This window comes from Benincasa hispida, chromosome 10 (assembly GCF_009727055.1).
Source record: "Benincasa hispida cultivar B227 chromosome 10, ASM972705v1, whole genome shotgun sequence".
In the NCBI taxonomy this organism is placed as follows: Eukaryota; Viridiplantae; Streptophyta; class Magnoliopsida; order Cucurbitales; family Cucurbitaceae; genus Benincasa; species Benincasa hispida.
Window position 1 is genome coordinate 37858317 of NC_052358.1, and position 72089 is coordinate 37930405.

At 36.2% G+C, this 72089-nt stretch overlaps 2 protein-coding genes across 5 annotated transcripts; one reads left to right on the forward strand and one right to left on the reverse strand.

The window, feature by feature from the left end:
• Positions 1-1269: 1269 nt before the first annotated feature.
• LOC120089398 (membrin-11-like) lies at positions 1270-4342 on the forward strand. 2 transcript variants are annotated; one of them, XR_005485164.1, is made up of 5 exons: positions 1270-1682; positions 2300-2420; positions 2505-2654; positions 3496-3874; positions 4021-4342. XR_005485164.1 is itself a non-coding variant. In XM_039046850.1 (4 exons), the coding sequence occupies exons 1-4, from the start codon at positions 1324-1326 to the stop codon at positions 3655-3657; spliced, it is 792 nt and encodes a 263-aa protein (XP_038902778.1). In that variant the 5' UTR covers positions 1270-1323; the 3' UTR covers positions 3658-4342. The 2 variants fall into 2 exon arrangements, 1 of the variants encoding a protein (XP_038902778.1); XM_039046850.1 differs by having other exon boundaries at positions 3496-4342.
• Positions 4343-41771: 37429 nt separating this feature from the next.
• LOC120088517 (pentatricopeptide repeat-containing protein At5g14770, mitochondrial) lies at positions 41772-48328 on the reverse strand. Of its 3 annotated transcripts, none has more exons than XR_005484946.1 (7): positions 48022-48328; positions 47482-47532; positions 45264-47392; positions 43979-44054; positions 43778-43872; positions 43488-43642; positions 41772-42223 (listed from the first exon to the last, which is right to left on the reverse strand). XR_005484946.1 is itself a non-coding variant. In XM_039045887.1 (4 exons), the coding sequence occupies exons 1-3, from the start codon at positions 48238-48240 to the stop codon at positions 45305-45307; spliced, it is 2358 nt and encodes a 785-aa protein (XP_038901815.1). In that variant the 5' UTR covers positions 48241-48328; the 3' UTR covers positions 43879-44054; positions 45264-45304. The 3 variants fall into 3 exon arrangements, 1 of the variants encoding a protein (XP_038901815.1); XR_005484945.1 differs by having other exon boundaries at positions 43979-44161; positions 48022-48327; XM_039045887.1 differs by lacking the exons at positions 41772-42223; positions 43488-43642; positions 43778-43872 and having other exon boundaries at positions 43879-44054.
• Positions 48329-72089: the final 23761 nt, after the last annotated feature.

Here is a 72089-nt window from a genome sequence, read left to right on the forward strand (position 1 = left end):
ACATGACGCATCCTTAGACGTATCCGTATCTTAGTTTTTTAGAAATTGACGAATCACCGTATCCGTCTCGTGTAGCCGTATCTGTGTATGTGCTTCATAACTTCTAGAAGTGTAAATTTAAATATCAAAATAATTTTAAGTGATTAAAAACGTATTTGGGGTGATTTTGAATGTAACAATAATGATTTTAACAATTTTAAAAGTTTATCTCTTAGTCCATTTTAGATAGTATATATAATATATAATATAAATAAATGTAATTTTAATCGATAATAGACAAACACTTTATGACATTTAAGGCCATGTTCACCCAGTCGTAATAAAAATTAGTATAATCATAATAAAATTCCATTCATGGATCAATTGTAATGATTATGAATCGCGAACTTAATTGAATTGCTTTTGATCGCATTTACTTAAAATTACAAACTTGTCTCATTTACTATTAGTGTTGGGCCCCACAGCTCAATACGATTACAAAATACATGTAATTAATGTCTGTATTTGAATATACACATTAATTAATCTATGGAAGTTAATATGAGTGTTCAATTTACCAATTTTCTAGTTAGAAACAAAAGTTAAATAATTACTTAATTAAATAGAAGTGACCAATTATTATAGTCGTCAAATAAATTTATGATTGTTTAATTAACAAAAATAAAAATAAAACGAATACTTTTTATATTAAACTCTTTTTAAACATAATTAATTAATTTAAACTAATTATTAAAAATAATAAATTATTATAAATTAATTAGATTATTGATAATCATCCTAATAATTATAATTTAATAATTAAGATGACATAAACTATCAATGTTAAAGATATTAGTTGAAAATTATTAAGTCTATTTATATTTAAAAATTAATTTATTAAACCATAATTTTACTGTAATAAACTCACAATTTTGTAGGTATAAAATATCTATGTCGGATAAGTTTTGAAATTTCGAGAATAATAATACACTAGATTTTAAAAACTGAAATTTTGTGAAACAACGTAGGAAAATAAAGAAAAGAATCGGCATCCCAAATCAATCACCTTGAAAACGCGATGTCTGCCACGTCATAAAGCTCAATGCGTTGGCAACCTCTCATTGGTCTGGCGATGTCATCTCGAAACCTTCATTAGGCATGTGAACATACTCGAACAATCTGATCCATTCATTACAAAAGACGTAAACATCTACGGTCCAAGAATACGCCATGTCATCATCCTGAACGCGGCGTCGTTTTGATATTTCTTAGCGCTTCTCCAATCATCGAGATCAAGAGAGTTTTTCTATTCATTTTTCAATCTCTCATTTGTTCTCTGTTTTTATGATCGATTTTCGCTTAACTATCTGCAATTCTATTTCTTCTTCTTCTTTTTCTTCTCGAATTTCAGATTTGAAGAAATCCAAATCTCTGTTACTCTCTGTGATTCCAATGTCGGCCTTGGAAGGAGGAGGAGGTACGCTTTCGGAGATATACCAGAGTGCGAAGAGGCTGTTGTTGAGGACTAGGGATGGGCTTGAGAAGCTGGAGCGTCTTGAGTACACGGCGGCTAGCGGCTTGGATTCCCCCGAGCTTTCCTTCTCGATCAAGAGGGATATTACTCAGATCCAGTCTCTCTGTGTGGAGATGGATAGGCTCTGGCGGTCTGTTGCGGCGAAATCTCAACGTGATTTGTGGAAAAGGTTCTTCTTCCCATTCCCACCTTTGGTGTGTTTTTTTTTTTTTTTTTTTTTTTTTTTTTTTTTTTTTTCTGATTGAATTTGTTGTTGTACGGTTACCATATCATCTGATTGAATTCGTCCTTTGTTGGGTCGAATTTTGAATTAAATGGTTTTTCTTATTGGGTTTTATTCAAAATTGCTTATTCTTTCTGAATTTCTTGTTTTGTTAGTTTATTCAAATGTGACTGTTGTGACTGTTTGTTTCCTTGGAGTTAACTCATTGCTTCTTCCATACAAGGGAAAAGAGAAAAATGAATGTGGGATTGGGAATTTATTGTAATTCGTCTTACGACTTATGTCCAATTTGATAATGCTTAACTTTAGATGATATGATATTGAATTTATCATTACTCATTAGCTTAAACTTTTTGATCAATGGTAGGTGGTCTAGAGAAGTAATGTGTTTAAACCTTGCAATGTTATTTTCTTCCTATTTAATATTCCACTTGTTGGGTCTTCTTCATATTTCAACTCCAAGTATGATACTAAATTTGCCTTTACCCATCATCTTAAGCTTTTGGGGCAATAGGAGATTTTAGACTAACCTTGATGTGATACAACTGGGAATTGTTGTGCAGAAAGGTGGAACAGGTTGCTGAGGAGGCTGATTCTATGAAACAAAGTTTGGATAAGTATTTTCTTAGAAACCAGAAACGGATGATGGAAGCGAAAGAGAGAACAGAATTACTTGGAAGAGCTGTATGTACTTAGTTTTAGCTACTTGTGGCTGAACCCCTTCTTTAACCTTTCATTTCAAGTGGTCTTTGGTTTTATTTTTTGTAGAGTGGTGACTCTGCTCACATTTTAAGAATTTTTGACGACGAGGCACAAGCTATGAACTCAGTTCGAAATTCATCACGGATGTTAGAGGAAGCTAGTGCAACCGGAGAAGCAATCCTTTTCAAATACTCTGAGCAGAGAGACCGCCTGAAGGTATGTGCATAATTGAGAGCATGTAGATAAATATGTTTTTATTTGCTGAGGCTACCGTTGACTGTTAAAGAAATCTTTGAAGACTATGGATTTGGATGCATTCCCTTTAAATGTGAATTTGGTAAAGATTCTATTTTATATTCATAGTCTCTTGTTGCTTTAGGAGATAGCTGCAGGTATGGCGTCTTTGAGTTGTTTTGGAAGTTATACTCTACATATGAATATTTACTAGAGTCTGCTATATTATGCCAGTTATAGATTCTCCTGGAGTAAAAAACTCTTTGATTGGCTTGAGAACATGTGCATTATACTAATTAAATACTTAAAAGAATGTTTGACTCACAGTTTTAATAAGTTTTAGTTGATGAGTCCAACTTCATGTGACCTATAATTAGAAGTGTGGAAAATATGTATTATAGAAATTTAGGCAGGCTTGACTGTGTTTTCTGTTTTAGTTTGTAATTAGTATCTACGATTGGATAAAAGAGCGTTGTTATACAAATTTATAGTTATGGGAGATTAGCAATTTTGTAACCTAAGATTGTGCAAATCTAAACTTATGGGCTAACATTCGTCGGAGGCTTTTTGATGGTGCCATGATTGTTTTTGATTTCTGTACAAAAAAGACTTCATTATTTTACTAAACCAAACTACCTTCTTAGTATCATTTAATTATTTCTCAGACGGAGTAAAACTTGCAATTATAAACTACAGCAGGCTGAATCCGCAGTTGCTTTACTACAGCCTTTATTGGCTTTACTACATTGCATTTTGATCACCCCCACAAAAAAAAAAATCCATTTCTGTCTCTCATGTTCATTCATTTATTTTTGTGGTTCAGAGAGCACAAAGGAAGGCACTAGACGTCCTTAATACAGTGGGGCTCTCCAACTCTGTACTGAAACTCATTGAGAGACGACACCGAGTTGATAATTGGATTAAATATGCAGGCATGATTTTAACCATAGTAGTTGTGTTTGTTTTTGTTCGATGGATACGGTGATTCTTACGCAATGATTGTCGTACAATTCAATCCATGCTGGCTCCTTGAAGGAAGGTACATATTGAGGCTGGCTTTAGTTTGACCTCCCAGTGTTTGCACCTCTGGAGGTCTCACCATCCAGAAGACAAAATAGAGTACATAGAAAGCACAGCTACTTTGATGATGCCCTCCATGTCGAGCTTTGCTTTGCAAGTTCGATTGCCCAGCAAATTTTCAGGTAATCTGCAGTCTCCCTTCTGGGTTGCCATCGTTTAAGTTCTGATGTGAGATGCATGGATGTGTCAGAAGTAGCTTCTTTTGCTGATGGTGGTGGTGATGCTAGGCTTTTGTTTGTGACATTTCCTTATGGAATTTTTCTTTCAGGTTTGTAATTCAAACATGTGGAGATTTTGAACTACAACTAAGCTTAGAGTTGCCTCAACATTCTCTATAGCGTTTTTCCAATTTTGGAAGAAATGGTAAAAGTTAGGTCCTTAGGCAAAACCTTAGTTGATGAGTGTGGTGTTTAAAATTGAAAGTTGTACTCTTGTGCCTATATGCTATTTGACTCCCATATTTCACCTTTATTATCAAAATTATGGTTTGAATGCAATTAGAGGATTTTTCCTAATAAATCTTTATCGTGGGATGATTGATTCGGTTCTTCTCGTTTGAAGGCCCTCCTCACCGTGTCTCCAAAACAAGATATGCTGTTCGAGATATCTATCTTAACTGGAATGAGTTTATGTTACCCTCGCAACATACTTTTGTGTTATTCCTTTTTATTCTTTGCTTTTCATTCTTGTTTCCTCTCTTGGAGTTCTTGTACTTTTGAGCATTAGCCTATTTTCATTTTATTAATAAAAAGTATTTATTGTTTCCTTCCAAGAGTATAAAGAATCTTCATTATCAAATTATTTCGGCAATTTACAGTTTGATTTTTTAATTTTGATGGCAAGCTCAATGTATTCAATGAAATATTTTGAGGTGAATAATATTGTTTCCTGATTATGAAAGATAGATTATATGTACTTAACCCAAGTGGTAGTGTGGTATATATGTTTCTAGGTAATTATCTTCTACTTTGTTTTTTAGTTTTGGGTTTTAAAAAATTGTTTTTTTTTTTTTTTTTTAATATGGTTTTTTCTCCCCTTGAAGGATCATTTAACTTTGAAGCCAGATTGTAAAACATAAAAACACTAATGATAATAACAGTAAGGTTAAAACTTGCTTGAATTTTGAACACTTTTAGAAAGAAAGTATAAAACAAAACAAATAAATTCATGGTAGAAGTTGTATTTCCAAGTTAAGGCTCTGCTTACCTACTTGAATGCTTTTATTTGCATTGTAAATGATAATTGGATGATTGCTTTGCTCTATATTTTTAGTTAATTTAACATGATATATTATAATAATTAAAAAGAAAATTTTGGAAGAAAATTTTTATCAATAGGAAAGAGAGTCAAACTATTTATAGAAATAATAATAATAATAAAAAAAACTAATAGACATCCATATAATTATGGCATATTGGATGTTGTGCTCAACTTGAAATACAATCATGGCATATTGTTAGCTTAAAAAAAAAAAAACTAAAAAAAACTTAAAAAGACTGCAAAATTTCTTTTATTTTATTTTTATTTTTTTACAAAAAGATATAATTATAAATTTAATTCATTTAATTTGATTTCTTCTTTGAGACGGGTCTCTACAGGAAATATATACATATATATATATACACAGTAAATGTTTGATTTAATTAGATAATATTGATATATTTATTTTAAAATCTACATATGTTCACACGAGCTTCCCGAAAAAACTTGTTTAACTCGTGTTGAGGTAGATTTGATGCAGATGTGGTTTGATTTATAATACTTGATTCTCTCTTATTTGAACGAGTACGCTTGTGATATTCTTGAAGTCGAGGTTCAAAGTATGGAAGTCTTCTGATTGTTGGGAGAATTCTCCGTTTTTTGGAGTGTAGAATTTTCTTCCACCAGAAATAAATAGAACTTCTCTATTTATAGAGTTCTCTAGTGTACCAAGCCTTGGTTGGTCTATGGACCTAGCCCTTAGGCCCAATAATTGGATTTGAGCATAATTTGGTATTTGGACCAAATTAAACTTATTTTTTTTGGGCTTAATTGAACTTAGCTAACCAACTTACGTCTTCAATTTCAATTTGGGACATATCACAATTTTTAATTAGTCCCAAATTTGAGATTTGTAATTTCGTCATTAATTTGGAAAATGACGTGACAATTTGTGATTGGTCCAAAATTATTCATTCAACAGATGCCTTAGTTTATTGTATTTCTTTATAAAACTCAGAAACTCAGTCTTATATATTGGATATATAAGTTACCATTGGAGTTTTAATCCAAGTGGGAGTTTGTTGGATTTTATGTCCTAAAACCCGTGGTTTGTAAACAATAGAACTTATTCTGAAAGTTCAATGAGGTGTTATTGAATAGATGTTTTGCTTGATAGAAATCCAATAAATCTAAAAGTCCCTTGACTATTATATGAGTACTTGAACTTTATGTGGAGACATAAAAGTGGATCAAGTTCAAGTAAATAGTCAAAATGATCTATAGTATATGAATAAGGTTGGGTGCCTTATTTTGGTAACACTATTGGATACGACCTGCTTTGTAGTTGTTACAAAGAGTTGTAAAGTGCTACAAACGAAGTGATCCTAATTCGTTCATGTTGGGACATGAAGAGTGGGGGTGTCCTTGTGCAAAAGGGTTTGTACAAGATCGAACCACGAAATTAGTCACTCTTACTTTATAACGCTCTTTAATGTTTAAGACTGATTATTTCAAAGCGATGACCTAGGTAACTTGACCTTAATTCTGAGCTAACTATGAACTCCTGTTTATTCAGGATTGTCCTTAGATTTGCATAGGCGAAGGTTGGCTCAACAGCGTTGGCTCAATAACCTCCCATTTCAGGGGTAAGACCAGATAGATAGCTGAGGACATAGGGTGCAAGACAAAATTCACTCCTACCCGCTGTTAGGGATAGTAGAGAGGTTGTTCCTTAAGTGCTCATTCTGGGTCTTGAACAAGGGGCCCCACCTTCTCACTGGCCCGAGAGGGACTCGATTTGTTGATTGGATCATAAAACAATTGCTCATTAGAGGATCAGTGGGACGTAAGGAACAAGAGGTAATTTCGGGGGTAAAATAGAGATTTGATCCAGCCGTTATTACGAACAACCTGTGAAGGGTTAACTTACTAATCATAGTTATACAGTGAGGGGAGTTCAACTATGGGCTTTAGTGGAGTGATCCATTAGTTAACGAATGGGGGTTAGTTCGATCTAATGAGTTTAGCCGATTAATCTCGGATCGTTGGAGCCCATGATCTGTAGGTCCACAAGGTCTCCCTACTAGGTCGGAAATGGACCAGCTCTAGAGTAGCGTGATAAGTTAATTTGAAACGTTCAAATTAGAATTAAAAAGAATTGAAGAATTAATATTTAAATATGATTTAAATATATGAAGATGAATATGTGTTAAATTAATTTAATATTGGATATTAAATTAATTAGAATTATTTAAAATTTTTAAATAAATAATTATTAATTTTATTAGAAAAATTAATTTATGAAATTAATTTTGTAAAATTAATAATATTTTCAATTTTAGAAAATAAATTGATTTATGAAAAATTGAAAAAGAAAAAAAACACAAAATGGAAAATTGGAATTTTCCATCTTCATCTTCAAGTAGCTCACACTAAATCCACCATCTTTAGCCTCAATTACTCCAAGTATGAGCTGCATCTCATGCAGCCATTCTCATTGCATGATGGCTGCAATATATTGAAGAGATTAGAGTGAATTTGAGACAAGACAATCGTAAGAATTTTTGGTGAAAATTCGGTTGAAGAAGGAGTTCTTCAAGTGAGTTGCTGCTGAGCTAGTCTCCAAGTTCCCTTAATTTCAGCTTATTTTGAGTCCCATAACTCAATCTAGAGCACCAAGAGAATAGTAGGGAAGATCTTGTGGTGGTCTACAACAAGATATGGAGAGATTTGTAGCTGAAAATCGAGATTTCAATAGTTCTTCAAAGATATGATTTGAAACCCATTTATTTCTGTTTGAGCATGCTTTCGTTTCTGCCAAAATTAATGAATTAGAGTGCTTATCGATCCTTGTCGCTTCCGCTGCGCGCTGATACAATCTAACAATTGCAAAATTGCCCGCACCTGCAAACATCAAGGCCCTGGGGAGCTTTCTAGGCCATGCAGGCTTCTACAAAAGATTTGTAGAAGGATTTTCCCAAATTGTGCATCAACTAAGCGCATTGCTAGAGTTGAACAGGCCTTACATATTTGATGAAGATTGCCAACAAGCGTTTGAAACCTTAAGGTATGCATTATCAACAACATCAGTATTGATAGCTTCGGATTGGACGCAACCTTTCATATTAATGTGTGATGCAAGCGATGTGGCTGTTGGAGCTATGTTAGTCCAAAAGAAGGCAAACCTGATACATCCTATTTCCTACACGTCAAAGACACTTACAGAATCCCAAGAATATTACACAGTTATTGAAAAAGAAATGTTAGCGGTAGTGTTTTCTATTGAGAAGTTTAGAGCTTACTTGGTGGGTGTGTCAGCAACAATTTACATTGATCACTCCACTATATAGTTCTTGATGGACAAAAAAGACGTGAAACCCAGTCTCATTCATTGGGTGTTACTGCTATAGGAATTTGATTTAGAAATCAAAGATGGAAAAGGTATTGAAAATCAGGTAGTTAATCACCTATTAAGATTAGAGAATAAGGAGATGCAGCTAGGCTAGGCTAAAATTATGAGGGCCGGTTGCTCTACCTCAATAACGGCATAGAGATGGGCGTCTTCTTGTTGTGCCCTAGCCTCCCTTTGGGTGTTGCTGCTATAGGAATTTGATTTAGAAATCAAAGATCTAAAAGGTACTGAAAATCAGGTATCTGATCACCTATTGAAATTCGAGAATAAGGAGATGCAGCTAGGCCAGGCTGAAATTGAAGAAACATTCCCTGATGAATGCCTGCTCAAAGTTGAAGATAAGGAGTTGTGGTATGTTGACGTTGTCAATTACCTAGCCATAAAACAGTTTCTAGAAGACTTCAATGACTAGTAAAGGAAACGACTTGTGTATGATTGCAAGTTCTACTTTTGGGATGAACTATTTCTCCACAAGTAAGGCCCAGACTCCATTATGTGTCGATGTGTCCCCGAGGTCGAAGTGCAATGCATCTTATCTTAATGCCATGATTCTCCTTACGGAGGTCATTCTGGAAGATAAAGAACAGTTGCAAACGTCCTCCAAAGTGGTTACTTTTGACCCATTCTATTTAAAGACGAAAGGGAATATGTTCTCAAGTGTGACCCATGCCAATGCACAGGCAACTTCTCAGTAAGGGACACAATGCCACTCAACAACATATTCAAAGTTAAAATTTTTGATGTTTGGGGCATTGATTTCATGGGACATTTTCCTCCATCTTGTGGTCAGCAGTACATTCTAGTAGCAATGGATTATGTGTTTAAGTGGGTCGAGACAATGGTCTATGCAAAAAATGATACAACAACTGTTTCTAAATTTTTGACCAAGTACATTTTCACGCATTTTGGGACACCAAAGATGTTGATAAGTGACAACGATACACATTTTATTAACTGCATCCTTTCTAAATTACTTGCTAAATATAATGTCAGGCACAAAGTGGCTGCCGCATACCACCCACTGACAAACGGGCAAGCAGAAGTATCTAATAGAGAGATCAGGTCGATTTTGGAGAAAGTTGTCAGCGCATCTGGAAGGGACTAGGCACAAAAGTTGGATGAAGCTCTTTGGGCATATAGAGCTGCATTTAAAATGCCTATAGGTATATCTCTTTATATCTTAGTATTTGGAAAATCTTGCCACTTACCTTATGAATTGGAGTGCTAGGTGTTTTGGACAGTGAAAAAGCTAAACATAGATCTGGATATCGTAGAGGAAAATCGAAAGTTGCAGCTCAATGAACTGGATGAGTGGTGGTTGTCGCATATGAAAATGTGAAGATTTGCAAGGAAAAGACTAAGCGTTAGCATGACCAACGCATCAGTAAGAAAGAATTCTTCATTGGTCAAAAGGTCTTACTCTTTAACTCGCGTTTGCGACTGTTTCCAGGAAAGCTTAAATCGAGGTGGTCAGGGCCATTTCTTATCAATGCAATCTTTCCTCATGGAGTCTTGGAGCTCATTCAAGAGAATGGCACTAACGCCTTCAAGATAAATTGGTAGAGGGTAAAGCCATACTTTGAAGGGAATATGCAATGCAACAAAACATCCATCGAGTTATGCGAGGTTGCTTGAAGCTCGTGTCAAAGTGTCCCTGCATGCATATAGACATATATTCTAGGGACGCTTCCTCTCTTCTGCTTTTTCTTTTTGCTTTATGTATACTATGCGTTTTTTTTTTTATTCCTGTTTGAATTCTTGTTTAGCATCGAAATTTTAAGTTTGTGTCATGATTGTTTACCTTGCATGCTTTTGAATGATTGTTAAATTTGGGGGTGTTGGCCTTTTCTATTTTATTTGAATTACTTTTGTATGCGTTTACATATATATATTTTTTAATTCCATGTAAATTTCTTAATCAAAGAATGAAATTTATATCACTATAATTCTTGCATTTTACTTTAAGCATTCCTCTTATACTTTCTTTTATTAGTTTTATGCCTTACGTCTAGCATTGATACCTCAATGATAATACCAATGTTTGACTACTTACATATTTAATTAGGCAGTAGAAATATAAGAATAGTACCTAGCTAAATGAAACATATTTTTTTATTTCCCATGCATGTAGGCCTCAACTCAAACCTCCTTTTGAAAATTCTAAAGCATTTTTATAGTTCTTTTTCAGCAATGAGGACCTTGCTGATCTCCAAAATTTGGGGTTGGGGAGGTTCGACTTGATGCTTTCTCTTACTTATAAAATTCTTCTTAATTTCATCAAAAAAAAAAAAAAAAATTGACATAATCAACAAACTCCACTATCAACGCAAGAGAGAAATCCCAGTGATATGAGTTAAGATTGGAAATCACACTTACCCATAGTTGGATGCCCGCATGATACCCGTGAAGGAAGCCAACACGAAATTAAGTAACCAAGACTAACGTGTCCCAACTTCGCTATCTAAGCCCAAGGAAGAAAAATACAACACATAAATGGTTAGATAAGAGTTAAGTTGTGAGGGATACTTGCTCATAGTTGGATGTTCGCATGACACCCGTGGGGGCAAGCCAAAATGAAAGTAAGTCACCTGAATCAATGCATGGGTAGTCTTGAGAAAATAATAAATTGCACAAAATTTTTTATAATAAGAAAACCTTCCAACACATTTCTGAATTTGAAAGATAAAAATGTTTTAGAAAGCAAAAGAGTTTTGAATAAAGGGCTTGCTGCATTAAAGATCGATTATATATTTCTTTGGGAAAGGGAACAAACTTGTATTTTCAACGCCAATCTAAAAAATTTGTAGATTAAAAAACATGATGAGAGGTGGAGCTAATGCGTTTAGATAATACGAGTATGTTAAGGAATTATTTTAGGAATACTCGAGGATGAGCATTGTTTAAAATTTGAGGTTGTGATAACTTATAGAAATACAAGTTATTGTTCTCTCAAAGTTAAAATAATTAGGATCTTTATTGATATAATCACATTCATTATAAAGAAAAACACATGAAATTCCATACATGTAGTGAACTCATATAATAATATCCTTTTAAGCAAAAAGCTGCTTCCCTAACACATTTCAACACATGAATCAAAGAAATTTACTAAGTATTCCAATGCAAGGAGTATGCATCCGACAACATTCGACACATGAAGGATACATTGGCTCGTGCATTTCATGTCGAATCACCAGTTGCAGGCATGGGTATCTGACTGGCAGCGTCTGAATATTTCAGAAGTGGCAGGCGGCTGTTTCAGGGTATGAAATTTAATGCAAGTCAAACACTTTAGCCAGAGAATCATTGTAAACATGTCATTGTACAATAGGATTTTAATTAAACTATATGGGAATGTGATGCATGGAGAATGTGGAGAGTAAATATGCGTGCGTCTTATGATATGAGTTGATCTCCATGCGTCGATGGTCATGCGTTGAACTAAGGGATATGCAATATGCGTTTAAGAATATATGCGATGACCATGTGTTCCTGCCACAAGTTTTCTTGCTCTCTCACCAAGTATAACGAGATCGCAAGTTTCTCAGGGTGATCTGAGGTCGAACTTAGAGACTTGTAACTAAATTTTGTGGCGTAATGTGTTTGCGGCGAAGAATAAAAGAATAATGAAGTTAAAGAACTATGCGCTACTCCTACTCCTAATTAAATAGATTAAGTAATGGAAGTATGACTATGAGAGTTGGTAGGGATGCGAAAATTATTAACGCGTGATAAAATGTATGGAAAAATAGATAAAATGGTGGAGGGGATGACTCCACCGCATCATCAAGCTTGATCGCAAGGGTAACCCCCGCCAACACAAGTTATGCGATCATGCTATACACAAATATAAACACATGCGATGCATATGCGAAAATGTCGATAGAACTTATGTCTAAGTCTCTATTCTTGCTTATGCGATCTGACACACATAAAACAAGGTGACCGCATACCACCATATTCTACTTCTAGGGCGCATGCGATGTGTAGACAGTAGATAGAACTTATTCCTAAGTTTCTACTCTTGCTTATGCGATCCAATCTGACTCTCTCAAGCCTAGATTTAGTCTTTAGACTACTCTCCCAAGTATGTCCAAATGATGAATGATGCACTCATAAGACAAGATAATCACATAAAGCATGGTTGACATAAGATTATTCCTATCTCTAGGAGCACTGCTTACTTTGCTTAGTGAGTTCCAGTACTTACCCTCTCGGGCAATTAGTCGTCGCTGATCAACTTGTAGACAAGTATTGCGACCGCTCACAGACAAGCGTTGCTACAGCCTCACACTAAGCAAAGAGGATTTACTCACTATACTCGCGCAACACACACCTCTCGGTGGTTTGCTACATGCTTCATATGTCTATGTTGCAAGATTAAGTATGCGATACTCTAGCAATGTTACTTAGTTCGTTGCAATGAAAGTAAGGGATGATAAAGAAGAAGTTAATGACGATGGAGTTGAAGGAAATAAAGAGATGCATTGATTACAAAATGTATCAATGTCTTAAGCCAAAATGTAATACAATACAGAGATAAGAAGAGAGATGGAGGGCTAGATGTAGGCAATGTCTTGCTTCTATCAGATGTGTGTCAAGGCTGCTGTGGTGCCATGGATGAGCGATGGAGTAGTCTCTCTCGAGATCTATCTTTGGCAAAGCTCCAGTCGTCACTCGGAATGGTTGAAGGAATGAAGAGCTCTCAAAGAATGTCTTCTCACACTCTCATCTGTGATCACAAGGATCTTCCTTAAGGCAGAAGCTCAGATACTTTGAAGTTGGGCTCTAAGGCTCTATTTATAGAGCTCAATCACCGATAACATTAATGGTCATGCTCTGAATCTCTGTCACTAATGGTGCGATGGACTTTCTCTGAATCTCTGTTATTAGCAGCGTGGTAGGTAATATGTCAACATTATCTTTTTGATACTCCCAATGTATGTGTTCATGCTTGGTTTCTGAAGTACCATCGCATTCCATCACCCTTGCATTCATCTTTCTATCATGGTTATTACTCTGTAGCCGCAACCTCTATGCGATGAATGCATGCGGTTAATGGCCACAATATCCATGCGATGAACGTACGCGATCACCCTTGAGATGGTCTGGGATTCACCGCATGTGATCGGTTCCTGCGATAGCTGTAAAAATAGACGTTTTATCGCAGAATAACGCATAATATTGGGTTAGCCCAGATTTTCAATGCTGATCGACGCAAGCTCACTTTTCACATGAATTCTTAGTATAACCACCATATATTCTTCTTGTTATTCCTCATAATTCTAAATAAAAGGCTACAATAACTTGCATTTCTACCAGTTATCAGAATGCATCTTAGTCTCAATAATGGCCAGGAAGAAAACTTTCCTCTCACTACATTCAGGTACTCTCAACTCTTTGAGTAAGACGTGTCTGATCTGTCTTAACAACTCTTGTTAACAGTCAGATCTAGATATCTTTAAACTTACTCTACTTTGATCTAGCCATTTTTAAATATCTGAATATTTTGAAAATGGCTTTTAACAGTTTGATTCTTAACAGAAGTTGCTATGAGATAGAACAAACATAATTTTCCGAAAATGAACATTTCATTCACAACAAAAATATATACAATTCGTTCTTTACAAGATCACAAAAGCAGTAAGATCAAACAATAACTTTTCCCACTGGTCAAGCTGAGAAAGCGGTCCCCAGGAACTAGTTTGCCTGTTTCATTTCTCTGCTCTCTTCTTGGCAAGATACTGAGGGCAGTTTCTCTTCTAGTGCCTTTCTTTGTTGCAATGGAAACATTTCCCTTTATCTGCAGCGTTCTCCTTGCCTTTCTTTGCAACAAGTTTCTTCTTCCCTTCCCTTTGCCCTTCTTCATAGGAGTACTCTTACACTTCGAAGAGGAGGCAACATCAGGCTTGGAGGACGTTCCTCTCTTCTCAGCAGTAGAACATTTACTTCTGATTCTAGACCCTTAGTTTTCAACATAGTCTGGTAAGCCTGTAGCGCATTCAGCAGAGTAGTCAAGTTGTATTCAATTTTATTCATCAATGCATTTGTACAGAATTGCAAAAACCCTTCGGAAGAGATTCTAAAATAAAACCGACTTGACTTCTCTCATCCATAATGACGCCGTTTACTTCTGCCACATTAAAGTGGACCATCATGTCCAGGACATGTTCACGAACAGAGGCCTTCTCTTTCATACGGCTGTTGTAAATGTATTTGATGGCATCATGCTTCAGGATGAAAGAAGGTTGTCCAAACATCCCTCGCAGAGATTCCATAATCTCTTTGGTAGTACTTATATCCTCATGTTTCTTCACCAAAACATCAGATAAGCTGGCTAGGATATAAGCACGGGCTTTAGCATTCGCCCTGATCCATCTATCATACTCATCCCGAATAGTCCGAGTTGTATTAGAGCTAGGAATGAGAGGAAAATCCTTTGTTAAGACAAACCACAAATCGTCTATCACAAGTATCATGTTCAAATTTGATTTCCAGGTCACATAATTATCCCCGATCAGTTTATCCAATGCCAACAATTGTATTATTGAACTCGTCATTCTGAAATTATAAACAAATTCTATAATCGAATTGCTTTTAAATCCAATCAAGTTTTAGCAAATTAATAATAATACCCAGAATTATTTTTTTGCAACAATACAACATGTCATTTTTGACTAAATACTATCTCCAGAATAACTCATATTCCGATAGTCATTTAGGTACCGCTTTTGATCAGAAATTATTAACACTTAATAATTCTGTAAGTGTAATCCTCCATTTTCAGACGTCAAAGGTCGGCCCTAACTATGCTATCGTAATGGAGAGTCAAGGTTCGGAATGGACCTAAGAAATATTATCCATCTCTGGAGCTTGAGTTGTTCTGAATCTTATGTTACAACCCTATGTGGGGATAGCTATCATTAAACGACTAGCAAAGGGCCACTTAAAGTTAACCAGCAGGCGCACATAGGAATCTCACAGTCCAAACTAACCGAAGAGACTGCAGGATATGTTGACACATTGTTCTCATCCATTTACTATGAACTACTTCCTCCGTTTATCTTGTTATTGACTCATACATCTGCTTTCATATGGAGGTCACTCCCAGGGTGACATGAAGCGTCATATGAATCTCATGGTGTAAACTATGTGGAGACGTGGCAATTGAAATCGTATACTTGATTTCTGTTCGAACAACTTCCCCTTATTCACCAAAATCTAGATTTGAGCTAAAAAATACTTTTCCATATAGAGGTCACTCCCAGGGTGACATGAAGTACTGCTTAAATCCAGACTGTGAACTCTTAGGGACGTAAGAGCTAAGAATAGCATATCATATATGTTATTAATCTCCCACTGAAGTTTTCTACTAACTTTATCATATAGAAGTTATTGGACTACCACTGAAGTGTTCTACTTAACAAGGGTAAATTTATATTTAGGTTCTTTTCCGGCTAATAAAAACAACCCTAAGTCTAAGTAGTTTATCCAAATATAACACTTATAAATGGACTGATGTCTAGGTGATAAACCGTTTTATTACCTCACATTGCTTACGTAGGCCGTCAACTTAAATACCCTCAGCCTTTGACAGGATTATATACCGGTTGAGTTTGTTACCCTAATTTTACAAGTTTAACGACCTATTTTAACTATTAAAACAAGTGGTTAACCTATGTGAGCATGCAACTATTCTTTGTTATAGATTTTAAATGTCTAACCAAATTTTATAACAGCTTATAAAACTTTAGACATGCTAAACATCCACAACATACATAAAGACATTCAATATTTAATATAACCATTATATTAAATACAAGAAACCCTAACATGCATACTATATATTACAACAAATTATAACATACTTTCAATTCATGTAGCATGCTTCCTATAGTGGGATTTTAAATATACATGGCATACTGTATGCACATACAAGATTTATTTAATTATAACATACATCCAATGCATAAATAGTTAAACACAGATTGATATGGTTTTAGTCTTGGCAAAAACAAGCAAGGAAAAGCCTAATTATTACAAAACAGCTTTTGAACCACTTTTGGACCGCTCGAACCGCTCCAAACCGAACCAAAACTGCTTGAACCAGACCCGAACTGTCTAAATAGGACCAGCAATCAAAAGAACTGGTCAAATCGGCTGCTCTAGCTCCATGCTCAATATCTCGCTAAGCCTCATCGTTTAGCTATGACGACCATCGCCATGCGTTTGCTTGATCGTTTGGCGTTTGCGTGATCGTGTAGCAGCCAACGCATAGCGCCTGACCAAGCTACACGATCGTGTAGTGTCTTCCATCTATCGCATAGTGTCATCGTCTAGTGCCGGACAACGCTACACGATCGCTTAGTTTCTAGCACTATCGTGTAGCACCATCATCTAATGCCAGACAAATACTACACGATCGCTTTGTGCCATCGTCTAGCGCCTCAACTTAATCGTTTAGCGCGCGCACAAAGGTAAGCGATCGTGTAGTGCTATCGCATAGCACCTCGACGCATCGTTTAGATGCGCACAAAGGAAAACGATCTTGTAGTGCTATTGCATAACCCTTCAACGCATCATTTAGCTCCCATGCGAAGCTACACAATCGTATAGCAATTCTACGCATCATTTAGCTCCCGCAGGTACATGATTGTCTAGCGCACAACACTTCAATGCTCAACGCCCGAAGCTACACGATCATCTAGCTTTTCTTCACATCGTCTAATGCCTGAAGCTAAACGATTGTCTAGCACTGAACCTCAACGACGATATGAACAGAGGTTGAAAAACTGGAATATGCAACTCGGCCTCTTCACTTATTTCTTCAATTACAACTTAATTTCAACTCTAATGATTCCAAATAAATTACTGACTCTTGGGAACACATATAAGCTCACAAACAAGAGCTAATTACAAATTTAATTGAGAAATAAAAGAGAAATTAAAGGCCAAAACTAAAAAAACCATATCAGTACAGTAGTTTCATATAACTCATATTAAACACCCATCACACCAAAATTAAATTGAATTGAATGCTTATATGATGCTCTGATACCAATTGTTGGATTATATCAGCACACAACAGAAGTGACAAGAATCAGTAAGTACTCTAATGCAATAATTTTGGCAGAAACGAAAGCATGCTCAAATAAAAATAAATGGGTTTTAAGTCATACCTTTGAAGAACTCTTAAAATCTCAATTTTCAGCTACAAATGTCTCCAAATATTGTTGTGGACCACAAGATCTTTTCTAATATTCTCTTGGTGCTCTAGATTGAGTTGTGGGACTCAAAATAAGTTGGAATCAAGGAAACTTGGAGATAGATCAGTAGCAACCCACTTGGAGAACTCCTTCTTCAACCAAATTTTCAGCAAAAATTTTTACGATTTCCTTGCCTCAAATTCACTTCAATCTCTTCAATATATTGCAGACCATCAAGCAATGAGAATGGCTGCTGCAGGTCATGCTTGGAGTAACAGAGATTAAAGATGGTGAGTTTAGTGTGAGCTACTTGAAGATGAAGATGAGAAATTCCAATTTTCCATTTTGTGTTTTTCTTCTTTTTCAAATTTTCAAAATTATATTTCATAAATCAATTTATTTTCTAAAATTGAAAATATTATTAGTTTTACAAAAATTATTTTCATAAATTAATTTTTCTAATAAAATTAATAAATAATTATTTAAACAATTTAAATAATTATAATTAATTTAATATCCAATATTAAATTAATTTTATACATATCCATCTTTATATATTTAAATCATATTTAAATATTAATTCTAATTTGAACGTTTCAAATTAACTTATCATGCTACTCTAGAGCTAATCCATTTCTGAGCTAGTAGGAGGACCTCGTGGACCTATAGATCATGGGCTCCAACGATCCGAGATTAATCGGCTAAACTCATTAGACCGTACTAACCCCCATTCGTTACTAATGAGTCACTCCATTAAAGCTCATAGTTGAACTCCCCTCACTGTAGATATATTATGTCCACTCGATATAACCATGAGTTAACCATTCACAGGTTGTTCGTAATAACGGCTGGGTCAAATCTTTGCTTTACCCCCGAAATTACCTCTTATTCCTTAAGTCCCACTGATCCTCTAATGAACAATTGTTTTGTTATCCAATCAACAAATCGAGTCCCTCTCGGGCCAATGAGAGGGTGGGGCCCCTTGTTCAAGACCCAGAATCAGCACTTAAGGGAACAACCTCTCTACTATCCCTAACAGCGGGTAGGAGTGAATTATGTCTTGTACCCTATGTTCCTAACTATCTATCCAGTCTTACCCCTGAAATGGGAGGTTATTGAGCCGGCGCTGTTGAGTGAACCCTCACCTATGCAAATCTAAGGATAATCCCGAATAAATAGAAGTTCATAGTTAGCTCAGGATTAAGGTCAAGTTACCTAGGCGATCGCTGTGAAATAGTCAGTCTTAAATAGTAAAGAGTGTTATAAAGTAAGAGTGGCGAATTTCGTGATCCGATCTTGTACAAACCCTTTTGCACAAGGACACCCCCACTCCTCATGTCCCAACATGAACAAATTAGGATCACTTCGTTTGTAACACTTTACAACTCCTTGTAATAACTATAGAGCGGGCCACATCCAATAGTGTTACCAGAATAAGGCACCCAACCTTATTCATATTCTATAGATCATTTTGATTATTTACTCAAACTTGATCCACTTTTATGTCTCCACATAAAGTTCAAGTACTCATGTAATAGTCAAGGGACTTTTAGGTTTATTGGATTTCTATCAAGAAAAACATCTATTGAATAACACCTTATTGAACTTTCGGAATAAGTTATATTGTTTACAAACCACGAGTTTTAGAACATAAAACCCAACAAACTTCTGCTTGGACTAGAACTCTAGTTGTAACTTATATATCTAATATATAAGACTGAGTTTCTGAGTTTTATAGAGAAATATAATAAACTAGGGTATCTGTTGAATGAATAATTTTGGACCAATCATAAATTGCCACGTCATTTTCTAAATTAATGATGAAATTACAAATCATCAAATTTGGGACCAATTAAAAGTTGACATATGTCCCAAATTGTTGTTGTTGACTACTAGAGTTGTGTAAGCCTTGTACTCCATTTTTCCTATATAAGTAAGTAATGGGCCTGTTAAAGTAAAGTTGTGAAAGGAAGTAAAGAAAGTAGGAAGATGGAGGAAGAAAATTCTAAGTATTGGAAACACTTAGTCTCGAGTGAGTTTTAGATAGTTTAACAAGCAAAAAATTGGTCAAGTATAGAAGCCAAAAGAAGGCATGCGTTGGTGTTGGGAAGCATTGACGCATGAGGTTGTGTGTAACGACCAAAGATTGCAAAGGTTGTGTGAGGCTAAGTGTTGAATCCAAGGACAAACTATGTGTCGGAACTAAGAACGAATGCATGAGTTGAAGGATCTTTCATGATGCATTGACAAGGCATGCGACAGCCAAGGGGGCTTGTGAGGTTAATAAGCATTCGGGCAAGGCATGCTGGGCGTTGGCGTAGAGCCTAGTGCACGCGTGCAGGGATGCACTGAGGCTTGCGTGATTGTGTAGCGAGGAGAACCATCGTGAAATGAGTAGGCAGGGCGAGGAAGCACTCAGTTGCGCGGGAGCAAGGCACTGGGCATTGAGCGAGGGTGATCTCATAGAGATTGCACGCCTACACGATAGGCGCTAGACGATAAGTGTTGAACATTAGACGATGGGGTATGCGATGTGCGCAGGACTAGACGATGAGTGCAAGACGTTGGCGTTAAGGCTGGGCATGTGCGCTGACCAGTATGAGGCATGAGCACAAGGCACTGAACACTTGATGCATGCTAAAGCTATGCGATGGAGCAAGTAAGTATATGATGATATATGCGATGAAGCGAGGAAGGCTGTGCGATTGCTTTGAAGCGTTGGCAGTCTTGGCACAAGGTTCAAGAGGCATGCGATGCAAATCTCGGTGGTTGAGTGTTGAGGAAGAGTTAATGCTTGGTTGATGGTATGTTAAGATTAAGCTATACGTGGGCTAGGACATGCGTTGGCTTAGGAGTATGCGATCAAAGGAGGGACGCGAGGTTGGGCGATGCATTGTATGGAGGCATGTGGCCATGTGGTTGCAAGCATTGGATTGAGAGTTGATCCTTGCGTTGTTGACCAAGAGAAAAGGATCAACATAGTGACTGATCAGCTAAGCTAGCTGTCATGCTCAGGTTTGTTGTTATCTCTTTAAGGATGTGGTGGCAGCTTGACATTGAGGGGTTAGCATGTAGTTACTAGTATAAAAGAGAAGCTTGGCTTTGAAGAGAGGGTTTGAGCAATTTACTCGTGCAAATGGAGTGATTCCAGAGCCATTAAAACCCTGAGTGTGTGTAATTACTGAGGTTGAAGTGCTGGAAGGAAATTCTAGAGGAACTAGGTTGGAGATTGAAAACTCTGGTTGAAGGTCGGGCTTTCGGGTAAGCTTAGGCCAGCCTTGATGATTTGAGAATTTCGGCAAAATCATGAGAAGTTCTAAGCTGAAATTTGAAGGTAAGCTTGCTAAGACATTTTAGAGCAAGTTTGTAGAAGGAAATTTCTTGATAGAAGGCTTCAACAATTAGTTATTTAAATTTTAAGCTGAATCTGGAATCTTGAACAAGTAGGCAGTTGCTTGGGATGAACAAGCAAGTAGCTTGAAGGGCCAGAGGGTGATGCTGAATGCACGCGCTGAGAAGCTAAGTTGCATGCAAGGGATATGTTGGCCTGAGCACAAGGATGCATTGAAATGCATTGAACCATGCAACACATGCTAAGGTTATAAACGCAAGAGAATGACGAGGGCGTTGGTCCGTGCAGCAGAGTGAGTATTGGACCGTGCAGGCAGGCGCGCAAGGTGTTAGGCGAAAGGTTGCGTTGAAGCATGTGAGCGTGACTAGACGAATGCAGGGGGCATACGTTGATGTGCCACAAGATGGGTGCATGGGTAGTATGACGCAATGGATTAGAAATGTGATGGGTTGTAGGCATGGGCTAGAAGCTTGAACGCATAGGAGGCTTGAACGCCTAAGACAAGACATGGACGCAAGCAATGGACGCATGGTGAAGCAGTTGCTTCCTAGTCAAGTTAAGGTCTAAGAATTTGGCTAAGTGTTCAACGCACAGTGAGCTTAAGCATTGGAAGGTTTGACATCAAAAGGAGAAGTACATTAAGAGGATTGCCAAAGACAGTGAGTGACTTTAAATGTTTTAAATGCTTTAAGTGAATTGCAAATGCTTTATGAATGTGTTAGCAATACATGTTTACTGAAAGCTATTTATGACAACTATTCTCAAATAGTTTCCAAGTAACACATCTTTCTCTAATTTTATGTTTATGCTATGCATTTCAATTATCATGAGTATACGTTAGTACTGAATGCTTTAGGGCAACTAAGTCATAAAGAGATAAGAATGAGCCTTAGAACATATGAATAGCTCAGTACTGAGGGACTAAATGATAAAGTAATGGAGCTTAGTCTTAGATGTGCGAGTTCAACATGATTAGCTTAGTACTGAAGGACTAGATGAGAAAGTACTGAAGCTCAATCTTGGATTTGAATAGCTTGATACTGAAGTACATAGAGAAGGTATCTGAGTAGCTCGATACTGAAGGACACTGAGAAGGTATCTGAGTGGTAATACCTAAGGTACGACCGTACTTAACTAGAACCACGTGCATGTAAGTGGAGTTGACGTTGGTAGTGTTGAGATTACTCCACACCATCTAATGATTTATATTGAGGGATTGAGCAAAAAGGGTTCTCTCAATTAAGGATACAAGTTATGTTTTTTAAAGAGTTGAACAAAAGGTTTCTTTCTCTCAGTTAAGTAGTAATGCAGTTAAGTATGGTAAAGAGTGAGCAAGAGAGCCACTCTCAACTAAATCATAGTTCAACAAAGCATAAATTGTGCTTTGTTACGTTAATGATTACGTGAATGATGGTTGCCTAAGTTTATGTTTTTAATTAAAGCTTTCAGTTTTACTATCAGATTTATATATGATGCTTATGTTTTCAAAGCTAGTCACTCACTGGGCTTCTAGCTTAGGTTTTCAAATGTTTTCCCCCTTTAGGTAGCGGTCAGTTCTCATAAGACATCTCTACTGCTGCTCTACTACTCAAAGACTCAGGTTGAAAGAAGCTTAATTGAGGACTCTGTATTTGTTAGTACACATATGTCTGTCATATAGGGACTAGTCTTGTATGTTGGGCTCACTAAATTGTAATATACATAAGTGTATGTATAAACAATGCTTACAACCCTGTAATGTACATGTGTTAAGTTTCGAGTATTCTATTTAGTATGTTGATGAGATGTATGTATTCAGGGTTCGTAACAAGTTAAATAGGTTAGTTAGGCAGAAGTGCTAGCAAAAGGGTTGGTAACTACTGCAGTCCAATCTCATTCCAGGTTAAGAGGGGAATCTAGAGTGGGGTGTGAAAAGTTGTGCCATCTTTCTTTGGCACGCATTGAACTAGGCTTACCCAACTGTTGTCAGAGATAGGGTAGATCACCCCTATGTCGAGCCATTTAATGATTCCTTCTTTACCACTTCTTTCATTATAAGGTTGAGCCTGCATTAAGGCTTGATCGATCCAGTCTTTCCTTCCTCCTATCTGATTTTATGCATACAATAAGTTAGTTTGATTCCTCAGATATTAGCCAGTGTCCATCCGATTGCTCGTGAATGAGAAAGTTTAGCTGAAATTATGACAGCTACGGTATTATTATTTCCAAGAAAAACATATTTCAAGTGATCTGGAAGAGGTTTGAGTTCAAGGGTTGGCGGGTCCTCTAGAGATGAGATTGTTGGTTTGGTTTACCTCTCATCTAAACTTAGTTATGGTTCACTCACACATGGACCTCACAGACTTGGTCCATTTCTTGTTCCTCTTCTTTGGGCAGTTGAATTGAATTAATAGGTTGATAAGGCTCTGCATCTCTAGGAACTTTAATGCATTAAACATATTGAATTTGACTTCTTGGTTATCTACACACATTGTGAGTTCCCCCTTTTACACATCAATCAAAATTTTTTCGGTGGCTAAAAACAGGCGTCCAAGAATAATTGGAACATCCCTATTAGCTTCATAATCTAAAATAATAAAGTTTACCGAAAAGATGAACTTGTCGACCTTCACTAAAACATCTTCAATCTTTCCTTTTGGATACGTGATTGATCTATCATTGAGTTGAAGCATTACCATGGTAGGTCTAGCTTCACCAACTCCAAGTTTCTTGAAAATAGAGAGAGGCATGAGATTGATACAGGCTCCTACTTCACATAATGCATGCCCCACGTCTATTCCACCTATCAAGCAAGGGATAGTGAAACTGCCTGGATCTCTCTGTTTTTCAGGAATTTTTTTTGGGTCAATGCATTTCATTCCTGTGTTAGTGCCATAGCTTCAAGCTCACTAATCTTTCTTTTCTTACTCAAAACATCCTTCAAGAACTTTGCCTCGATGAGAGGAATGTTAATATGTAATTGTTTAAGAATCTCAAGGAAGTGTTTGAACTACTTCTCGTCATTTCTTTTCTACAAGCGTTGAGAAAATAGTGCGTTCAGATGCACCTTAGGTTCCCCTTCATTAGAAGTGCTCGATTGAGAAGGACTGATAGAGCCAATGCAATTTCTTGCTGCTCTCTCTTGATTTTCGTAGTTGTTTGTGTTGTGTTTTCAGATGTTGAAGGATGAAGGTCTTTTCTTAGGTTCTTCTTCTCTTCTATAAAAGATCTACCACTGCGCAATTTCACTACGTGACATTGCTCCTTGCCGTTGTTATTTCCTAGTGCTTCAATATTACTAGGAAATACTCCATGCAGTCGATTCTTCAGCTCGCTAACAATCTCCCAACTTGCTTCTCCAAGTTCCTGATTGATGACGGTTGGCTTTTCAGTAACACATCGTTCTGAACTATATATATATATATATACAGGTTTTCAAGTGGAGATGATGAGCTCGACGTGTTGTCCCTCTGTTAAGAGTTTGATGTTGAGGCTGGTACTGTGTAGGTTAGAATCCAGGCGGTAGACCCTACCTATACTGTTGATGTGTTCAAGGATGATGTTGATCTTGCTGGTGACCTCCCCAAGAAAAATTAGGATGGTTTCTCCATCCAGCGTTATATGTGTTTGAAAAAGAGTTGTTCTTTATGAAGCAGACTGACTATGGATTCTTTGGGCAGTCATTATATGAGTGTGGATCTCCACAACCCACACAGCTGACCATGGGTTATGTGAATGCATCTACCTGCTCTACACTTTGCATTTGTGCTGCATTACTCATCGTTAGATTTTTCAACATGTTAGTCATTGTAGCTACTTATGCTGAAAGAATGGCCACTGCATTGGTGTCAATAGCACTCTGAGAACACCTCCTATTGTCTTTTCTGGAGTCGTAGGCATCATCAACCAATTCCATGTTATGCTTTGCAATCCGATCTAAAATTTTCTTGGCTTCATTATATCATTTATCCATAATGCCGGCTGCAGCGACTACATCTGCTGTAATTTAGAAAGGTCTGTTTAATCCTCCATAGAAAGTTTCCATTTGTACAGTTAGAGGTAGTCCATGTTTAGGACAATTTTTGACCAATCGTTTAAATTTCTCCCTGAAGGAAATCAAACATGAGAATTTCCATGAGTAGCGGAAGGATCGTTCCAAATTCCATTCGAAATTGAACATATACAATTACAGTACAAGAACGGAAATAAACAGGTCATGCACAACAAGAAATTACAGTATGCTAACAAGAGTATCAAGTGATAGAGTATGTATACCTTTGAAGAAACATTTTTCACAAATCCCGCGATCAGTCTACAAGCATCCACAACAACACGAATGCAACGAACAGACTGCTACCAACTGCACGAGCACAACGAACACAACAAACAGTCTCCACGAAACCAATCGAGTCTTACTCGATCCACGAAGTGAGTGAGGATAACACCACAATGGTTATCTTAGTATTCTCGATGTGAGAATCTAGGATTTGTGGGCTCTGTATGATCTTGGCTTGAGGAAGAGACTGGAGGAAAATGATTGTGTAGATGATTGAGTCAGTGGAAGATAAGAGGCATTTATCGTATACACGTGCCCGATTGTGTAGTAAATGGCAACCTATCGTATAGACTTAGCCCCGCGATCATTTAGCTATAATCAGCTGAAAGACTATCGTATAGTCAAAGCTCCACAATCGTTTAGTCTCTGCACAACTATCGCTTAGTGAAACACTTTCACTTGATAACTTAATCCATGAGTTAATGAAGAAACTCTCTAAATTTAGGAAAACTATTTTCCTTTTTATCTCACGGTTACCATAAAAACCACAAATAACCCCCACTCAATTGGTTATTAGAGAAAAAAATTAATTATCATATAATTAATATATTATAAATAAATATGATAACCAACTTACCATATTATATTTATAACCTATAGTTTTAATATTTCATCTCATGAAACATACAAACCATAATTCTTTTTCTATTTTATGGTACTTAATGTAAATCATATTTACATTAATCCTCCACTTGATGTATCTCATACATCACACCAATTATATCATATATAATTGAATTTCCTCTTGTTAATTTGAAAACTTCAAACTAACCCCAAGTACTGATTCTCAGCTTGAATCCATTGAGCTACCAAGGGGACCTTATGGACATGTAACTTGAAGCTTCAACCGTACGTGAATAACTGACTAAACTCTTTAGTCACGGGATCCACCATCCGTTAACATCTGGGCATTCTACTAAAGACCAACAACTGCACTCTCCTCACTGCAAATATATTTCTGTGTCCATATCAATCAATCAACAGTGCGATAACCCTTCACAGATCGTTCGTAAGTACAGCTGGGCCAATTTACCATTTTGCCCCTATAGTTACATCTAACTCCTTAAGTACCACTGATTCCTCTAATGAACAATAAGTCATAGTCCTACTATGACTGGGTCCTCTCTTTCAAAGAGAGGATGTGTCCACTATGTTCAANCTCTCTTTCAAAGAGAGGATGTGTCCACTATGTTCAAGAACTGAAATCAGCCCTTAAGGGAGCAATCTACCCCTGCTTCGGGGAAGGAGTGAATTTCGTCTTGTGTAACTGAGTTCCTAGCTCCCCAATCAGACAAATCTCCAAAAAGGTAGGCTGCTTGAGTTGGTAATCTGGCCACTCTCACCCATACTAATCAAAGGACCGCCCTCAAAGACAGAAGTTCCTCAAACACTCAGGATTAAGGTCATGTCACCTATGGTCGTTATAGTAAGATGTAAGTTTCAAGTATCAACAATGTTATATAAAGAGACGAATCATCTCGTGGTTCGGTCTTATACAAACTCTTTGTATAGGGCACCCCCACTCGTATGTCTCCATATGAATGGTCAGGATCAGATCATCTGTAGTAATTCATAACACTTGTATGCCTCTACAAAGTGGATCATATCCGTAGTGTCACCAGGATAAGGTATCCTTCCTTTATCCTTATACTATAGATCTTTTAGGTTATTACTTAAGGCATGATCCATTTGTATATCTCATATACATGCTTAGGTTTACATACAATAACCACAGATCTTTGCTTATTAGATATGAGTGATGCAAATAAAATAACTCTTATTTTATTCATAACAATGTGTGTAATACCCCAAATTTTTTTTTATTATTAATGTAATTTCAGTATTGATATTAATTGATGGCATTTTTTGAATTTTGGACTTTAAGTGTAATTGCGGGAATTTAATTATTGACATTGAAAATTATTTATGATGGAAATTGATGGCAGGAATAAATTCTACCTTGGAAAGGTAGGGAATTTAAAGAAAATAATGTGGATTAAGGAAACAATAAAATAAAATATACTATTTTATTTATTCAATTCTTTCCTTTTATTTTCTTTTTCTTTTTCTTCCTCTTTCCCTTCCCTTCAACTTCACGTGCAGTAGCCCCTGAAACACCCTCCCCCAATCTTCATCTTCCTTGTCCAAATCCTAGCGGTCGCATGATAACGGGTAGAAATGCATGTTATTACAGCGCAAAGATATAAAACAATGCAGGATTGCAGCGGTAAAAATATATAATATTGCATCCAAAAGCATTAAGTTTACAACATTGCGATCGCATGCATCCATTGCTTTAAAACAGCTAACTTATGTATTTTATGCAGGAAAATACGTTGACGCAAGGCGAAATTGCGATCCAAGGAAATTAGCGTCCGAGCGCATTAAGAGATTACAACCGTAAGACTATGCGATCATATGCGCTCGGGAAAATCTGCTCGAGAAGGTAGTCTATAAAGCCGGCGCATCAAGGTGAAAGCGTAATAAATCAAGTTGACAAGCCGTTAACAACCGTAAGACTATGCGATCATATGCGCATGGGATAGAAAGCTGATGACGGTTGATTCTGAATTAAGTTGACAAGCCGTTAACAAAATACTGTAGCAAGTACACTCAACTTTTCGTTGATAAATATTCGGTGCATCAGACAGAGAATTAATGATATCCCATCAGTGTAATCATTCGAGAGAAAAAATCTTTTCACCCTGAAGCTCTATAAATACCGAAGGCCACCTTCGTTTAAGGAGTTCGAATAGTTCGATTCTGCTCCTTAAACTTTAGAGTTCTTCTTCACCATATACTTAGATTTTACATACTTAGAAGGCGGAAGAGAGTGAAGGGAGATTACGCCGAGAGATCATCCTGGTGAACTGGGAAGAGTGTCGAGAAGCGTAGTAAACAGAGGGAGGGCCACATCTTGCGGAAGCAAAAACATCTTTTGGGCAGAATAGAGATAACTCAGTGTAAAAGCCTTGGGAAGCAAGATATTGCTACCAGGCTCTCTACCCTTATTTTCCCATTGCTATTTTGTATTATGAACTTATTTATAAAATGAAAATTGCATCTTTATATCTGTCCACTCTCTTTACATTACACATAATAACTAAATCTATCAAATGGGTTGAGAAGTACTTAGCTAGAATAACATGAGATCTTCATTCTATGCGATCATCTTGTATTATGTATGCGTCATTCGTCCATTAGAGATACTTGGGAGGGTAGTCTAAGGATAGAATCTAGGCTTGAAAAAGTCAGATTAGAATCATATAATCAAGAGATAGAAGCTTAGGAATAAGTTCTGTTTGCTATTAACGCATCGCATGCACCCTAAAGATAGGAGATGATTGTATGTGGTCACCTTGTACCTATGTGCATCTTTCATCATCGCATAGGCAAGAAATAGAGACATAGGAATAAGCTCTATAGACATCATTGGATACATCGCATGCATCCTAAAACTAGGAGCTATCGCATTTGCATTGGAAAATGAATTGCTGTCGCATGAGTATAGCATGATCGCATAACTTGAACACATCCTCAGGAAACGCTAGCTAAAGACCTTCTTAACCGGTTCCTCGCATACTCATTGTATCTTTCGCATAATTAACTCTTTTCTCAAATCCGCCGCATAAACTTTATACCTTAAACAACAAACCAACCAACACTGTGATTTATTTGTTACCACAAAGTAATCGAAATTTACCATCGCATACTGTGTTCTTAGTCCCTGTGTTCGACCCTAGTCTTACCAGGCAACTCAGTAGGATTTATACTTGGATCTTGCTGAGAAAACTTGTTTGCACAGGGCATATTCCACCATCGCATTCTACTCCATTATTTCATTGCATTAAACAACGCATCATCGCACACGTCCAGCAAGCCAGCCACCTCTCGTTTGTTGGATTGAGTCCACTGTTGTTCGCTATCGTCTGGACCTGTCCGGAGCTGAAGTCGAATGCCAGATCTGAGTCCCTCAGTGCCCGCGTCCGCTCTCTGTCTACATTCTGAAGCCACCGATGCTGTTCCAAGGCCGCCCCGCCAGTTTGGTTCTTCTTCAGCCACTCGTGCACCACCAGATCTGTTCACGCCAAGCCACACTGTCGAATCTGAGCCGCGTCACCCGTTCCCTCATATCTTCCAGCTGCTGGTCACCCATCACTACTCCAGTCGCCGTCGCGCGCTCTGCCGCCCTCTGTCGAACGCTGCCGCTGTGGCCTCACCAGATCTTGAAAGTAGATGAGGTTTTGGGTAGATTTTGGTGCTTTGTTGAACTCTCTTGAAAGAGCTTTGAATGCCCATGGAGTTTTGATTTTTTGCTTTTTTTTTTGTTTACTCAGATTAATTAGGCTTTAGATTCAAGTTTTGGAGTTATTTTGAATTTAGAAGCAAACAACTTGAGTTTGATTCCAACAAGAATTTTGGTGTTAGTACTTTGAGGTGATCTTGGTCAAACCACTATTGGGTAAGTTGTGCCTGTAATCTTGGAATGATTTAATGTTTAAAATTGGGCTTAAAGATTAAGATCAATTTTTATCCATGTTCTAGGATCTCATTCAAAAGTTGTGGAAAGCTAGAAAGGAGTTTGTTCGCTTGAATTAATTTTTGGACTTTATTTGAGATAAGTAATCTTACTATTGGAACTGCTCACGGGCCAGGCACTAGATGTATGCTAGCATGAAAAATTGATATTATGACAGAACGATAGCATGATAAATTGATAGTTTAGTATAACCGATGTGTGTTCTTGTATGAGGATCTGAGAGATTAATTGTGTAACATCCCACACCTTTTTATTTATTTATTTTTTTTATGTAAAACTTTTCCCTTTCCATAAATTGTCCTTAGTTGAAGGACATGTTTGAGATTCTGAATTTAAAGTATAAATGCGAGGATTTAAGTGTTGTCGTGGAATTTATTCAAAAAAATTTTCAATTGGAAAAAGTTATGGTAGGAATTAATTATTTTTGGAAAAATGAAAGGAATTAAATAGTATAAAGTGGGTTCAGGAAAAAAAATCTAATTAAGGTTATACTATTTTCCTTTTATTATTATTATTATTATTAAATATTATTTTTTATTAAAAAGGGCCCCTCGCCTCACCTTCTCCGTCACCACACGAGCCCCCGATTTCTTCTTCCTTGCCGCACGCCCAGTCGTCGACCTCCTTCCAACTGCGTTGCTCGCCATTTCGTGGGTTTCGGCCGACCAGATCCCGCCGGTCAGACCAGGCCACTCGCCGTCGCGCCTCCCTTCGGTGCACGAGCCGGACTGCCGCCGCTTTCGTTTTGTACCACCGCCCTGTGCGGTTTTTGCCCAGGTCGGAGCCCAGCCACCGGATCTGTGCGTCCGCCACCCCGCTGCCACCCTCCATTCGTCGTCCGCCACCGCTGTCACCTTTGGGTTCGCGGGATCTGGCAGTTTTAGGTAAGCCTTTTGTGAAGTTGGGTGGAAGTTTGGGCCCTATTATGTTTGGAATGAAGGTTAACTTATTCGAATTATTTTTTGCCTTAGTTTTGAATTGAGGAAACTATTGGAGTGGCTGTCTAGCAGGTTCGAGATCGTTCGACAAGAGTTTTGGTAAGGATTATAGTCCTTATTGTTGGTTTGTGGGCATGCTCTGATTTCTAAACTAGGTTTGACTTAACCCTTGTATCTTTAAGGTTCCAAGTTGTCGTCCTTTGGGGAGTTAAAATCTGTTGGAAGGAGATTTTGGAGTGGTTGTTAACCAAGTTCCTTGGGTAAGCTATTGGGTATTGTGGTTTTGAATCTGAGTTGTCACAATTATTTTTGAACTGAAACTTAATGGTTGTATTCATATGGTAGGGTCGTTTCTTCAAGCCGCAGCCACCGTTTGATTGTTTGAGTTTATCTGTGGATTTTCGATTAAGGTAAGTAAACTTATCACTGGAACCGCCCACGGGCCAGGCTCTAGTTGTATGCTAGCATGATAAGTGTATGTTATGGTAACTGTTAGCATGTTGATTGACAGTATGACTTGAATCAAAGTATTTTCTGGCACAAATTCTGATTTGTTTACGTACATACCTAAGTGCTTGATCGTTAGTATGTGATAGTATGTGTTTTCATATGTCGATGTCTAATCTGCTGGCGTTAAGGCATACTTGTATGTTGTGGCTTTATGATATAAGTTATACATGGATGATGTATAATATGTTGTTAAGAATTATGGGTATGTGATGCAGCCATGGTATTAAGGTTTTTTATGTATGCTTTAGAACCATACAATGTTGAATCTTAGCATGTTAAGACTGTGTGAATATCCTCATTGATTAGTTAGATGCTCACTAGTTTGTGTTTCCTTCGGGATTCACCATTTTGTGTTTCCTTCGGGATTCACCAGTTTTGTGTTTCCTTCGAGATTCACCAGTTTGTGTTTCCTTCGGGATTCACCAGTTTGTGTTTCCTTCGGGATTCACCAGTTTGTGTTTCCTTCGGGATTCACCAGTTTGTGTTTCCTTCGGGATTCACCAATTTGTGTTTCCTTCGGGATTCACCAGTTTGTGTTTCCTTCGAGATTCACCAGTTTGTGTTTCCTTTGGGATTCACTAGTTTTGTGTTTCCTTCGGGATTTACTAGTTTTGTGGGCATACTTAACTACAATAGGAAGGACTCAGTCTCTTATATATTACATGTATTTATGTGCCATATGTGGGCATCTAGAGGACACAGATGCCTAGCCTGACCCCAGTGGTGGGGTTACTTACTGAGTATTTTATACTCATTCTTTCTTACGTTGATGTTTCAGGTAAGGGTAGAGATGCATCGGCGATGGCGCAACGGAATTCATGATCGAGCCACTGGGACTAGTTTTTACACTTCCGCATCATGACATTTAGAGTCCTTATTTTTCCCTTAATATTTAGTTTTATTGTTTTAAACTTATTATTAAGGATTATTTCTTTTATATACCTTTAATAGTCTTTACGAATTATGGGTACCCTATTATTGTTTTAACAATTGCATTTAATAAATGTCTTTTGAACTTCTCTTGTTTAATTAGCATTTATTTCAACATAACTGGGCGTCGTTTTAAATTCTATGCATGCATTTATTTTAGTAACAACCTAACCTAAGTCCTAGGGGGTCGGGTCATTACAAATTGTGCACATAGATACTTGAATGCTAGCATGATATGATATTTGATTCCATGAGGTTGTATTTGATCTGAGTGTATTGAGGCGTATATGTATGTTGTAGAGCCATGATGTTGAGGTGTATATGTATGTTAGAGAACCATGTTGTGATATTTGTGATGTGGAGATTGTGATAATGTCCTCACTAATTAGTTAGATGCCCACTAGATGTTGTGTTTCCTTTGGGATTCACTAGAGGTAATGTTATCCTTCGGGATTCACCAGAGGTTGTGTTTCCTTCGGGATTCACCAGAGGTTGTGTCTCCTTCGAGATTCACTAGAGGTGGTGTTATCCTTCAAGATTCACCAGAGATTTTGTTTCCTTCGGAATTTACCAGAGGTTGTGTTTCCTTCGGGATTCACAAGAGGTGGTGGTTTCATTCGTGATCCACCAGAGGTTGTATTTCCTTTGGGATTCACTAGAGGTGGTGCTTTCCTTTGGGATTCACTAGAGGTTGTGAGTCCTACGGGACTTACTAGAGGTAGTGGGCATACTTAACTACAGTAGGATAAAAATTAGTTTTCATGTATGTATGTGTCTCAAAAGGACTAGAGAAGTTTATATGTTTCCACCAAAGGTAGGCATCTAGAGGACATAGATGCCTAGCCTGACCCCAGCAGTGGGGTTACTTACTGAGTATTTTATACTCATCCTTTCTCATGTTGTTGTTTCAGGTAAAGATAGAGATGCACGAGCGATTGACAAGCGGAATCCATGATCGAGCCACTGAGACTAGTTTTATACTTCTGCTCATGATATTTAGATTTCTTTTCATGTTTTTCAACTTTCAGTTTTGATGTTTGAAACTTACTATTAAGATTTGTTTTCAAACCTATTTATTATCATTTATGATTTATGGGTATCCTATTGATTGTTTTAATATTTGAATTTAATGAAGGACTTATGAATTTATCTTATTTATTTAGTATTTATTTCATTGTAAAAGGGTGTCGTTTTAAGTTCCATGCATGCATGTGTTTAGTAACGACCTAGCTTGAGTCCTAGGGGGTCGAGTCGTTACAATGTGTATAAGGTTTACAAACTACGAGACTCCGAGAGAATTAGAACACCAATCCTAACACTCCCATGTAGCGCTAAGTGTTTTAAACTTCCCTTATTCAAAATTCATGATCTCCTGACGCCTCCTTACATTGACAGAGGGAGGAAAATATTTCTGCATGAATTTCTCCACTAACTTATCCCGTGTTGTTATCTCGCTTGGCTCTAAAGAGCTCGCCTATTGTTTGGTGGCATCACGAAGTGAGTAGGGTAACAAGGACAATCTGATAGCTTTTGGCATGATTCTAGGAATCATGAATAAGTTGCATGTTTCTAAGAAGAGTTTCATGTGGGCATGAGGATCCTCGTCATGGGCTCTTCCAAATTGCCATATTGTTTGCAGCATTTAGAGCATAACTTGTTTCATTTCGAACCTCGTCTCGCCAGGCGTTGGATAGATGATCCCTGGAAAAAATTCATATAGTACTCGTGATGCATACTCATGCATTAGATGCATGCTATTGTTCGCCATTAGGATCGGATTTAGAGAAGCATTTGTAAATTGTTAAGCCAAGTTTTGATTCATCTTGTCACCTGCCATCCGTTACTATTGTTATTTTTTCGCCTTAACCTCCGACGTCGATTCAATCTGTTTCTTCGTCTGAAGGTTCTTTCAATTTTAGGATCGTATATGAGTTCGGGAGTATTCTCTCTACTCATAAAACGTTCACAAGTTCAAGCTCAACTTGTAAAAGTCCTTTGATTGAAAGTTTCTACAAAAGATACAAAAGCCAAATTCTGGTTAGCTTCGTTGCTAGAATCCTCGATAACGATGCCAAAAACTTGTTCTCCCCATGATTTTGATTCTAAACGTGCTTAAATTGATGAAGGAGAATGGTGATGAATGACTATGATGAATGGAGATGGACGATGGATGATGGAGAAATTTCTCTCTTTGTAAGAGAATCAAGTGATGCGTTGGTAGTGGATGCGTGCACACCTTGTGAATGCATACAAGTTCTCTTAAGTCAGACCCAAGTATAAATCTAACTTAAGTTTCTTGGTAAGTCTAGGGTCGAAAGCAGGGACTCTAGAATGCTCTAACACGGACCTTGTTTTTGGATCCAATGTAGATGTTTCCTAATTAGCTTAAGAAATGTTGGTTATTTACACTAAGCTAATGACACGCGTGCAAGAGGAAATAGAAGTGTAGAAAGAGAAAGGGGTTTATGGATGAAATGGTCCTATGTGTAAGTGGTATGTGTTGATTTCCTAGCAAGTTTAGCAAGCCTATGTGACTCAATGAAGATGAGATGAAAATGATACAAATGCTTGCTTACAATCTAAATGTGTGCTATGCGGTGAAAATTATATTCTTTAGTTCATGTTAAGTTCAACATCTCTCGATGCGAAAGCCACATGTAATTCTATCTCTAGGGTGCATGCGTTGGTCATAAAGAACAGGCGAAATGCTTGAGCAACTCTATCTCTAGACTTACTTTACGCCTTGACTTAAAGCATTCAATAGTTAAATTGCTCTCTTGAGTGACTTAACTAGTTAATCACTTTAATTAGCTGATCAGGGAGATTTCAGCTATAGATTTAATGCTCTCATTAAGTCAGAAAATTCCTAAACATACACAATTTCGAAGGTAAATGGATGGAGAAGTGAGAAATGGCCAAAGATAAGATTGAATTAAAGATAACAAGTATTTACACAAACAATCCCAGTTTAATGAAGTGAAATGGTGAATGGAAATAAATTGTAAAAAAAAAAAAAGTCAAGTCGTAGAGTTCAATCTCTTGTCCTCTTTGGCTTGTTTTAAATGCTTGCTACAACCAACGTGGTAGAGGAGTTGAAGAAGATATCTCTCTCGAGCTTCTCTCTAACAACACATCTTGATCAATAGTGAAATGGTGTCCTCCCTCCTACTTCTTGGTTGCAAACGATAGAGTTTATCTATTGGTGCTGAAACTATCTGGCTCTAAGGTGTCTAACTATGATTCTGAAGGTGGCTTCTCCTTTTATAGGCAAATCTCAAAAACTTGGTTATTGGACTTGCATTAAATTTCATACCCTAGAACAACTGTCTACCACTTCTAAAATGTTCAGACGCTGCCAGTCAAATGCCAATGCTTGCAAGTGGTAATTTGACATGAAATGCACGAGCTAATCTATCCTTCATGCGTCGAATGTTCTTAGACGCATACCCCTTGCATTGGCTTTGGCTGCAACTGTAACACCCCCGAAATTTTTTTTTTCAAGAATGAACTTTCAAGGACAAAAGTTCTATGAAGAGGGAAGAATGTAACACCCCGCATATTTTTTTAGTAATAATATAATTTCAGTAACTTTATTATTTGTAATTTCAGTAATTGTTATTAGTTGGAAGACATTTTTGAAATTTTGGACTTCAAGTGTAAGTGCGGGAATTTAATTGTTGGCGTGAAATTATTCAAATTGGAAATTAATGATAGGAATTAATTTTCTTTTGAAACGGAAAGAAATTTAATAGTATAAAATGGAAAGGATTAAATGTAATTATATTTATTTTCTTTTTTGTTTTATTATTATTATTATTATTATTTTTAAAACTCTCTTTCCTTTCTTCCTCACGCACCCGCCGGCACCCTCACCCCATTCAATTTCTTCTTCCTCCAGCCGATACCCTAGCCACCGCTCCAACTGTCCTTGCTTGGCTTGTCACGTCCGGCCGGCGATCTCTTCTTTAGCCTATCATAGTGTGTTACTTTTTATGGGTTTTCTTGAATATTTTTACTATCCATCAAGTTTTGGCTTCCATTTACTATTTACCCATTGTGTTTGGGCCATAGATTCGAGCACTAGTGGAATTTTAAGGTAGAAGTGTGTTGTCAGGCATTGCGAAGGATTAAGTTGGGTTCGCAAACGAACTTAAGTTCGAAACTAATTTTGGACCAAGCAATGTTTTGGTGAGTATATTAAGCTTTCGAAGGATTAAATTAAAATATAGTTGTTGGGTTTTTATATTCTAACCACTATTATTGAATTGCCTAGATTGAGGCATTTGTTTGAGAGATCGAAGACAGTTTTGGAACAAGCTACACTTTTGGCTTGATTCAAGATTCATCTAAGCAAAGAGAGAGATTAAATTACTTGCCATTTAGGCGTAATTTGAGGTAAGTAATCTTACTACTGGAACTGCTCACGGGCCAGACATTAGATGTATGCTAGCATGTTAAATAAAGGTTATGGCAGAATGACAACATGAAAGATTGATAGTATAACATGATTAAAGTATGTTCTGTTACGAGATCCGAATTATTTATTTATGCACATAGACACTTGAATGCTAGTATGAGATGGTATGTGCTTCCATTGTTGTATTTGATCTGATGGTGTTGAGGTATACATGTATGTTGTAGAACCATGATGTTGAGGTATATGTGTATGTTGTAGAGCCATGATGTTGAGGTTTATATGTATGTCATAGATTCATACAGTGATGATTATGATGTTGAGACTGTGCAAATGTCCTTACTGACTACTTAGATGCCCATTAGAGTTTGTGTTTCCTTCGGGATTCACCAGTTTGTGTCTCCTTCAGGATTCACAGTTTGTGTCTCCTTCAGGATTCACCAGTTTGTGTCTCCTTCCGGATTCACCAGTTTGTGTCTCTCTTCGAGATTCACCAGAGGTAGTGGGCATACTTAACTACAGTAGGATAGGACTCAGTCTCCTTCTTGTTTCATGTGTATATGTGTCTCATGAGGACTAGAGCAGTTTATATGTTTCACCAGAGGTGGGTATCTAGAGGACATAGATGCCTAGCTTGACCCTAGTAGTGGGGTTACTTACTAAGTATTTTATACTCATTCTTTCTCATGTTGTTGTTTCAGGTGGGTATCTTTTTGCATCATGAGGTTTAAAATTCCTTTCATGTTTCTCTTAACTTTTAGTTTTGATGTTTAAAACTTACTTTTAAGAATTTTTTTCAGACTTATTTATTCTCCTTTATGATTTATGGGTACCCTACTATTGTTTTAGTATTTGAATTTAATGAAAGTCTTCTGAACTACCTTATTTAATTAGCATTTATTTCGCCATAACCGAGTGTCATTTTGAGTTCCATGCATTCATGTATTTAGTAACGGCCTACTTTAAGTCCTACGAGGTCGGGTCGTTACAGCAATACTTAGTAAATTCGATTCCTGCATTGAAATGCATTATTGAGGCAACTTTTTACTTAAAATGATATTTTTGTATAAGTTTACTACATGTATAGAATTTCATGCATTTTTCTTTATAATGAATGCGTTTATATCGTTAAAGATCCTAATTATTCCAACTTTGAGAGAATAATAACTTGTATTTCTATAAGTTATCAGTATACAAAGATGTCGTCATCGCACCAAATAAATAGGTGACATGAAGGGATTGCTCGTTTCGACCAACTATGAACTCTAGCCATTCCCAATAGCAGTCATAAAGGTAAATTCTCCAAGGATTTTATGGTGGTATTCCAACAAGTCTCACCATCAATCATGCGATGCCCAAGAGTTAACATCTGATCAGGGGTAAGGTATTTGTTATGAATGGAAGATTGTAATATCCAAACTTTTTCTCCCTGAGTCAAGGGCACCACGCTGATAATTCGAGTGGGGTCATGTCGTCCAAATCAGGCCATACATTTGCAAAAGGGCCAACTAATGGCTCCTCCACAGGAAGGCTAAGCTCATTTGTTATAGGTTGATTCCTATCTGTAAGAATTACAAGATGTTTCTTTCTAAACAAGATGTATTTGGTGTAAAGTAAACCTTCTGCAAAAAAAAAAAAAAAAAAAAAAAAAAAAAAAAAAAGTGTTACCATAGAGAAATAAGTCTCAGTTGCATGATCTAAAAGAAGCAGGGGGTGAAGGATGGTAAACTTCATAAGGTTTGAACATATTCTGAGCCCGAATGGATGGTAAGCACTAAAGGAATCTTCTAATGTCACCATCCTCAGACAATACGAGCATACACAGGATTCAGATCTCTCTAGGGTCAGTAGAAAATTCAAACTTCTCTAAGGTCAGCACAGAATTCAAACCTTTCTAGGATCAGCAATGATTTGGACCGCTCCGCCAGCACAGAATTCAGACGTCTCTAGAGCCAGCATAAGCTTCGAACCTCTCTAGGGCAACACAAGATTTGGACCTCTCTAGGGTCAGCATAGGATTCAGACCTCTTTAGGGTCAGCATAGGGTTCACACCTCTCTAAGGTCAACATAGGATCCATACCTCTCTAAGGCCAAGATGATCCATACCTCTCGAAGGTCAAGATGATCTAGACCTTTCTATGGTCAAGATGAGCCAAAAAGGAAAAAAAAAAAAAAAAAGAACAACAAAAAAGGGTCGACGCCTTAGAGATATGCTGACAGCCTTGCCCACCACCATCTACGTCAGACGACGAGGATGGTACCTGTGGTAGCCGACGGTGGCTGAGCCGCGATGACGGTGCTGTTTCTGACTGCTACTTGTTTCTTTGAGATTTGATTCAAGTAGATTATTTAGAGGATGATATTCATTGTGATTTCTACCATGTTAATTCTACTTCTATTTATAGAAGAAAGGCTCAAATCGGTTGAAGAAAATCTCCAAAAATGTTGATATATGAAATCCAAATAAGTTGAGATTTAAATTCAAATCCTATTAGATTTGGGGTTTAATCTCTCAATAGAGAAATCTAAAGTGATTTGGATGATTAGATAAAATAATTTGGCTTTATTTTGGCCAATATATTTGTTAACTTATTTTTAAAGTTCAAATTTTGCAAGATTGGGAGGAATTTATAGTTTAGTTTCACTCAACTATGGGAACTTTTGGCACAAAAGCTTGTAGGGTGAACTAAAAAAATTGTGGCCAGTAGTAAGTGGATGCATGTATATGGGAAATACAAAATCAAAGTATGAACTAAATTCATATTTTGATCAAATAATTGAAATTATTACTCAAAAAATTCTCTGTTTTCAAAATTCATCTACACGTAAATGTGTATAAATTTCGAAAAGGGGGCATTTGTTGGAGAAAATTTTTTTGTCCAGTTACAAAATGCCACATGTCTTTCATCCAGGTATATGATCACAATGAGGGGCTTATCAACTTCAACGGCGATGAGATCTAAAACATGATCGATAAATTTGACTAGAGGTTCAATTGGCTTTAAATCATAATTGGATCGGGCCGAGTAATTAAAATTGCTCGGATCCAAAATCCGACCTAATTGAAGCCCATAGTGGAAAATTTGGGCCGAAGAAAAGAGATTGGGCTCAAATCCAACTTTAGCCCAAACTCAAAAAGTAGTTGGGTCCAAGCCTAAAAGCCCAAAGGCAAATGGGCCCAAGCCCACCTAAAATCTATGGAAATCCTCTATAAATAAAGACCTTGCCCTTTCATTTAGGAGAGCTTGGAAAATTGGCAACGAAGCATTAAAGCTCTGGAGATCAAGATTAAGGCCTTAAAGCTCTTAGGACTTGAAAGTTCGGACCGATCTCGAGATTATCACCTTTTGAAGATTGAAGACTTGGAGGATTAAGACTTCCTTGAATTCCAGAAGACTGAAGCTCAAATCGCTCTCAAATTTACAAACCTTTTGAAGATCGAAGACTTGGAAGATTAAAATGTCCATGAATTCCAAAAGATTGAAGTTCAAAGCAATTCCTTGAAGATTAAAGAATTAGAAATTTTAAACTTTTATCCCTTGTTTTAGAGAAGACATCAAATGATCAAATATTAGAGATTGCATCCAATTTACTATGTTGAAATCAATACAAAGATTCCATGAATTAAATTCCTTCAGAATTCTTGTGTGAACAAGACATTTTGAAAGTGTTCCAAAATCTATTTTGAGTGGTTGTCAAACATTTTATTAGTATTTCTTTTTTCAATGTGACTTATTTTCAAAATTAAACACTTGAAAAGAAAAACAAACACAACTATTTAGACTATGTCTGGTAATCATTTGATTTTTGGTTTTTCATTTTTAAAATTAAGTCTATAGACACTACTTCCATCTCCAAGTTTCCTCTTTTGTTATCTATTTTTTTTTTTTTTTACCAATTGTTTAAAAAACAAGCCAAAATTTGAAAATAAAAAAAAATAGTTTTAAAAAACTAAATTTTGTTTTTAGAAATTGGCTAAGAATTGAATCATTGGTACTTAAAAAAGATACAAATCATTGTAAGAAATGGAGAAAAAATAATTTTTAAAAACTAAAAACAAAAAATGAAATGGTTACCAAATGACGCCTTAGTTTTTTATTTTTAGGTTTTGAAAACAATTTTTGTAGTTTCAAAATATGGATTGATTTTTGAAAATATTAGTAGAAAGTAGATAACTTATAAACTTGTTTTTTGTTTTCATTTTTAAAAAGTAAGCTTATGGACATTACCTCCACCTTCAAATTTCTTCATTTGTTATCTACTTTTCACTAATAGTTTAAAAAGTCAAACCAAATTTTGTGAACTAGAAAAAGTAGCTTTCAAAAAATTGTTTTTATTTTTGAAATTTAACTAAGAATTCAATCATTCTTCTTAAGAAAGATGCAAATCATCATAAAAAATGTGAATAAAATAAGTTTAATTTTCAAAAAAACAAAAATAAAACCAAATAGTTACCAAACGGGGTCAGTTTTTAAGAACTTGTTTTTGTTTTTAAATTTTGGCTAATAATGCAATTTCTAAGAAATATGAAAATCATTGTAAGAAATTAAGAGAAGATAAACTTAATTTTCAAAAACATAAAAAAAAAAAAAAAAAAACAAAATACCAAGACTCTATTTGGTAACCATTTCATTTTTTGTTTTTAGCTTTTGAAAATTAAGCATATTTCCTCCCCATTTATTTACAATGATTTACATTTTTCTTAAGTACAATGGTTGAATTTTTAGTCAACTTCCAAAATAAATACAAATTTTTAAAAGCTACTTTTTTTAGTTCTCAAAATTTGACCTGATTTTTTAAATCATTCGTAAAAAAATAGATAATGAAAGAAGAAATTTGGAAGTAAAAATAATGTCTATAAACTCAATTTTCAAAAACAAAAAAACAAAAAAAACAAAAAACAAAATGATTACCAAACGAAGCATAAATGCTTACCAAACTAGGTCTTAGATTTCCAAATTTCATGTGCAAAATCTCAAACCATGAAGTCAAGCACACTCCCACTGATTTGAATATGCTAAGGCGTAATTTATTAGTAAAATCCTCTTACCTTAATTATGTCCCAAAACTAAGATCCTAAATCAGGAACTAGAATAGCCTACATACATAAATTTGCTTAATTTAATTTGATTTGGACTAAAACAAAAGTATGTTATGTTATCGTATATGAGACCTTGACCGATGTTCACAAATCAGATATATCTCATCTACCAAATTGAATAAATACATAATACTTGTTACAATCAAAGACGGTCACTGTAAAACAACTGACACGATGCAACCATGTATTAAGACATTGAAAATACTCAACAGTCATCGACATGAAACACACTCAACATATCAACAATATGTTGTCGACAATCCTACAATATCGATCGAGCTGGTTTATTTTCACAAGAAAATTACCTGACCCAACTATATTTACCCTTTCTGTTTTTGCTTTCATATAGATACCACTAACTTTAAAGAACTTAAAAAGAAACTCTTAAAGTTATATTGATATATATCTCAAATTGTTTTACTTTCTGTTTATTATTCATCAATAAACCTTCCTTCATCACGATGGCATGTTTTCTCAGAAAATATTCTCACCGGTAAATTATTGGAACAAGACTTTCTCCATCCAATTCGATGCACACTTTGTCATTGCAGTCTGCAAGTAAAAAATGAACATTCATCAATGTCCTAGAGATCTCAAAAAATGTGTATGACAAAGATGTTAAGCTAGTAACAAACATGACATTTCAAAATTCAGATGGGCTGGCTCGATGAGCTGGTGTCGGAAATTCTAGAACCCTTTATGAGCTCATAATGAGAGAATGATTACGATATTTGTCTTTCTATTTTTCTTTTATAGAAACAGTAGCTTTCATTGAGAATAAATGAAAGAATACAATGACATACAAAAAAATAAGCCCACAAAAACCGTACTAAAGATTGCGGTTCCAACTAAGTAAAATGTTGCCTAAAGAGTAATTACAAAAAGTCTGTTAGGGATAAAGGAACTCCAAATATCTCCACAATACTATGGTATTATCCATTTTGGGTATAAACCCTCGTGGCCTTACTTTTGGAACCACCCCAAAAGGCCTCACCATTGGAGATAGTTGTCCTCCCTTATAAACTCATGATCATCTCCTTATTTAACTGATGTGGGACTTTGATCGCATTCCCACCCAATAATCCTCCCCTGAACAAAGGACCACCAAGCGTTCCTTCAAACAGTCATCTGATCTCCGTGCTAATTCAACCATAGAGTAGTCATCCATCCGAATTACACTTGAGCACACTGTCCGTCTAAAGGCTCAACCACAAATGGATACTCTAAACATGACCACATCTTGTTCGACAACTGAGGATTTTTATTCATGGGCATGGCTCTCATACCAATTTGTTAGGGATGAAGGAACTTTAGATATCTCCACAATGGTATGATATTGTCCACTTTGGGTATAAACCCTCGTGGCTTTGTTTTTAGAATCACCCCAAAAGGCCTAATACCATTGGAGATAGTTATCCTCCCTTATAAACCCATGATCATCCTCTTATTTAACCGATGTGGGACTTTGATCGCATTCCCACCCAACAAAGTCTTTGAAGTCGAAGCCTATAGAGAAACATGTAACCTCACCAAGAACCAAATATCACAAGAGTCCTCCACACCTCTAAGTCCTCTATTATTTCTCACTCCAAAGATCACGTATGGAAGCACACACCACTGCATACCATAATTCGATGCACACTTGGTCTATAGAGAGACCATGCACAAATTATGTTTTATGTTTTTTATGGTCTTTCTTTTGAGAGAAAAAAAAAAGGTAGAAAAGTCGAAATTCAGGCTACCCATGTCCTCATAATTGTACTTCATGATATTGAGCATGTAATAGAAGAATATGAAGAGAATGATAACTACTCACCTGAAGCATTTAAAACGCCCATGAAATGCCTTGAAAATGCCTTCAACCTCGTTGCATTGTCAGCGAAGAGGAGCATGCAAGAAGTATTCTTGGTACTATTTTGAAGGCAACAATTCTATTTTTCCTTTTTCCTTCCTCCTACTTTCAAACAGTTCCTGTAAAAATGAATTAAATAAAAATACATATGTTGCAGCATGAAAGAAATATTACAATAGGACATTCTATGTGACCATGCGACTTCCATTTAAGAACTTTTAACTCTATAACTTTCAAAACCAACATATTAATACCTATCGAAGTATAACAGCAGATTTCCGAGCTACAAGCAATGGCAGCTCTCATTATATGTGAAGTTTCAACTTCTTTCAACTCAGCTCAGTAAGCCCTGGGAGTTGAGATAGAAAGATATAATAGAGAAAACCCAAGTCATTCTCAAGAATAATGATACCTCAAAAAGGCATCATCAAAGGGGGAAGGGAAAGATGAAATACTCAAACATGATGGCTGGTGATCATTGATATTTGAGACGCTTGCACAAATGAGATCGGGAATTGATTAGAACATTGCCTGGATAATGATGGAAAGACAAAAGACGTACTGAACCTCATCAATTACACAGAAAAACAGTTGCACTGATAGAAATAGAGGAAGTGAATCAACTGATGTCATATATCCTGCATAATTGAATGAAAAACAGCCATATCAGGTAGCTAATCTTTAACAATTGTGGTCACACTCTAATTCAAAGCTGATTCTCGCGTCTTTCTAATTGAACTTCAAATATATATACATATATATAGGAAAGACCAGGAAAGTTTAGATTTCGGATGAGAGAAATTGTATCTTTCTTAAAGCAAAATTATTATCAACAAAAGAATAAAATGGACAGAAGGAATGAATAAATTAAGGACATTTTGAGGTTCTTTTTTTAATGGAAACCAACTTTTCTTCTGACAAATAGAAGTACAAAGAAAGGACCTCCACAAACTTTTCTTCTGACAAATGAAAATACAAAGAAAGGACCTGCACAAACAAGACCCTGCACACCAACTTTGGATGGTAAAATATAAAGGGCAAGTGAAAAAGGATGCATTAAAATGCATCGAACCCAAGTATCTTCTCACTTCTCAAGATTTATCTAGCCTTGTACATACTATACTACTTCTTTCCAGCCAAATGAAACGGCACAATCGCTAAAAGGCCAGCTTGCCAAAGAACAGAACCTTTCCCTCAGAAAGGAGGACCGTAAATAACTTCCTCCATCATTTCAGTTCTCACTCCATGTAAGTCAAAAGGAGGTGAAGGAGGTAGTTACTTTGATCCAATCATTGTTTTCTAACATTCTCCTTTACCCTTTTTTTTTACCCCTTTAAATTTCCCACTAAGATTACCAAGAAACGTGAGGATATGAGCTAAGCAAGAGGAGTGAGATAAACAAAAACAGATAAAAAAAAAGAGAGAAATGAAGTTACAACTTTAGTTTCTAACTCATCCTTATAGAATCTCTTTCACTTATTTTCAGCAATTGAAGAGGTTTTCTGTAACTTTTTTTGCCTTTTCGGTTCATATGTTTCATATTATTAATGAAATGCTTCATTTCTTATTAAAAGTTCAAGAGAAAGAGAGATGATGGCACAGTTTTCAGTAATCAAGTAATTGAATTTTTTATGCCAAATTCATTTATTGAAAGATACTGTAACAAAAAATTTTGTTCATCACAATGCTATAGCACGGGAGATTATAAGATAAATCTCAGAGAGTAAAGAGAAGACTCACGATTTGAAGGAATTCAGCCTCTAGAACAAATATATCTCATCTCACTCACGCTTTCTCTTGTATGTGCTCTTCAATAACATGCGAGCATCAGCCTTCTTCCCTGGTGTAGCAAATGTAGAACTAATGCAAAAAAGAGTACTTTCACAAGGAACAAACCCTCGATCATTCATTTCAGTGAATAATCTTTTTGCCTCAGCTCGGTATGATACTTTTAGTGTCCTACTTAGATCTGGCATTTTAGACAGCTTGCACCACCCACATATCAGTATGTCATATGTGGAAGAAGTGGGGGATACACCTTTTCTCTGCATCTCATTCATTAGCTCCTTAGCTTGGCTCATTTTTCCCATCTTAGAAAAATACCCAATGAGCATGTTGTACGCTCTTGGTCTGGGAATAAATCCTTTAATTACCATCTCACAATATAATCTCAAACATTCCTTTGTATTTCCAACCTTGCAATGGCCGCACATCAAAGTTTCATAGGTACAAGCATCGGGAACTAAGCCCCTTTTCTTTATCTCACTAAGTAGGTCATCTGCCTTGTGTATTAACCCTGCTTTAGACAGGCCACCTAGAAGGAGATTGTAAGTTCCAATATTTGGAGAAACTCTTTCAGACAACATTGTTGAATAAGTCATAAAAGCTCTCTTCAGATGGCTGCTAATGCAGTATCCCTGAATCAGGGCATTGAACGTTATGGTGTCTGCTAGAATTCCTCTTTTCTCCATGTCTTTCAACACTGCAGTTGCCTTTCTAGTCATTCCTAGTTTGCACAGGTTGCTTATGAGATTGTTGAAAACATCCTTATCGACTTTAAGGTGCATATCAACAAGCAACTCATGGATCTTTAAAATAGTGTCAGCCCTTCTACTCTTTGAGGATACATTGAGTAAAATTCTATAAGTAGTTGATGTGGGGTACAAACCCATCAAACCCATTTCTTTCAAAATATCAATTGCATTTTCTATCTTCCCAGCTTCACAAAGACCATTTATCATAATGTTACATGTGATTGCACTTGGTACCAACTTTCTGCTCTTCATCTCATTCCACAACTCCAGGGCACTTTCCCAGTTCCCCTTCTTAAAATTACCGTTTATCATGGTGTTGTACGTTGCTGAGTCTGGAGATAACCCCAACTCCCCCATTGCTAAGTAAATTGATACTGTATCACATTTCCCAAGCTTGAACAAACCATTAATTAAGACATTGAAAGTAACAACATCAAACACTATATTCTTGGAAGTCATTTCCTGAGCCAGGTTAAGAGCAGATGATTCTTTCCCAGACTTCAAGAACCCATCCATCAAATTTGTGTAGTTGACAAGGTCGGGTTTTAACCCTGCAGATGCCATTTTTGTAATCAAATCCTCGGCTTCCTCCATCCTTCCACTTCTTTTCAAATTGTTCACAAAAGCATCCAGTACGAAAACATTATCCTTCAATCCTCCCTGTTTCATTTTGTTATAAAGATCAAGGGCAATATCTTGCCAACCAGCCTTGAAGGAACCATCAAGTAGAATTGCATACGTACATATATTTGGCATGACATTTTTGTGAACCATCTTTCTCAATACTTTAAATGCATTATGAAGCATTCCTTTCTTCACATAACCATTGATCATAGAAGAATAGGCGATGACATTAGGGACACAATGTTTCTCCTCCATCTCATGCAGTGTAGATTCAGCACCATTTATGTCTCCCAGCTTGCAACGGCCATCAATTAAGGCAGAATATGTGATATAGTTTGGAACTAGATTAAGTTGATGTAAATTGCAGAATACACACTCGGCCTCTTTTATTTGTCCATTCTTCAAGAATCCATCAATCAGAACAGTACATGCTATTATATCAAAGTTACTCCCACGCACAATCATACAACCCAGTGTCATTAATGCTTCTGCAACTTTCCCAGCCTTAAACAATGCATCAAGTAGAATAGAATATGATACATCATTTAGATTCATACCCATCTTTCCCATCTCCCTCAAAAGCAGTTTTCCTTCAGACAACTTTCCATGCTTACAAAGACCATATAAAATGGAGCCATAAGTAACTACATCAGGGAAGATTCCACTTTCAACCATTTCCTCATACAAAGAAAGTGCTTCTTCGAGCCCATGCTGTTAACAGTAAGGATCAACATATTACACAAAGTTCTCCTAAATAGCAGATGTTTCATCAAGTAAAATAATTACAAGAAGAGTGATACCTGTCTAACATTGCTCATTCTATTCATGTCAACCAATTTCTCATCAGAACCCTATCGTTAAAATGAAACAGATATGTTAGTCTATAAACCTGGGTTGTTTTATGAAAATAAATTTGTAGGGGGAAAACTATAATATAAGAAAGAAACACAAATTCAAAGCATAACCGTGAGGGATACAAGTACCTTGAGAAATTAAATTTTTTGGACATAAAATAGTACCAAAACAGTACTGTAAATACACAAGTTATCTCTTGTTGAACTTTGTTCATAATTAATCAATATTGGCCAAAATTTGGCAGATTCTTCACCACTTATATTCAATAACCAATTAAAAACTAGACTACTTTCTTATTTCTAGTAAATCCCCAAAAGGGATATCATGATAATCAAACAACAGATCAACTAAATGCATAGAAGACCAAGAAATGAAGAGAGTGCAACAAATTTTCCATTCTAGAAAGCATAAAAAGAAACAGAAAGCTTGTCAGGCAGCAGAACAGTCGAAATAAAATTGAAATACTTGGGGGGGAAATTCGCAACCGATTCCATCAACTGCAAATGCTTCTCCATCTCCAGCTCGGCTAGAAGATGCTGCACAGCTGTAGGTGTGGAAGTAGAACAGAAGGGTCTGCCCAACAGAGAGAGATTTGGGGTTCGCGCGAAAGGGGAAAATCCATGGAATGTAGCATCAATAGGGTTTTTGAGAGCTTGATTGAGGAGAAGGCGCGAGAACGGCAATCCCACTGATCTCTTCGCCATTGATGTTGCTTAATGCTCCTTAGAACTCTAAGCCGAACAGGGAGAATAAGACGGGACAAATTGAAAGGAAATTAATAAAAATGACCCATTTCAGGTTTTTATTTTCTGAAAAATGGGTCTACACTTTCGGAAGTTTTGTTTTTGAAACCCATTCAATATACGTCTTCAAAAAAAACCCAAAGACAAAAAAAAATCGATCAACTCAATAGAGTCTTTATGGTTTGAGTTAGGTTATCAACTCAGATTAGGTTGAGTCAAATTAATGAAAATTTTATAAGTTTGATTGGTTCATGGGTTCACCTAATATAACATAAACCAACTCAAACCAATCCGAATTTATTATTAACTTTAAAATATATTTTTTATTACTTATAACATAATTATTTATACATATATTGATTTTAATTTTATTTAATTCCAATATTTTTTAAATAATTTATTTTTTTAGTAGTTTCTTTGCACTTTAGAAAGAAAAGTTTTACCATATAAATTGAAATTAAGTTGTTAATCTTAATTCAATATATGAAAATAATCCAATTATATTTTTACATATTTACATATTGCTTATTTTTATAACAAAATTTTAAATAAATGACCCGATTAATCCGAACCGAACCAACCCAACCCAACCCAAATATTTTATAGTTGGGTTGGGTTCATTTTTTAATAATGGTTTAAAATTTACAATCCGAACAATTGAATTAGGTCTAAAAAGTATTTCAACCCAACTGATGGACACTCGTATCATTGAAAGTCAAAAGTTGTAAATATTTTTTTTTTGTGCAAAAATATTGTATTAAAAGATGGGACCGAGGAATCGAATCTCTGATCTCAAAGTTGATATTATAAGTAAGCTTATATTGGTGTACACTCCTCTTATCGTTACATTCTCTCAATGATGTAGGTAAAATCAGGCGTGGATTTGAAACATTTTCTTGTTTTTTCAACTCTTATTTGGAAAAATCAAAAACAAAGTTAGCATTTGGTTGGATTTTAGGGTTTCATTGGGTTTGGTCTAGATCCCAGTGTGAGTCTCAGTTGAAATCAAGAACGAGAAATTAAATGATCAAGCCTGTGGCTTAACTAACCTTTTCATATATATATATCATCTTCCTCTCCTAAATAATGCCAGTTCTAATTCTATATACTATACCACCATGGAAATGGTTCCTAAACACAATCACAATGATTGCTTTCCTACTGCCTCAACATGTTGTTCCCACCTAGGCAAAACTACAAAAAATATTTAATAAAATAAGAAGTTATTTTATTTGACATTTAGTTTGCATTAACACAATCCAATAAACAAACATCTAATGTTATTTTATGTAACTTAAACATCTATGAAACATGTATGTGGTTAACATACAAGTGGATCATGTTAAGTAATAACCTAAATGGTCTAGAATATATGGATAAGGTTGGGTACCCTATCTTGATGACATTATGAATACGATTGGTTTTGTAATTGTTACAATAGTTTTAAAGTGTTACAAATAATGCGATCATAATTGTTTATGTGGAGACATATGAGTGAGAGTATCTTATACAAAGAGTTTGTATAAGATCGCACCATGAAATAATTAGTCTCTCTTTGTAATGTTGTTACTTGAAGAGATTAACATTTCAATAGGATGACCATAGATGACTCGAGCTTAGTCCTGAGTGAGTTGTGAATTTCTGTCTATAATGGTGATCTTTTAATCTGTATGGGTGAAAGTGACCAGATTTCCAACTCAATAAGTCTACCATTTTGGGATTTGTTCGAGTAGGAAGCTGGAAACATAGCTACACAAGATGGAACGCACTCCTTCCCATCTTTGGATAAGTAGATGAATTTCTCCTTTGATAGTTGATTCCGAGTCTTGAACCTTGAGGCCTCATCCTCTCACTGGCCCAAGAAGGATGGATTTATAGTTGGGCTATAAACTGCTTGTTCATTAGAGGGATCGGTAACTATAGGGATAAAACAGTAATTTGGCCCAGCAATAGTTACTAGTAATTCATGAAGGGTTGACTTACTGTTGATTGATTATATCCATAGACACAGATATATATCTACAGTGCAAATAGTGCAACCGTGGGTTTTTATTGGAGTGATCTGCAATTAATAAATGTTAATTAATTTAATTAAAAAAATTAATTAATTAATCTTATATCATTAAAGCTTCTAATTTGTAGGTCTATAAGGTTCTCTTGCTAGCTCATTAAGAGTAAAATAAGAATCAATTGATTTTGGATTAATTTAAATTGTTCAAATTAAGTAAGAGAATTAATTGTATAAGATACGATTAATATAATGTTTGTAGTTACATTACAATATAAAGTTAATTTTGAATAAGATTCAAAATTATACTTTATAATATGTGAGAGATACATATTTGAATAAAATTCAAATATTAATTATATGAATAAGATTCATATAATACTATAGGTTAAAATATGAATGAGATCCATATTAAACTATAGGTTATAGGAGAAGTTGTTCAAATTAAATTAAATATATGATATTTAATTAATTGATTAATTAGTTGTTAATTAGTTAATGGTTTATTTAATTATATATATTAAATTTGATTTAATAATTTAAATTAATTTAAATTTTGAAACTTAATTCCCTTAGGAGTTATTTGTGAAGTGGTGCACCTCAAGCCACTTCAAATCTCACGTACAAACAAAGGAAAGTTGTTTTTTTTGAAGTGGGTGTTCATTGGTTATCTTCATAGAAGAAAATTAGTTTTTCTCTACAACTTCATCAACTTCACTAGGATCTCTCACACAAAACTTCGCCTACCAAAGCTAGGAGCTTGCACATCCTAGATCTCTTGTCCTAAGAATAGTGAGGACTCCAAGTGGTGGTTTCTAGAGAAATTCATTGTTCGTAGGAAGGTGTTGCTATCGTGAATTTAAAGTGATCAATATATGGAGAGGAAATACGTGAAGAAAAGGTTTTCAAGGGTTAGTTTTTCTCTGATCTCTTTCTCCTCTATAGAAGCATGCTTTAAGTATGAATGTTTATCCTGGTTTCTCTATTTTATTTCTTTGTGTTTTGAGTTTTTCAAAATTGACTGCCAATGACATGACATTCACACGCTTCCGCGAGGAATCAATTTCTTCAATTGGTATCAGAGTCAGGTTGTGCCTTTGATTTTTTATTTTGAAACAAAAATCAGAGAAAAAGTAGGTGAATTTATGCATTATGAATGTCGAGATTTTGCGAAATAGATGTTTTCGATATTTTGCATCTTAGTTTATTGCTTTTGATGAGATCAAAATGTAAGGGTCTGGTGTTTTTGGACATTTAGTTTTTGCTATCGAGTTTGTAAGTCTGTGTCCTTGGTTTTGGTGAGCGTTGCTGATGAAGGAGATAAAAAAACGGAGCAAATCGGATAAAAAACGAAATAGAGAAAAGCATTCTATGCTAGAGCGTAGCACACAGCATACCTACGTTGTGCTTTACGCTACAGTATAAAAGGCCCAACATAGCTACGCTAGGTGACAACGTTGCGTCGCTGATTCCTAGCGTAGCATTACACTACGATAACAAAAGCCAACTTAGGTACACTCCCCAGAGCGTCATTACGCTCAGAATCAGAGATGCGCACACGAAGATGGTTCCAGTTCGTGGGTTTGATCCTTATGGAAGGCAGTTACTGCAGTTTTTTTTATTTTTTTTATGTAATTTTAATTTATATTAACTAAACTAATATAATTTGGTTATATTAATTTGATTAATTTTGCTAAGGGGTGCCAAATTCAGTCTATTTTCACTATTTATTTAATTTATGCATGTGATGTATGATTAAATATTATATGTTGCATAATGTATGTCATATAGTTTAAAATCTCAACTTAGGATAAACATTATCATGCGTTATCTTTAATATAAGTGTTGTATTATATGATTATATGAATAAGCATGCACATACATCATATTTAACATAAATTTTATCTTATATGTTTGCTTGTTACATTACGCATATCCATGCATCATAATATAAATCTTATATTATATGATGAATATGTATTATCTTTATTAGAGAATAATATAAACTGTTGGGAATATCCTAAAACTCGCAGTTCGTAAATTTCGTGTTAAACATTCTATTTATCGATAAAGTATTATTGAGTATTTTATTCAATAAAATTGTTGATATTGCATTCTATTATGAAAATCCAATAAACAAATCCATGGCTATAGTATAAATACTTTAACTTTATACGGTAACATAAATAGGATCAAGTTATAATATATAGCCTAAATGATCTATAAGTATATGGATGAAATTTGGTATCTCATCCTGGTAACACTATTGGATGCGACCCATTTTGTATTCTGATACAAATGATGTGATCCACATATCATTCATATAGAGACACGTGAGTGGGAGCATCATATGCAATGAGTTTGCATAAGACTGTACCTCGAAATAGTCACTTTTCTTTATAACGATCGTTTACTGTTAAAACTGACTATTTCAAACAAAAATAACCTAGGGTAACTCGGTCTTAATCCTAAACCAACTATGAACTCCTATTTTCTCAGGATTATCCTTTGATATGCATAGGTGAGAGTAGTCCAACAGCACTACTCAATGAGCCTCCCATTTTGGGGAAAAGTTCGGATAAATAGCTGGGGGACATAGCCTTGCAAGATGGAATTCACTCCTACCCGTCTTCGGGTTAGCAGATAGGTTGTTCTCTTAACTGTTGATTCTTTGTCTTGAATGATGGGGCCCCGCCCTCGCTTAGTTGAGAGGGACATGATTCATAAGTGGTAATATGAATCAGTTGTTCAATAGAGGATCAGTGGGAGCTTAAGAAACAAGATGCATTTATAGGGGTAAAATGGCAATTTTGACGTAGCTGTAAATACGAACGACCTGTGAATGATTGACTTATTAATTATGGTTAAAATGGACAGAAATATATCTACAATGGAGAGAGTGCAATAATCGAACTATAGTGGTATATCTTGATAGTTAACTAATAGTAATTAATTTGGTTTAAAGAGCTTAACCAATTAATTACAAATCGTTAGAGCTAATGATCTGTAGGTCCATTAGGTCCCTCTACTAACTCGTAAATTTGATTAATAAATTGAGTATTAATGGATGAAATTTGAAATTAGGGTTATGAATTTGAAACGTTCAAATTCAATTTAGGATTTCAATTAATTGTATACGATACAATTGAAATGTTTAATTTTATAAAAAAATGAACGAAATTGGAGAATCAATTAATATTTAAATTATATGAAATTGATTCATAAAAGTGGAATTGATATTTTGTTAATTTAACATTAAGATATTAAATTAATCAATTAATTAAAAGGTTCAATTAAAATTAGTTTTATCTAAAACTAATTAATTGAATCAATTTTATAAAAAAAATCAATATTTAAATAAATCAGTTTATTTAAATATAAAATTGTTTTATTTAAAAATCAATTTGATTGATTTATAAAAATAATTTTTTAATTGATTGAGCAAAGTGGGTTTTTCCAAGAATTGGGAAAACCCACTATAGTGCCAAGCACCCAACTCAATCAAATTCCATTTTGATTCTCTTTTAAATGTTGAAGTAGGAGTTGGCTTACATGCACCCCATCTCCTTGCATGAAAATGAGTCTATAAATTGATGCTTAAGGCTAAGACATGGGAATGCATGTTGTGTTTTGGAACCAGACTTCAGCTGAAGTAGAAACCCTCTTCTTTCTCTCAAATTCATCCAAATTCAGCTCAATTTGAGTGTTTCCACCACACATACTCCTTGAGATTAGTAGAGAAGATCTTGGTGGTTGTCTAATTGAAGATTCAAATTCAAATTCGTGGATATCTGTAGGAATGTATCAACAACAACGGAAGCAACAAGAATCATTTAAGCACTCTATTCATTAATTTTGGCAAAATAAAAAGCATGTTTTTATAAAACAAGTGAGTTTCATGACATACCTTTGTAGAACTTCTTCAATGCTTGTTCTCCAGCTGCAATCTTCTTCTAGTCTTGTTGTAGGCCACATCAAGATCTTTCCCACTATTCTCTTGGCGTTTTAGATATAAACGATGATTATGGATGCAGTAAACTCATAGTGGGCTAATTCATGAATTGAATCATGAGTTATGGGACTCAAAATAAGCTTGAATCAAGAGATTATGGAGAATTGCCCACAACAGCAATCTTATTGAAGAACACTTTCTTCAGCACGAATTTTCTCTAAAATTCTCTCTTGATTGCATGCTTCAAATTCACTCCAATCTCTTAATATATTGCAAATCATTATGCAAGGAAGATAGTTGCATGAGTTGTAGCTCATGTTTGGAGTTAATGAAGAAGAGGAAATGGAAAATGTGTGAGCATGAAGAAGATGGATAATGAAAAATCTTGTTTTTCTATTTTGTATATTGTTTTTCCAATTTTCAATTTTATCTCAAAATCAAAACTTGATTTTTTTAAAAAACCATTTTGATTTTAAAATTGAAAATTTTAATTTTATAAAATTAATTTCTAAATAAAACTTAATTAATTTAATATCAAATATTAAATTAATTTTTACACACACTCATCTTTATATATTTAAATCATATTTAAATATATATTCCCCTATTCCGTTTAATTCTCAAATTAAACATGTAATTATATCTCATATAATTACTAATTCCCTTAATTCTAATTTGAACGTTTCACATCAACTTATCACGCTATTCTAGAGCTAGTCCATTACGAGCTAGTAGGGGGACCTCGCGGACCTACAGATCATGGACTCCAACGATCCGAGATTAATTGGCTACACTCAATAGACCAGATTAATCCTTATTCATTAACTAATGGGTCACTCCACTAAAGCCTATAGTTGCACTCCCCTCATTGTAGATATATTATGTCCACATGATTTTACCATATTCAGCAAGCCGACCCTTCACAGGTTGTTCGTAATAACGGCTGGGTCAAATATTTGTTTTACCCTCGAGATTATATCTTATTCCTCAAGTTCTACTGATCCTCTAATGAACAATTGGTTTGTGATCCAATCACTAAACCATACTCTCTTAGCCCAATGAGATGGTGGGGCCCCTTGTTCAAGAACTGGATTCAATACTTGAGAGAACAAACTTTCTCCTATCCCTAAATCGGGTAGGCGTGAACTCCATCTTGCATCCTATGTCTCTAATAATCTATTAGGTCTTACCCCTGAAATGGGAGGCTTATTGAGTCAGTGCTGTTGAGCCAACCCTCACCTATGCAAATCTAAGGATACTCCCAAATAAACAAATCCATGACTATAAAATGAATACTTTAACTTTATGTGGCAACATAAAAATGGATCAAGTTTTAGTATGTAGCCAAAATGTGTTGGGGTTGATGCCCTAAAGTCTCATGTCTTGTAACTTGTAAACAGATTGTACGAACGCTTGTGTTGTATAATATATGATATTTAATTCACATCTTGTTTTTTACTCAGTTGCTTGTTTTGTTTTCTTTACCACAAACCAATAAACATAAAATCCCTGGTTATCTGTATATGAATCAAGCATGTATGTGATAACATACAAGTGGATCATGTCTTGAGTGATAACCAAAATGGTCTGTAGTATATGGATATAGGAGGAAAACCTTATCCTGATAACGCTACGAATGTGGCTCGCTTTGTGGAATGGTCACAAGTGTTGTGACTTGTCACAGATGGTAAGATCCTGATCATTCGTGTTGGGGACATGCGAGCAGGGATGTTCTGTACAAAGAGTTTGTATAAGACCAGACCACAAAGTGTTAACGTCTCGTTATATAACATCGTTCATGACAGAGACTCCACTTCACTAGGATGACCATAGGTAACATGGCCTCAATCCTGAGTGAGTTGGGAACTCCTGCTATTAAGGGCAGTCCTTTGATTTATATGGGTGCGAGTGGCTAGGTCGCCGATTCAAACCTACCATTTTGGGGATTCGTCTGATTTGGGAGTTGGGAGCTCAGCTACACAAGATGGAATTCACTCCTTCCTAAGGCAGGGGTAAGTAGATAGATAGCTCTCTTAAGGGCTGATTCCGGGGCTTGAACGATGTGGCGCCACACATCTTCTCTTGGCTCCAGAGGTGTTCACACATAGTTGGACTATGTTATATTGTTCGTTAGAGGAATCAGTGGTACTTAAGAAGTGAGATGTAACTACAGGGGCAAAACGGTAATTTGGTTCAGTTGTATTTACAAGCATCTGTGAAGGGTCATCGTACTCATGATTGGTTATATCCGATGGACACAAAAATATATCTGTGGTAAGAAGAGTTTAGCTATTGGTCTTTAGTGGAATGTCTGACAATTAATGGATGGTAAACTAACAGGTCATGCATAAATAAAAATTACAGCATGCTATACGAGAAATAAGGGATAGAGTATGCGTACCTTTGAAGAACCATTCTTCAAGAATCCTTCGTTCAGTCTACAATGCGTCCACAACAACTTTCGAATGTAACAAACAGAAACACCAATAGCACAAACAATGAACACAACCTCCATGAACCCAATCTAGTCCAACTCGATTCACGAACGAATGTAAAACACCACCACAAGTGTTACCTTGGTATTCTCGATGTGAGAATCCAGGAGTTATGGGCTCTGTATGATCTTGGCTTGAGGAAGAAAGGAGGTCTACGATCGAGTAAGTAGGAGATAAGAAGTTGTCTATCGTATAGACGATGTACTCAATCGTTTAGTAAAATGAAGACTATCACATAGACTTTGCTACTCAATCGTGAGATCAGCTGAGTGACTATCGTATAGTCAACTCTAAACGATCGTTTATTCTCTCAACATTATCGCTTAGTAAAACTCTTTTACTTGATAGCCTTTTTCCGTGAGTACTTTCCGAATGAAGCAACTACTAAATTTAGGAAAACATTTTTCTTTTTATCTCATGGTTACTATAAAACTTCCAATAACCTCCCACTCAAACGGTTATTAGAGAAAAAGAATTAATTATCATATAATTAATATATTATATATAAATATGATAACCAACTTATCATATTATACTTATAATCTATAGTTCTAATATTTCATCATATGAAACATATAAACCATAGTTCTTTTTCTATTTTATGGTACATGATATAATCATATTTATATCAATTCCTCCAATTAATTTATCTCATACTTATATCAATTAATTTATCCAAACATATAAGTCTCATACCAATTATATCACATATAATTGAATTTCCTCTTGTTAATTTGAACACTTCAAACTAACCCAAAATCTGATTCTCAACTTGAACCCATTGAGCTACCAAAGGGACCTTATGGACTTATAGCTTGAAGCTCCAATGGTATGTGAATAATTGACTAAACTCTTTAGTCATGAGATTCACCATCCATTAACTGTCGGGCACTCTACTAAAGACCGACAGCTGCACTCTTCTCACTACAGATATATTTCTGTGTCCATATAACCAATCAACAATGCTATAACCTCTCACAAATCGCTCCTAAGTATAGCTGAGCAAATTTACCGTTTTGCCCCTGTAGTTACATCTAACTCCTTAAGTACCATTGATTCTTCTAATGAACAATAAGTCATAGTCCTACTATGACTCAGTCCTCTCTTCCAAAGAGAGGGTGTGGTCACTATGTTCAAGACCCGAAATTAGCCCTTAAGGGAGCAATTTATCTACTTACCCCTGCTTCGGGAAAGAAGTGAATTTCGTCTTGTGTAACTGAGTTCCCAGCTTCCCAATCAGACGAATCTCCAAAATGGTAGGCTTGTTGAGTTGGCAATCTAGCCGCTCTCACCCATCCTAATCAAAGGACTGCCCCCATAGGCAGGTATTCCCAAAACACTCAGGATTAAGGTCATGTCACCTATGGTCATTTTAGTGAAATGTAAGTCTCAATTATCAACGACATTATATAAAGAGACTAATCAACTCGTGGCCCGGTCTTATACAAACTCTTTGTATAAGACACTCCTGCTCAAATATCTCCACGATAGTGGTCAAGATCAGACCATTTGTAGCATGTTACAACACTTGCAACTATCTACAAAGTGGACCGTATCTGTAGTGTCACCAGGGTAACGTATCTCTCATTTATCCTTATACTACAAACCATTTAGGTTATTACTTAAGACATGATCCATTTGTATGTCTCACATACATGCTTAAGTTTACATGAAATAACCACGGATCTTTGTTTATTGGATATGAGTAAATGCAAATAAAATAACACTTATTTTATTTATAACAATGTGTACAAAACTGTTTACAAACTACGAGATTCTGGGAGAATTAGGACCCTAATCCCAATAGGGACATGATTCATAAGTGGTATTATAAATCAGTTGTTCATTAGAGGGTCAGTGGGAGCTTAAGGAACAAGATGTATTTACAGGGATAAAACGGTAATTTTGATATAGCTGTAAATACGAACAACTTGTGAATGATCGACTTACTGATTATGGTTAACATGGATAGAAATACATCTATAGTGAGGAGAGTGCAACTATCAAGCTATAGTGATGTGTCTTGATAGTTAACGAAAAGTAATTAATTCGGTTTAAAGAGTTTAACCAATTTGTACAAATTGTTGGAGCTCATGATCTGTAGGTCCAGTAGGTCCCTCTACTAGCTCATAAATTGAAATAATGAATTGAGTATAGATTGGATGAATTTTGAATTTAGGATTATGAATTTGAAATGTTCAAATTCGGTTTTAGGGTTTTCAATTAATTGTATACGATGCAATTAAAAACCTTTAAATTAAAATGAGATTGGAGAATCAATTAGTATTTAAATTATGATTTAAATATTGATTATATGAATTTGAATCATATTGGTAGAATTGATGTTTTATTAATTTAATATTAAGATATTAAATTAATTAATTTAGTTTTATTTAAATTAATTAATTATATAAAATTAAATTTTAAATAAAATAGTTTTATTTAAATGAAAAATCAATTTTGAAATTGTTTTGAGTTAGTGGATTTTTCCCCAAAAATTGGAAAAATCCACTAACATCACATATGATGTTTTATCACCAAATTCCACCATGAATTCTTCAAAAAGTAGGAGTTGTTCTACATGCAACCATGTTCTAATGCATGAAAAAAGTCTATATAATGAAGCTTCATGCATGGAATTTGAAAGATCTCTGAGTTCATTATCCAAGTTGCAGTAAAACTGAAATCCTACTATACCCTCTTCTAGTTCATTCCTTCTTGAGCATAGTGGAGAAGATCTTATTGGTGGTCTATTTGAAGTATCCAACTCAAACTTGTGGAGATTATGCTGAAATCGTGAAGATAACTACAAAGATATTATCTTGTTCAAACCCTCTTATGAAAACCTCATGAATAACATGTTTAAAACTCAAATTAAATGTAGTTTAAGTGCTTATTGATTTTGAATTCTTCCATTGCATGTTATATTACTCCTTCAAATACAATAAACTAGGGCATCATATGCCTATAGTTTGTCTTTGCTAGGTATCATATACCTATGGGTTTTTCTCCCATTTGTCCTAAATTATAAAACCAATAGTCTTAGACTCACTTGGTGACCCTCATACACTTTAGTCGAGAGGACCCCTGTAAACACATCAGTATACAATAGACTTCTAATTATCGACAAATAGGGAATGCACCTTTTATCCTCAACTTCTTGATTCTCGATGCCATTACCAAGTATTGATGATTTGAGTTTCTACTAAACCCATGTTATAGCTAGGCTGTCACACAACCCTCCCACTACATCGAGGCACTCTCAACTCTTTGAGAAAGATGCATCTGGCCAGTTTTAACAACTCTTGTTTCAGGGTTAGCTTAATCAATAACTCTTGTTGATTTTCTATAACTACTATGGAAACTTGATACAATAATTTATGATCTCTCATGTATACTTCTTCAAGTAAGGTAATATTTGTCGATACAAATACTTGATTTTCTTCTAGGTTGAAGAAGTATAATGTTTTAGGGTAGCCTATGGATAGGCAAACTATTTTGAACGATGTTCCATTTCCTTAGTGTTCGATACCAACACATGCGTCGGTCTTTCCCAAATTCTAAAATAAACATCCTTTACTTGTCGTAAATAGCTTTTATGACCTCTCCACATCTTATATGGAGTTTCAGAAAACCTTTTAGTGGAATGATGTTCAAAAAGTATATAACAACCACTACTATGTATTCCCAAAACAATTTAGGCTATTGAGCATAGCTAATCTTTCAATCGAACCATGTCTAACAGGGTTATGTTTTTCTTCCCGAGAGAGTTGTGACTAGATTTCATTTCTATCAAATAGTTTTGAAAATCTCAGATTTTAAGTACTCTCCACCTTGATCTGATCGAAGTGTCTTTGTCTTACCTAATAAGTTTTCAAACACCTTGAAATTTTCAAATGTTTTAGACTAATGACAAAATTAGGTAAACATATCCGTACTTTGAATAATCATCAATAAAATTGATGAAATATTCATACCCTCCTTGTGCCTTGACATTCATTGGACCATATAGGTCTGAATGTGTAAGCTTTAAGGGTTCTTTTGGCTCTAAGACATTTTCTTATAAAAGATTTTTTGGTCATCTTTTCTTCAAGACAAGACACATATAGCGTTAAAAGGTTGTCTTCTAACTGATTTAGATGACTACTTTTAACTATTTTCTCAATCCTATTAAGATTTATGTGACCAAATCTTTTATTGCCAAAAATAAGAACTTGAAGAAACCTTTGCCTTTTGTTTTTTTTTAGCCATTTTAAATATCTAAATATTTGAAATGGTCTTCTATTTGGTTGGTTTTAACATAGAAGTTGTTTTATAATAGAATAAAAAAATATATTACTAATGAACACTTCATTTATGTCAAAAGATACTTTTATACAAATGTTCTTACAAAAGATAGATATAAGACTTTTTATTACATTAATAAGAAGTACATTATCTAATATAATTGATCTATCTTTTGAAAACAACTTCAGGAATTTCTAGTGATTTTTTTAAGATAGCCTCCCTTGTTCAACTGCAAGCATTCTTCATAAACTAATTTCCTTGTTTTTCTTTTTCTGCATTCTTTTCCACAAGGTACTTCAGGCAATTTCTCTTCTAGTGCTCGTCTTCGTTGCAGTAGAAACACTTTCCTTTGTCCGCAACTTTAGCCTTGCCTTTGCGGTCAGTAAGAGCCTTCCTCTCCCTCTTACTCTTTTTCATCTAAACACTTTTGTTCTTGGAAGAAGAAGAAGAGTCAGCTTTATCTTAGAGGACAATCCTCTTTTATTTGAAGTGGCAACATTTACCTTTGCTTCCTGTCCCAAGGTTTTCAAGAGGGATTGATAAGTTTGTAGCTCATTGAGAAGAGTGGTCAAGTTATATTCTATCTTGTTCATCATCACATTTGTCCGGAACTGTAAGAAGCTCTTCGAAAGAGACTCTAAAATAAAATTGACCTAAATTTTCTCATCTATGACAGCTTCATTTACTTCTGCCATTTTGAAATGGACTATCATGTCCAGGACATGTTCTCTGACAGAGGCCCTTTCTTTCATACGACAATTATAAACGGATTTGATGGCATCATGTCTAATGGAGAAGGACGACTGTCCAAACATTCCCCACAAAGATTTCATAATCTCTTTTGCGGTATGCACGTGATCGTGTTTCTTTGCCAAAACATCAAATATGCTGGCAATAATATAGGCTCGGGCTTTTCATTTGCCCTTATCCACTTGTCATATGCTTCCCGAAAAGTTTGGTTTGCGTTTGAGTCGAAGTTAGGAGGACATTCCTCAGTTAAAACGAACCTTAGATCATCTATTACCAATATTGTATTCAGGTTTGATTTCCATGTAGCGAAATTGTCCCCATTAAGTTTCTCAAAAGTCAGTAACTGTATTAATGAGCTAGTCATTCTAAAAATATAAACAAATTCTATTAGTGAACTGCTTTTAAATCCAATCATGTTTTAGCAAAGTAATAATGTACCAAAATTTTATTATTTTATTTGCAACGATACTTTAGTAAGTTAGAATAGATGCTACCGGAGGGTAGTCAAATACTCCTTTACTGAAGCAAGAAATTATTGACTAAATACTAATTCCAGAATAACTCATATTCCTATAGTCATTTAGTTACCGTTTTCGGTTAAGAACTTACTAACACTTAGTAATTCTCGTAAGTGTAATCATCCATTATCAGACCTCAGAGGTTGACCCCAACGATGCTACCAAATTGGAGAGTCGAGGATGGGAATCAACCTAAGAAATCCTTTCCATTTCTGGAGTTTGAATTGTTCCGAATCCCATGTTACATCCCTTCGAGAGGATAACCACCATAAAATGACTAGAATAGGTCACATAAAAACTACAAGCAAGTGCAACATAAGAATCTCACAGTCCAAACTAGTGGAAGAGACTGCAGGACATGTTGACACACATCCTTCGCCCACTTACTATGAACTATTTCTCCTATTCACCGTGCTATTCACCCATGCAAACACTTTTCAAATGAAGGTCACTCCCAGTGTGACACGAAGCCGAATATGAATCTCATGGTGTGAACTCTTAGGGACGTGTGAGCTAAGAACAACATATCTTCTATATTATTAATCTTCTACTGAAGTGTTTAATTTGTTTCAGGTAAACAACCTAAGTCTTGATTATCCAATTATAATATTTATATTTGAATTTTAACCTACGATGTCTAGGTGAAAAATCAATTCTAAAACCTCACATCGCTCATGCATGCTTATAAGATCGGGTTAACAACACTCAATTGTTCAGTTATAATCCCCAAGTAGGAGGTGTTCCGTAAACCGTCAACTTAAATACCTTCAGCCTTAGAAAGAATTATAGACCATTTGAGTTTGTAACTAAATTTTACAAGATTACGATCTATTTTAACTATTAAAATAAGTTGTTATTTGTTAACCCTAGGTGAGCATGCATCTTGTCTTTGTTATGAATTTTAAATGTCTAATCTGATTTTTGTAACAATTATAAAACAATAAACATGCTGATCATCCATAACGTTCACCAAGTATTTCGGAATTTAATATAACACATTATATTAAATACTTGATACCCTAAACATGCACATATATATTATAACTTTTTATAACATACTTTCAATGCATGCTTCATGTTTTCTATGATGGAATTTTAAATCTACATGACATACTATATGCACATACAAAATTTATTTAATTATAACATACATTCACAATGCATAAATAATTAAACACACACTGATGTGGACCAATTTTGGCATTTCAAGAAAGCAATTAGCCTATATTAGAATAATAATTAAAAACTCCTTCAAAGTGCTTTTGTTCTTCATGAACCAACCCGAATCAGATCTCCAAAGCACCAAAACAAGTTGAATCGGCCAAAATGGGGTTGAACCAGACCTCCTAGACCCAAACCGACTAAACCGATTCACTTAAATCGTCGGTCAGGTCACGCGCGTTCAATCTGGGCTTCGATAAGTAGTGTCGCGATACCTTCATCCCAGCGTTGCAATGCCACGGGACATGAAGAACAACACTGCAACGCTCTATGGGTAGCATTGCAATGCTACCTGGTAGTAGTTTCATTCTTGAATTTCTACAGCTGACCTCTCTTGCTTATTTCTTCAATTACAATCTAATTGTAACTCTATTAACTTTAACAAATTTATAGACTCTTAATAACACATTAAGGCCCATAAACAAAGAGTCAATTACAACAATTAACACTTAATTGAAGAGAATTTAAATGCCAAAACTAAAATTATCCATATCAGCCACCATTTTTATACAACTTATGAAAATCACCTACCAAGCTAAAATTACCATGAATTGAGTGGTTAAATCATGATTTGATACCAATTTTTAGAGTTAGCATGCAATTAGTGGAAGTAAATAGAATCATTAAGCACTCTAATTCATCAATTTTAGCAACTAATAAAGCATGTTCGTAAGAAAAAAAAATAGGGTTCGAAGATATACCTTTGAAGACCTTCTTCAATCCATAAATTCAACTTCAATCTTGACTCCAAAAGCTTGTAAACCACCACTAGATCTTCCCTACTATTCTCTAGAACCTTAGATTGAACTGTGGGATTCAAAATGAGCTTGAATTTAGGGAATTTTGGATAGAGGAAGACTGAATTTTCTAGTTGAGTTGAAGAACTTTTTTTCCTAAAAAACTAGCAATCATTGATTTGAGTATTTGTTCACCTTCAGCATGCCTGATCTTCACAAGAGAATGACACCTCAATAATGAAGGAAATCAAACTCGAGATTTCCATGAGCAGCGGAAGCAAGAATATTCCAAATTACAATCATGAATCAACAATACATTTACAGTCGACTTCAATACAAGCTGTTATACAATGTACAGAGAAATTGCAACATGAACATCAAATGTATAAACGAAGAAATTGCACTAACAAAGGCAGAAGCGTCTCCACACTCCGATGCGTGACTCTGATCGAACAACTGCACTCACGAGCGCTCGATCTACACGACCACAACACTGCATGAACACAGTACGAACACTTCGCGCTAGTCTTCAACGATTTCCTCCGCAAAACGAATTCCTCCGCAACACCACGAACGATCTACGAAAAATCTCGACGGTGTCGAGTTGAGTCTGACACCACCAACAAGGAGACCTTGGTATTCTCGGTGTGAGAATTTAAAGGGTGGGCTCTGTTCGAACTTGGTGTGAGGCAGACAAATGGAGAAACAACGATCGCGTACACGATTGGTCAAGTGGGAGAAGTCGGAGACCTATCGTATAGGTCGATGCCCAATCGTTTAGATAAAACTATGCGATCGTCTAGCAAAATCTATGCGATAGCTCTATCATTTAGCTCGACAGACTCTACACAATCGTTTACCTTGGGCCAGCGATCGTCTAGCAAAGCTATACGATCGTTTAGTAAACACTGCACGATCGTTTAGCTAGCATTTGCACGATCGTTTACCTAGCCCAGCCGTCGTTTAGTAAATCTGTATTTACTTGACGACTTCCATGAGTTTCTTTTCGCCGGAGAGAAAACTCAAAATTCTTTTAAAACTTTTTTGTAAAACCTTCTCTTCTATTTTTTTTTTAAATAGGAAACCGATTTCCTTTATACTTACAGTTACCATGATTAATAACCACCCACTACTTTGGTTATTTAAAAGAAAAAGTATTGATTATCTAATAATTAATATTATCATAAACATAAATGATAACCAACTTATCATACTATATTTATAACCTATAGTTTTAATATTTCATCTCATGAAACATATAAACTATAATTCTTTTTCTATTCCATGGTACTTAATGTAAATCTCATTTACATCAATCCTCCACTAGATGTATCTCATACATCATACCGATTATATCACATATAATAAAAAACACCTCTTGTCAATTTGAACATTTTAAATCAACGCCAAGGGGACCTAATGGACCTGTAGTTCTGAAGCTACAATGGTACGTGAATAACTGACTAAACTCTTTAGTCACGGGATCCACCATCCGTTAACTGCCAAGCACTCCACTAAAGACCGACAGCTGAACTCTTCTCACTACAGATATATTATGTGTCCATCTTAACCAATGAGCAATATGACAACCCTTCACAGATCGCTCGTAAGTACAGTTGGGCCAATAACCATTATGCCCCGCAGTTACATTTGTCTCCTTAAGTACCACTGATCCCTCTAATGAACATAAGTCATAGTCTTACTATGACGGAATCTTTGATGATTGAAAATTAGTTATCAATTACTTGACAACTAAAATTTAGTGAACACCATATGCGATGCATGTTCTTAGTGTATGCGTTGATTATCATGCGTCAATGGTCATGCATTGGAATGACTATGCGTTAATAAATATATGCGATGACCATGCGTTCCTGTCACAAGTTTTCTTGCGCTCATGCCAAGTATAACGCGAACACAAGTTTCTCGGGTGATCCGAGGTCGAACTCAGGGACTTGTAGCTAGACGTATGCGGTAATGTGCATGCAACGGTTGAATAAAAGAATGATAAAGGGGTTTCTATGCTAACACTACTCCTACTCCTAACTAACAGAAAATGCAATGAGAATATGGATGAGAGGTAGAGACACGACAGCTCTTGACGGGAAGTAAATGGATGAAAAAATAGATAAAATGTGGAGATGTCTTCATTGCAACCCTTAAGAGTGACCGCAAGGGCAACCGCAGCCAACGGAAGCTATACGATCATGCTACACACACTAAAAGCCTAAATCTAGGACATATGCGGTGTGTAGGCATAAGGGTTGAGATGACCACATACAGTCGCCATATCTACTTCCTGGACGCAACCATTGTCCTCTCCGTAGGGTGCATACGCTGTGTAATAGCAAATGGATCTTATTCCTAAGTTTACATTCTTGCTTATGCATACCTAATCTAGCCCTCTCGAGCATCGATTCTAACCTAGCTCTCTCGAGTCTTAGGTTCTCTCTCTCTCGAGTAGCTCTAAAGGTGTGATGGATGCATACATAAGATAAGGTAACTGCATAAACATGGCTGACGCAAGATTATTCCTATCTCTAGTGAACAATAGCTTAGATTGCTTAATGCGACCAACCACTTACCCTCCTGGGCAGTTAGTTGTTGCTGACTTTACTCATAGACAAGCATTGCATCCGCCTATAGACAGCCGTTGCTATAGCTTCACACCAAGCAAATAAGGTTTTCTCACACACTCACGCAACACCCACCTCTCGATGGTTTGCTACATGCTTCATATCTCTAATCCACATGACTAAGTATGCGATACTCTAGCAGTCTCACTAAGTGATGCAATGAAAGTTAAGGATGATAAGTAAAGAAAGATGGAGATGGAATCGAAGGAAACACAGAAATGCATTGAACACATAACGTATTAATTTCTTAATCACACAATGTAATACAATACAATATAAGAAAAGAAGAGAAAATAAAATGACCAGCTGGAAGCAATGTCTTGCTTCTAGCAGATGTGTGTCAAGGCTGCCGGTGGTGCCATGGAAGGGCGATGGAGCTGACTCTCTCGAGATCTAGCTCTGGTCGAATACTCCGGTCGTCACTCGGAATGGAGGAAGGAGATGAAGAACTCTCAAACTTTCTTCTCGCGCATTTTTCTGAATCACAAGGATCCACCCTAAGGCAAACCTCAGGCAAAAACCTTGGATAAGTTGAAATTCTGCTCATCGGCTTCTTTATATAGAGCTTGGATCGCCGACAACATTAATGGACTGCTCTGATTCTGACATTCGCGGCACGTTAGTCCTTTTCTGAATCTCTGCTGCTAACAGCGTGGTAGGTGAGATGTCAACATCATCTTTTGATTTTCCCGAGGTATGCGTTGATGCGTTTATTCCACCAACCTTGCGTTGATCTCTCTATTATGCATTATCGTGTAGCCGCAATCGTGCAGTGACCGCATTCGCTTAATACTGCAACTTTTACACGATGACCGCGATCACTTGACGACCGCAACTCCTATGCGATGGATGTATGCAGCTGATTACCATAACACCCATGCATTGATCAAATGCGTTCGCCTTTGTGATGGAGAGTTTCTCTGCATGCGGTCGTCTGTGCGGTAGCCTGGCTTTCGCATTTTCGTCCACTTCCTGCGTTAGCTATATAAATAGACAATTTAACGCATAATAATACATAATAATGGGTTAGCCGAGATTCTTTGCTGAACGCCACAAGCTCATTTTCTCATGAATTCCTAACATAATTGTCGCATATTATGCTTAACAGTCCTCACAATTCTATATAAAAGGCCTAAGATGACGTGCATTTCTGTATGTCATCAGTCTTTTCTTCCAAAGAGAAGCTGTGGCCACTATGTTCAAGCTCCGAAATCAGCCCTTAAAGGAGCAATCTCTCTACTTATCCCTGCTTTGCGAAAGTCTCTCTACTTATCCCTGCTTTGGGAAAGAAGTGAATTCCATATTGTGGATTGAGTTCCCAGCTCCCAGATCAGACAAGTCCCCAAAAAGGTAGGCATGTTGAGTTGGCAATCTGGCCACTCTCACCCATACTAATCAAAGGACCACCCTTAAAGGCAGGAGTTCACAAAACACTTAGGATTGAGGTCGTGTCACCTATGGTCATTTAAGTGAGATGCAAGTCTCTAGTATCAACGGCGTTATATATAGAGTCTAGTCATCTCGTGGTCCAGGTCTTATACAAACTCTTTATATAGAACACCCCCACTCCACGTCTCCACATGAATGGTCAGGATCAACCATCTGTAGTAGTTTACAACACTTGCAAACCTCTACAAAGCAGATTGTATCCGTAGTATCACCAGAATTAGGTATCCCACCTTAATCCTTATACTACAGACCGATTTAGATTATCACTTAAGGCATGATCCACTTGTATATCACATATACATGCTTAAGTTCACATAAGATAACCAAGGAGCTTTGTTTATTGGATGTGAGTAAATGCCAGAATTAAATAACACTTATTTTATTCATTTAACAATGTGTATCTTTACAATGAGACTCCGAGAGAATTAGGACACCAATCCCAACAATCACCCACTTGTCCTAATGACTCGGGAGACTAATGTACAATACAATATAAAATTATACAATATACAATAAACTAGGGCATACCCTAGTATCATCTCCCACTTGCCCAAGACAAGATATCACATGTTCAGCAGACCCAGACTCTTCAAATGACCCTTGAATACTTTAGCCGTGAGGGCCTTTGTAAAGCGATCAGCAACGTTGTGCTTCGATGCGATCTGCTCGACTATCACATCACCACGACGCACAATCTCCCTGATCAAGTGATATTTCCATTCTATGTGCTTACCCCGACGATGACTCCGAGGCTCCTTCGAATTTGCCACAGCCTGTCTCTTATACACATCTAGATGTGTATAAGAGACAGTTGTAAAGCGATCAACAACGTTGTGCTTCGATGCGATCTGCTCGACTATCACATCACCACGACGCACAATCTCCCTGATCAAGTGATATTTCCATTCTATGTGCTTACCCCGATGATGACTCCGAGGCTCCTCGAATTTTCCATAGCCCCACTGTTATCACAATAAAGAGTGATAAACAAATCCATATTTGGAACAACTTCCAAATCTGTAAGGAACTTTCTCAGCCAAACAGCCTCTTTAGTTACTTCGTTTTCGGCTTCCATAGTGAAGTCTGCGATACATCCTTACTTGATGCTTCGCCAAACTACAGCCCCTCCATTCAGAGTAAACACTGACCCCGATGTCGATTTACGAGAATCTCGATCGGTTTGAAAGTCAGAGTCCGTGTATCCAGTAAGGATCAGATCCTTATCTCCATACACAAGCATGTAGTCCCTTGTTCTCCTAAGATACTTGAGAATCATCTTGACCGCCGTTTAGTGATCAAATCCAGGATTAGACTGATACCGACTGACGATCCCTACTGCATAGCAAATTTTGGGTCTGGTACACAACATTGCATACATCAAGCTTCCTACAGTAGAAGCATAGGGAATCCGTCTCATCTCCTCAACTTCTTGAGGTGTCTTAGGACATTGATCCTTAGACAGAATGATTCCATGCCTGAAGGGTAACAAACCCCTCTTGGAATCCTACATCATGTACCTGATCAACATTTAATCAATGTACGCTGCCTGAGACAGGGTTAATCGTTTATTCTTGTGATCTCGAATGATCTGGATCTCGAGAACATACTTTGCCTCACCCAAATCTTTCATTTGGAACTGGGCAGCTAACCATTCCTTAATGTCAGTCAGATACCCTACATCATTCCCAATGAGTAGGATATTATCTACATACAGTACCAGGAAAACTACTGAGCTGTTGATGATCTTCTTGTAAACACAAGGCTCATCAACGTTCTGGTCAAAGCCAAACGACTTGACAGTAGCGTCAAATCTGATGTTCCAAGATCTAGATGCTTGTTTTAGCACATAAATGGACCTATTAAGATTGCACTTTTGATCTGGAACTACAAACCCCTTTGGTTGAGTCATATAGATGGTTTCCTCAAGATTACCATTCAGAAAGACAGTCTTGACGTCCATTTGTCATATTTCATAGTCATAAAATGTGGCTATGGACAAGAGAATTTGGATAGACTTAAGCATGACAACAGGTGAGAAAGTTTCCTCATAGTCAACTCCCTCAACCTGGGTATAATCCTTTGCCACGAGCCTAGCCTTAAATGTTTGCACCTTTCCATCTACACCTATCTTTCGCTTATAGATCCACTTACACCCAATAGGTCTTACCTCATCAGATGGATCAATAAGCTCTTAGACGTTGTTGAGGTACATAGACTCCATTTCCTGGTTCATGGCTTTAACCCATTCATCTTTGTCAACATCCTCCATTGCTTTCTTAAAAGACAACGGATCCTCGACCCCATCATTCGTAATGACATTTTGGGCTTCAATCAAACCCATGTAGTGATCCGGTGGGTTCATAATCCTCCCACTACATTGAGGCAATTTCAACTCTTGAGCCGGTTGACTAGATGTCCCGACCTCAACAACTCTTATTGATCTGTCAGCCTGTTCAACAACTCTTGTTGAACCCTCAACAGTCTTAGTCTCACTAAAGATCTCACATAAAACGAGCTTACTTCGTGGCTTATGATCCCTCATGTGATCTTCTTTTAAGAAGATAACATTAGTGGAAACAAACACTTTGTTCTCACTTGGATCATAGAAGTATCCTCCTCTCGTTTCCTTGGGGTAGCCCATAAAGAGGCAAACCTTCGAACATGGTTCCAACTTCTTTGGGTTAGTCACTAGCACATGCGCTGAACAACCCTAAATCCTGAAGTGGCGTAAACTACCTTTACGACCTCTCCATAACTCAATAGGTTTTCAGAAACACTTTTCAAAGGAACGTTGTTAAGGATATAACATTCAGTCTGCACTGCATCCCCAAAACGAGTCTGGAAGATGAGCATAACTAATCATAGACCAAACCATGTCCAACAAGGTCCCGTTTTCTCCTTTCTGATACACCATTCTACTGAGGTGTACTAGGGGCCGAGAGTTGGGACGCAATCCCATGTTCTATCATATAGTTCTGGAATTGGAGGTCCATATATTCTCCACCACTGTCTCTTATACACATCTAGATGTGTATAAGAGACAGGGTGTACTAGGGGCCGAGAGTTGGGACGCAATCCCATGTTCTATCATATAGTTCTGGAATTGGAGGTCCATATATTCTCCACCATGATCAGATCGTATTGTTTTTATCTTCTTACCTAACAAGTTTTCAACTTCAGCCTTATACTCCTTGAACTTGTCAAGAGCTTCAGACTTACATTGCATTAGGAAGAGATACCCAAATCTTGAATAATCATCTATGAAAGAGATGAAATATTCATACCCACCTCGAGCTCTAACATTCATCGGACCATAGAGGTCTGAATGTATAAGCTCTAAGGCTTCCTTGGCTCTGTAACATTTTCCAGTAAAAGATCATTTGGTCATTTTGTCTTCGAGGCATGATTCACATGCCGACAAAGAGTTTTCTTCTAAACTCTTTAGAAGTCCACTCTTCACCAACTTTTCAATCCTATTGAGGTTGATGTGACCTAACCTTAGATGCCAAAGATGGGCATTTTCCTTTGGAGAAACCTTTGGTCTTTTAGCTGTTGTTGTTGTTCTGATTTCAGTGTTAAATATGGCTTTTATGACTAACGGCCTTAGTACATATAAGTTATTTTCCATTGAACCAGAATCAATCTCCATTCCATTCTTGAAAATAAACATTTTATTCTCAGAAAAAGAGACAGTATAACCTTGTTCAATGAGACAAGAAACCGAGATTAAGTTCCTCTTAATATGAGGAACTACAAA

Excerpts from the sequence above, each read along its gene's own strand:
- LOC120089398 (XM_039046850.1), top strand. The coding sequence starts at position 1,324 with ATGATCGATTTTCGCTTAACTATCTGCAATTCTATTTCTTCTTCTTCT. Across the intron at positions 2,421-2,504 it reads CAGAATTACTTGGAAGAGCT|AGTGGTGACTCTGCTCACAT; the intron begins GTATGTACTTAG and ends TATTTTTTGTAG. Across the intron at positions 2,655-3,495 it reads AGCAGAGAGACCGCCTGAAG|AGAGCACAAAGGAAGGCACT; the intron begins GTATGTGCATAA and ends TTTGTGGTTCAG.
- LOC120088517 (XM_039045887.1), bottom strand. The coding sequence starts at position 48,240 with ATGGCGAAGAGATCAGTGGGATTGCCGTTCTCGCGCCTTCTCCTCAAT. Across the intron at positions 47,533-48,021 it reads ATTTGCAGTTGATGGAATCG|GGTTCTGATGAGAAATTGGT; the intron begins GTTGCGAATTTC and ends TTTTAACGATAG. Across the intron at positions 47,393-47,481 it reads GAATGAGCAATGTTAGACAG|CATGGGCTCGAAGAAGCACT; the intron begins GTATCACTCTTC and ends TACTGTTAACAG.